Raw genomic sequence first — 72,089 nt, 5'->3', positions numbered from 1 at the left:
CCTCCTGGAGAGCAATTTGGAAATAAGCCCCAAAAGTAGTCAAACTGTGCAGATCCTCTGATCTAGTAATATCATTACTAGATTTGTATCCTAAATAGATCATAAAAAAGGGAAAGGACCTATAAAAAATATTTATAGAAGTTCTTTTTGTGCTAGCAAAGAATTGGAAATTGAGGGATTCCTATCAGCTGGAGAATGGCTACACAAGTTGTGTTGTATGAATGTAATTGAATACTATTGTACTATAAGAACTGATGAGTAGGCAGATTTCAGAAAAATCTGGAACAATTTACATGTAGTTATGCTGAATGAAGTGAGATAGAACCAGATGAACATTGTACACATTGAGTATAAATTGTACCCTGAACATAGTAACATCAACATTGTTCAGTGATCAGCTTTGATTAACTTAGCTCTTCTCAGTAATACAATGACCCAAGACAATTTCAAAAGACTTATGATAGAAAACACTATATCCACATCCAGAGAAAGAACTATGGAGTCTGAATACAGATCAAAGCATATTATTTTCACTTTTTCTTTTTGCTTTTTGTGGCTTTTCCTTTTTGTTCTGTTTCTTCTTTTACAACATGACTAAAGTGGAAATATGTTTATATGATTGCATATGTATGGCTTATTTTAGATTGCTTGCTATCTTGAAAAATATGGATGGCTGGGAGGGAGAAAATTTTGAAACTTAAAATTTTGTAGGAAATGGATATTTAAAACTATCTTTTTGTGTGGTTGGAAAAAGGAAAACACTATTTAATAGAAAGTTTTTAAAAAGGAATATTCCAAAATCATTGTCAGAAGAAGTCTGTCTGTAGGTTAGTCTGTAAAAACTGTGTGTCTCTTCAGAGTAAAAATCCACCTCCCCAAAATGTCTGGAGGATTTAAAAAAAATTTTAGTAAGTGAGGGACTTTTGTTCTTTGAGGGAATAATGAACTCTCATAAATTCATTGGTATACTGGGAAGGAAATTTATTTTGGAAGTATAAGAAACAGGACCTATTGCACAATAAGAGTTTTTTGAAGATGTTTTAGAAATTGTGATGATTATCACATAAGTCAACAAATTTAATTATTTTACTTTGTCCCAAGTAATTTGCTCGCCATTGTAAACTTTGGCAGGTCCTCTTACCAAGCCGGAAAATCTAGTACAGGTTTAGTAGTGACTGTGACTGTATATTTGTTGTCCCAGGACAAACTTAGCTAATTTGAAGAAGCTCATTACCAGAAATTTGGTGTCTTGTTGAGAAATTATTTTAGATACAACTCACCAAGAACATTCTACAAAGCTGTGACTAGCCTCGCTGATGATGTCATGGATTTTTGAACCTTTGAAGTAAATTTAACATATGTTCATGCTGGACCAAAGATTTGGCATAGGGGATCTCAGCACTTCATAAGCTACAGCTAAATCTCTTTTCTATCATGTTATCTGAATAATAGTGAATAAGATAAAAGGTTAAGCCTTGAAATGGGGAGGTATTTTCATAAAAAAAAAGAGAAATGCATATTTCTGAAGATAATGTAAGATAGGTCAGTAGACTTCATGTAAGTATGTGATATTGTATTTTTATTGAGTGTGTATTTGTTAGAATAATGTTCTTTTTATTTTTCGATGTCCCAGGGTTTTACACCAAAAGAGCTCTGTTAAACTCTGCATGTCAGGATTTTGAAAGAAAAATTATAGTAAAATATGTTTAAAACAGTGAGGCCTTATGTGAACAAACACAAAATTTCCCAAGATTCTCAAAAATCCCTTTGTTAAAAATATGTTGGATTTTTTCTTATTTTGGTTTTCTCTGTGTATTTCTCTTTTTTTCCCTCCCCCTCTGATTCCTTTTCTGTTTCCAAATATTCATATATCTTTCCAGAAAACTGCACAACAAAATTGCATAGGCTCTCCAACATGAAATTTGTGCTAAGATTTCTTAGGGACCCTGTTATAGATGGGTACCATATATTACTTTGATTTTGACAAATGTGGTGACAGAAATAGTTTTAGGATGGTAACCTCCTTGGGAGATGGTCATTAGAGCCCTTTTGCTCCAATGAAAGCACATTAGAGTCAAAATTCCTGGGTTAAATAGATTGCAAACTGTATGAGGGCAAGTATTTTGTTCTATTTTTTTTTAATCTCCCCTCAGGATTTGGTACAGAGTTTTACATAACAACATCTAGCATTTATATAACACTTTAAGGTTTGTAAAGTACTTTAAAAATATTATTCTACTCTAGAAGGTATCCCCCTTTAACAAATGGGGAAAGCAGGCAGATAGCAATGAAATGATTTGCCCAGGGTTATACAGCTAGTTAAGTGTCTATAGTTAGAGTTGAAATCTGATCTTTCTGACTCCAGATCAAGTGGTCTATGTAGAACAACCTAGCTGTCTAATTGCATGCAACAGACACTGAGATAAATATTCATTGAGAGAATTAGTGAATGACTGACAAAATCATTTTACTTCTCTGAGTTTTTGCTTCCTCGGGTGCAAAATGAGGGGGAATTGCATAATCTATCACATGGGGTTCTACACTAGTAATGTTCTCTTAAAATATAAGCTGTTTCTAAGAGTTAAAGGTTGTACTCATTTAGTGGATTCTTGTGAGAGGTAGGAGCTTTTTCTTTAGCACGCAATCTCAAAGTGGTCCAAGCGTTTGAAAACATTGACCTAAAGCAGGGATTTCCATATCATGGGTCCCTGGACAGTCCAGTAAATCCTAGAGATCCCCATTCAGAATAATGTATTCAAACTCACATACAAATTCATAAGATTACAAGGGGAAACAATTTTATTAAAGAACAGTTATCAAAATATTTTTTTTAAAGTTAATGGATCAAAGGTTAAGAACTCTTGACCCAAAGGATACACTTATATTCAAAACTCACCTATACATGCACACACATGCAAGAAATATTGTAAATATGAAACCTTTAACACTTGGCAGCTCATTGATTATAGAGATTAAGGAAGAATGGAGAGGTTATGTGGGATATTCAGCTCTAGATGTTCAATATACAGTTTTTGAATGGGACTAGTGTTCAGGAGAGAGATTTGGAATGGATATATTGACCTGGGAATCATCTGCATAGAGATGATAAGTGAACTCATCATAGTTGAATGAATTATACAGAGCAAGAAGGAGACTTAGGACAGAATTGTAGGGTACTTCCACAGTTTGGAGTGATGGCAGTCAAGATAGGAGTGAGCAGATATGTAAGTGTATAATGAAGATATGTTGTTATTATTGTTTCTTATATTCTTGAAGATGACTAAGACAGGAAGGTGATGCCATAACTTGCAAACAAATTGGATTTAAGGGAGGGAAGTCTGTGCAAAGTCATCAGCCTCATTTTCTCCTCTGGTGTCCACCTGGGTGCTTATCCCCTCCTAGTTAAAAGGTAGTATAACTAATTGAAGATCATAACATTTTAGTATTGTGATGATTCTTAATGGTCATTTCATCCATCAAACTCTGTCATTTTACAAATTTAAAAAAACAACAGATGAAGATAAATGAAATTATTTTTCTGGGATCAAACAGGAATTTGATCTCTCTAGAAGATATTTTGGAGCAGAGAAATTGACATTTGTTAATCATTTACTGTGTGGAGGATATTGTATGAGGCCCTCGGAATAATGAGAAAAAAATAGAACTGTCCCTGTCCTGAAGGAGCTTACATTCCATTGTTAGGTATACAAATAAGAAAATAAAAGACTTTGAGAAAGTCACAACACTAAACATTTGAGCGACCAAGAGAAAACTCATGGAGGGGGTGGCAACTGAGTTCATCTTTGTAGAAAGGCAGACTGAACCTGAGAGGCTAACTTGAGGAAGTAGGGATGAGGGATAGTCCTTGTAAATGCAAGGTGATGGGAATTCAGGTAAGAGCTAGTAGACTACATTGTCTAAAAGATCTGTGAAAAGGAGAAATATGAAGGCTGAAATAGTCGTTTGTAATCTGATTGTGGAAGGTTTTAAATGTCAGACTAAGGAGTCTATGTCTTATTTTAGAAGCAGGATGGAGCCATTAAATATTTATGAATTGAGAAGTATATATCTGAATAATTGTAGTCTTCAATTCCTATTCTATATTTCTCCTATGCCAGGTTAGTATAGCAACCTATTTCTCAAAGGCTTCATCTATTTCTTTTAGTTATATTACCTTTAACCTAGCAGGAGACAAGTAAATATTTGTTGATTGAAATTAGTATGTGTTCAAATTGAATTTTTCATTTTGTTTTATCCTAAGCCCTGAAATTCCACAAAATGGAGATTCACTTGGGTTAGTAAGTACCTTCTTTTTAAAAAGCAAAGGCCTCTGGGGGAGTTGAGGCTATCAGCCATTCACACATTTCTGGGAACAACTTTAATCAGCTGGCTTTTCTCCCAACACCTGGCTTAGATGAGTGAATGAGTTGAAGGAATGGGAGTTTTGATTGGATGGGAGAAATATGTAATTTTGGAATATGAAATACTTTCATGGGAAGGGCAGTCTGAGTTAAACTGTTGCAATCAGTTTTTAGAGTAGTATTAAGGTACTGAGTTCCTGGGTCTAAAAAGTGGATCATTAGGAGGCAGAAATAAACCAGAGGCAAAATTCAGCTTCCAAGTAAAATGAATTCTCATTTCCTAAGCATCTATTTACAAATGAACTTTGAGGACACTGCCCACTATTAATCAGACAATTCTTGCTCCTTATAGAAGCAAAATAAATGACTGTCTAATCAAGAAAAAAGGAAAAGAAGATGACAGCTTTTCAAAATTATATTGAGAAGTCAGAGTTGTGCAATCTGTTAATGATGAAATTTGTTTCCTTGTCTATGAAATGGGAATAATGTGCTTACAGTATCTAGTTCACAGAGTTACTATGGTAATCAAATGATATGCTATAAGTAAATCACTTTGTAAATCTTCTGTATCTGTTAAGTTATTGTTGTTGTTATTCTTGTTTATTTAGTTGAACTTTTTAATAGTTGAACTTTAAAAGCTGAACTTTTAAATAAGCTTATACTGTGTGCAATTCAGTGGGCTAAGATTCTTGGTCTCAGTGAACGTAAATCTAATGGGGGGGCTATGACATAGACAAAATTAAGCAAATTATGATGTAGAATATAACAGGTGCAAAGGAGTGATACAGTAAATGTGCTCTAGGACAATATTTAAATTTTTTTGAAAATTTAAGTTAGGGGGGTAATTGTGGGTTGGGGGCAGAAGAGTATTCATGAATCTAGATAGCACTGGAGTTGGACCTTAAAGATAGAGAATTTCAAGAAGTAGAGATAAGAAAGAAATGAATGCAGGGAATAGAGGAAAGTCTATCAGAATGAGACAAGGAAACTGGAAATAGTGAAGTTTAGTTGGACAACACAAGCATTTGTAAAGGGGAGTAGAGCATAGAACTGTAGGGCGAGATGAGATTGTGAAGTACATTAAATTCCAGAGTAAACAGGATATGTTGCTTACAAACATATATGTACTTGTGTACATGTATACATATGTACATATACACTATAGAAAATAGGTAGCCATGGAATGTTTTTGAGCAAGCATGGTCAGATCAGGGCATAAAAAGAATATTTTATTGTCTGTATGAAGCATAGACTGGAAAAAAGAGAAACTAGGTTAGTAAGACCATTTAGGAGATTATCATATTAGTTCAGAAGAAAGGGACTAATTATGTCAGTGTATACTCAATAAACTTTCCCATCTAATTCAGGATGAATAAGATTTCCAAGTGTCCTTGTGTTTGCCTTAATTGTTCCAAAGGCATTTCTAATGGGAACTCTTTGATAGGCATCATGGAACAAGCTAGAGGTACGTTAGAAACTTTGCCCTCTTACCGGAGGACCTGGAAGAACAAGAGCTCTTACTAGGAGGGAAGAGGAGTTGATGGAGAGGGCAAAGTAGGGGAAGGAAAAAAGGAAGAGTGGTGGGAGGAGGAGGACAGAAGTGAACAAAAGCGATTGAAAGAGCAAGAACAGATATTCTCCCCCCCTTTCTTCCTTTATATTCATTTTCTTAAAATTGAATTAAGTTTTGGTGAAAAGCTGCTTTGCAAAATAACAACCTCTTTGTGTTTTCCCCAGCTGAGCTATAAGAGGCAATTTGTGATGTGCTGTGTGTTCTGACTGCAGGTGAAAATTCACTGCCTACTGGTTATTTTAATGATAATAAGAATAACATTTTGTCCTGAACTGGCACCTTTCAACCAAGATCTCTAAGCCTTCAGGTTGACTGTGTTGTATTATCACATTGGCATTGGTGTGAGGGCTACTGTTGAGCTCTGTTTCCTTTCCCATGGCCAATTTCCCCTCTGCTCGCCTTCCCAGGTAGTTAAATGTTCTCTTCATAAAAAGCACTATTTGGCCGTTTGGGGGCAAGATATAGGAATATTTCTGGCAGCTATTATTATGTCTTACAGTTATAATGTCTAATCTTTAAAATTTGCTTTATAATAATGAACAAAATCCAATAATAGGCCCATCCCTGTGCCATAGAACACTGGAAAATAAATACCCCACATTCAGAATTATAAAAGCTACCTTTCATGCTGATCTGGGATGTTTCTTGTTCTTTAACAGGGATCCAAGTAAAGTCCTTTCGACAATGACAATTAAAACAATTGAAGGGTTACAGGAGAAGAATTCAAAACCCTGGGAGAAACCAGTATGTGGTTTCACAATCCAAGGACCAGCTGTAGCTGAAAGCTGCCTGTCACCCATGTCTGGCATGATGAACTGGCCATACTATTAGAGATGAAGAAGGTGGAAATGGCTTTATTCAGTTTGAGCCAGTTCTGAGCCAATCAATCCTGAAAATGAGGAACTATGGGTCTCTAATGAAAGCCACTGAGATGAAAATGAATTGTATTTGACCAATGTTGTTCACCAAGTACAATGTTCTGTACACAGTGGGTGTTCAACAGATTCAAGACAACAATTCAACAAACACTTATTAAGCACTTTCTCTGTAGAGGTCAAGTAGTTTTTGGAAGGGTGGCTCTGAAGTCAGGAAGATCTAAGATCAAGTGCTGACTTTGTTACACCCTAGTTGTATGATCAAGGGCAAATCAATTAATTTCTCAATGACCCAAGGTATCTCTCTAAGGCTTAAATATTAAAGATGTGTTTGCTGATCTGCATCCATAGAGGAAGAAGGTTGACACATGAGGAGGTCCTTATACTGATGAAATAATAGGTCTTCACTCAAAAATGAAAATATTGAGGTGAAGACTTCCTGAAGTCTTGTGGGGAGAAAAGACACTATATAATTATGGCCCCCGTGAAGAACTTCTTGAGGTTACATCCAAAGCTAGGTTCCAAATCCCAAATAAATGAGTGAGATACATACCCGAGAAGCCTGGATTAACATAACTTGAACCATACTCTGATCAACTGATAAAAGAATTTATTAAATACCTACATGCCAGGCACTAACCTGATAGTAAAACAAAAATAGTAAAACAATTGTTCGTTCCATCAAGAAATTTATATTCAACCAAAGAAGACAACATAAATAAATATATATGCACATATGTAAATATATGCAAAAACATTTTTTAAAAATTAAATTGTAAGAGCACCAATAGATAAAAGATAAGGAAAGGCTTTGTATAGAAGGTGATACTTGAACAGAATTTTGAAGAAAAGAATTCAGAGCAGAGTTGCTAGTCTGGGAAAGTACTAAGAAGTACCTAGCAATGAGGATGATGACTAAGTTTAAGAGGAATAAAGAATATGGAAAGGTAGAATGATAGGAAATTATGATCAGATAAGTAATTTCAAAGTTCTTGATCATGAAAGCAGAAAACAGGAGGATAAGAATGATCTCAGGGGTGCAAATATCCCTATGTGATCCTGAGTTACTATGTCAGAATAGGTCATAGAAAATGAACAGACTAAAGAACTAGTATATTAGAATATTTAAAAGACTATCAACATATATGTTGAAATTCACTAGTATCAGAGCAGGTATTGGGGTGAAGAAGATTTTGAAGCAGGCACTGACCTCATTGAGAAATGAGGGGGAATGACACGAGGGCATGACTCTGGATCCACTCTTTCTACTCCCATTTCACGGGATCCCATTAGTATTGTTCCCAAACATTGTCTACACAAGAGCCAGCAAAATTCCTCTACCTTGGACTACTGAAGTGGCCTCAGAATAGTTTTCTCAGCAATGGCTTTAGCTTGTACAATAAATCCAAATTGTTTTCCAAGAGTGTTCTTCTGAAGCTAGTTCTAAAGAAGTTTGTAAGTTGTTTTTTTTTTTTTTTTTCACAATATTCATCCATCAGACTAAATCCAATGCCACTTCTCTCTTCCCTCTTTCTGTTTCTTTTCTCATGTTCCTGGCCTCTGCTCTTCCTGTGAGCCTTCATTCTCTTCAGAAAATCTCTACTTTCTATTCTTTTACTCTGAATGTATTGCAATACCACCTCCTATCACCTCTGATCTGAATGTAAAGGGAAGGCAGGTAGCTACGATATTTACAGAAAAGCCAATATAGTACAGTGGGAATAGTAGAGATTATTCGGGGGGAGGAGAGTATCTAAAACCAGTGAGGAATGTATTTGATTTAGGTTCTAAATCAATGTTCAATAACAACTACAGCATTTGTCAATAGATATTTTTAAGCACATGCTGTATATAGAATACAGTTCTAGATATTGAAGGAGATAAAGAGTTAAAAGATAAAACAAGGTTTACTTTGTGGAACTTACACCATAGAAGAAGAATGATATGAATCCATATGGTAATGATATCTCATAATGCTTAATAAGTAGTGTGTGTGTGTGTGTGTGTGTGTGTGAATAATGAAATTCTATATCTGATTCAAGGAGGGAAGGTGACGAAGATAAGGAGATGAGAGATTTCTCCCTGAAAAAAAGATAGGCTTAAAAGTGTAGATAAGACTTCAGTAGTTGAAAACAGGAAGGCAGAGGCTCATGGAGGGAGTTAGAGGATTCTGAGTAACTGATACCTAAAAATTCTGTTGTTAATCTGCAGAATTTTGAGGGGGGTGGGGTCTAGAAGAAGTAATGTGGGAATAATGATTTGGAAGATGACAGAACAACCTAGGAAATAAGAAAAAAGAAAACAATTCTGGAATGAAGTTGGAAGGTATAAGAAGACTATAGACATTACTAACGAAATTGGCAATTTACTTTGTCCTTGACCATAGTGATCTTTGGAGTCCCTAGATAAATAGAAAGGATAACTTATATTATAAGAAATACCCCCCCCCAAAAAAAAGTGTACAAAGATATCATTTGGATAACAATAGGTGAGTGAAATGCTTAATGGAATGGAAGCAGATCCTAGTAGAGTGAGAGATATCTTAGGAGATCCTTGGAAGGCAAAAAAGATAGTCCTGAATGTCATAAAAATATTAAGTTTCTGCTAAAAGTGCCAATATGCTTTGATAGTTTAATTTGAAAGAATATATTTCAATGGTTGATCCATTTTATTTCACTCCCAAGCATCATTACATAAAATCAGTGCTATGTTCAAATTCTGGAGGGATGTGATGGAATTTTTAAAAAATCAGTCCCACATGGGACTTGCATATGGACAATTTCTGTGTGACTTTACTTTTCAAATGCTCTCCATGTAGGAAGAGGATCTACCCTGAAGATCTGACATTGTAATCAAATCTGGCTTCCTCAGGAATACCACTTATATTGTCCATGTCTAATGGGGGGAAAGCCATTAAAAGTTACAAATTAAAAGTCATTGAGAAAAAACATAATCTTGGCAACTAACTCTTGGGAAATATTATTACAAGGGCTTCATGAAAGACTGCTTTAAACACTGCTACTGTTCATACCAATACAAAAGAAGGAAGAGAAGAAGTAGGGAGGTAGGAAGAAGAAAGAAAGGAAAGAAGGAAGCAAGGGAGGGAATGAGGGAGAGAGGGAGGAATAAAGGAGAAAGAGGGAAGGAAAGAAGAAAAGGAAGGAGGGAGTTAGGAAGGAAAGAAGGAGGGAAGAATAAAGAAAAAGAGAAAGGAAAGAAGGAGGGAAGGGAGAGAGGGAGGGAAGGATGGATAGAAGGAAGAGAAGGAGAAAGAAAAAGAAAAAGACATAAAGGAAGGAAGGAAGCAGGAAGGAAGGGATGAAGGGAGAGAAGGAAAGGAAAGGAGGGAAGAAGAGAGAAGGACAGGAGAGAAGAGGAAAAGAGAAGAGAGGAGAGGAAAGGAAAAAAGGAGGGAGAAAGAGTAGAAAAAAAAGAAAAAGAGAAAGAGAAGAAAAAAGAAGGAAGGGAAGAATGAAGGAAGGGAGAGAGGAGGGAGGAAGAAAAAGACAGAAAGACAGAAAGAAAAACAAGGAAGGAAAGAAGGAAAGAAAAGTAAGATGATCATGAAAAGTGTATTGAACTTGGAATCAGAAAGACCCGGGTTCAAATTTTTCCTCAGAGATTTATTAGCTTGTGAATCCTGGTGAGTCAAGATTCTCTTGGTCTTAGAGTCTTTCTTTTTAAAATGAAGCTAATAATAGCACCTACAGGTAACAAGGTACAGTGAGTCGAGAGCTAACTAGCTTTAGAGCCAAGGAGAAATGAGGTCAAGTCCTACCTAGGATACATAGGATACATGTGATCTTAAGCAAGTCATTTTCTCTTTCAGTGTTTCAGGTCTTTTTTCAAGGACTTTCAATTGGAAAGTCCCCCAACAGATAAGATGATAGGTTCTAAACCAAACAAAACCCACCTATCTCACAAAGTAGTCATATGTGTTAAATGAGAAAATGTATATATATGTACATATATACATATATAGTAGACAGCAGTCTTAAAGTACTAGATAAATATCATATATCAACATCATCATTGTTGTCATAATTATGATTATTACCCACTATCTTTGTAATCTTAGTCAAGTTATTGATCTTTCCAGACCTCTTCTGTAAAATGAGCAAATTGGACTAATCAACTTCTGAAGTCTCATCTAGCTCTAAATTTATAATCATAAAGAGGCTGAAAAACCATAGGATACTAGATTTGATCATTAGCTACATCACTATGATATTTTAAGAAAGTCATTGAGCCTTCTCCATACAGGGAGAGGAGAACACTGAATGTTTCTCTATACATTCTTTAAATCCTCTGTTGTATGGCATTTTGCAAAAATATCAATTGAAAACAGAAATCTCACAGTCCTGATGGCAAATCCTAAAATTGCCTACTTTTCCAACAACCTAAACTCTCAGCTACCTGCTGCTGTGACCAGAGAACATTTTGCACAGAAGTTAGGCTTCAAATAGAAATTATTTCAGAGGTGCATTGCTGGCTACATCTCCAGGACCCCTTGATAAATATTCAGGTAGTAAACATCCTGAGAGAAATGGGGCCGATAAACTTAGTTCAAATGTTTATAGAAAATAAACTTGACACTACTGAGACACTCGATAGTATGTGTCAGCACATCACAGGAATGCCAGTCCTTCAAAGACGGAAAATCTGACCCCAAAATGTATTGTATGTCTTTTTTTTTTCAAAGTTACCATAACCAAATCAAATGTTTAGACAACATAGAACGCTAAAAAGCACCATGGAGATCACCGTCCTGAAGGGTGATAGTGAAAGTCAGAAGTTATTAATATCTATTTGAAATTTGCTTTTTTGGTTCATGATCTCACCCCAGTCACTTCATTGATTTATAACATGATAATTCATCACCGTCATTCATTACACTCCACTTCTATTCAGGGCTCTGACCCAGTCTGTTCCTTTCTCCATATTTGCTCTCCAGAATCATGGGCAAATTCCCTCAGGGGCCCATCTTGGTTTTCCTAAATCTGTAACTCAATTGTTTCTGCCTTTGTTTATTCTGGGGAATGCTTTCTTAGGGATTGTCCCCATATCTAAATCAGTCTTGGGTTATTTTTACCCTGGGACTCAACACCTTTTCATCTGTTTGAAGCCTGTGGGAAGTAGGAGGAGCCCAAAAGTAATAGGCCAAACCATTCTTTGGTTTAGCCCCCCCATGGTATTTTTCTTCACAAAGCCAGACCTCCCTTTTGTTATAAAGAAATACAAGCCCACTCTCACCCTCTACCACCAACTCTGAGCTGCTGTAGTACACTAACTTCTAAAATGGTTCTGTATCATGCTAGAATCATTCTATCCAACTTAGTGGATAATCCTTGGGGCAGAGGCCAAGCTTCATGTAGAATGCAGCTGGTAATAGCTTGTTCGGTAGCAACCAAAGACAGGTGGCTTGTCTTGCCACATATCTACAGATATTATTCGGCAATATAATAGCTATTATATATAGTCAGGAATGGTTTCTTTTTTTTTTTTTTTTTTTCTTTAGTAGACCAAAATTTTTTTTCAGGGCTTCTGCATTACAATATTTCTTTGTTTCTAGAAAATGAAAGTTAAGGTATAATTATTCATTCATTATTGGTATGTTTATTTGTTGTTTTTATGGACTGGGTTCCTATTACAATTAAGGAATTTAAATTTTACATAGATTCAGGGGGTTGGAAGTTCTTCAAAAAAATACTCAATTAAGCATAGAATAATTTTATATTTTGCCTTTTATTTTATTTTTAGAATTAGAAGAGAGAATCTAGTTCCTCATTTTAAATAACAATCACCACAACAATAATAGTAGCTAGGAGTCATATAATTCTGTAAAGTTCATTAAGTGTTTTATATATAAAATTTTGTTTGATTCTTACAATAATGCTGTATCTTTAATTTACAGATGAAAAACCAAGTCACTTGGCTAAGGTCACATAACTAGCAAGTATCTGAGCAGGATTTGGACAGGGGAATTTGTGGCTCAGTCTAGTGTTCTATTCATGGCACCTCTTTGCTACCACTAGAAAAAAATGAAGAGGTTTGACTAAATGATTTCTAAGATCTCTTCCAGAAATAAAATTCTATCATTGACATTATTCTATGAATAAGAATTGAAATGACCAGAGTTTTCTAATATGACATTATTTTATGGAACATAAGAATGAGCCAGGTAAGAAGCATCATTACTTTATATTCAATTGTCTTATACATTTTGCTGCTCTTAAATGCATGTCTTGTCCTTGATCTATACCTGAATTGGTATCCCCAATGCCATTCCTTCCACTTTCTGACCCTACCCAAGAGCCTATCCAATTGCATTATTATTATAAAATAGAAGTTCTTAATTTAGGGTCCATGACCTTTTAAAAATTTTGTATAATTATATTTTGATATAATTTATTTCTTTTGAAATCCTATTTATTTTATTTTATACGTTTATACATTTATAAACTTTCTGTTAAGGTTTTCATAGACTTTACTAGACTACTAGAGGGATCCATGATACTCAAAGGTTATAGCTTATATTAATCTTAGAATTCTACAAAGAATCCACAGCATGGTACACTGAGAAGAATGACTAGCATGTAGTCAGGGAGACTAGATGGCACAGTGGATAGTACAGAACCTGTACTTAGACAATTAGTAGCCATGTAATCCTGAACAAGTCACTTAAGTCTGTTTGCCTCAATTGCTCATCTGTAAAATGAGTTAGAGAAAAAAATGGCAAACTACTACAATATCTTCACCAGGAAAACCCCAAATGGGATCATAAAGGCCAGATACAACTGAACAACCACAAAATGAAGGTAATTCATTCTATTGTATGCAGTGACTGTACATTGTCAACCGGACTGGAATTAGTTTCTAACCTGATGATAACCTGAGCTGCTCTAAACAGGAGGAGAGTAAGAACACAATCAAAAGCTTAATTAATTTCAGATTGAGGAAAAGACACCAGCAGGAGAAAGCCCACAATCTAAGAGGCTCTTAAAAGAGATCCATATATTTATCTATACAAGGAGACATATTTACCACTAATGATAAATTAAACATTACATTTCAAAAAGTTTCTTAGTACCCCCCAAAATCAAGTTGGAATTAATCATTAAACTAGAATTCTGATCCTCTTTAAAAAAAAACTTCTAAATTTGTAGCAAATCAGTTAAACTGATACCATAAAAAGGATCAGAGAAAAAGGAAAGAATCTTTATGTTCTAAAATATTTATAGTAGTTCCCTTTCTAATAACAAAGAATGAGAGGATGCCATCAATTAGGGAATGGCCAAACAAGTTGTAGTTTATGATTGTAATGGAATACCATTGTGCTATATGAAATGGCAAGCAGGATGATTTTAGAAAAACATGGAAAGATTTTTATAAAATAATGAAAAGCAAAGTGAGCAGAAGCAAGAGAATGTCGTATACAGTAACAATAATATTATTAGAAGAATAATTGTGAACAACCAAGTTATTCTGAGTAATACATAAATATTCAAATCAACTGTAAAGGAGCTATGAAGGAAGATGTCTGAGAAAGAACTAATAAAAAGAAACACACACATATTTATAAATATACATATCTATTTATAAATCTGCATCAAATGGTAATCTTTTCTAGTGTAGAGTGAGGAGAGAGGGAGGAAAATAGTTCAGGACTTAAAATGTAATAAAACATAAGTAAACTAAACTTTTTTATTAAAGCTTTTTATTTTCATAATATATGCATGGACAGTTTTTCAACATTGACCTTTGCAAAACCTTGTGTTCCAAATTTTCCCCCTTTCCCCTTTCCCCTCCCTTGAATGGCAAGCAATCCAATATATTAAACTAAAATTTTTAATAAAAAAGATATTACATATGTATCAAAGTGTTATATAGATACATTAATCAATAGGTAGATAGATATTATTTTTCTGCCTCAGAAAAAAAGTTCTACATACATGCCCTTTTACACTGGTATCAAAGATGAAATGAAAACAAGAAGTGAAGTCATAGGTAAAACCCAAATAAGTTTGGAATCACAGGTTGAGGGAAGGATTTCAGAGATTATGTCATTAGTCTAGTCTTTTCTGAAATAATGGGTCATCCAAAGTTTAAAGGCTTCCAGGAAATAGAATTGCACAGAGTCCTAGTGTTCACTTTATCTTTGGACATCTTTATGGTCACAGAGCTATCAAACAATAAAATGTTAGGTGTAAGATTAATCTTATTTTTAAAATTGAATGCACTTGAACAATTTTTTTTAAAGAAAATTAGTACTTTGGGGCAGCTAGATGGTACAGAGAATGGAGAACTAGCCCTGGATTCAGGAGGACCCAAGTTCAAATGTGACCTTAAATACTTAATATTTACTAGATGTATGATCCTGAATAAATCACTTAATCCCAGCTGCCTTGCCAAAAAATTTTTAAAATAGTGCTTTAAGGAATTATTATATTCTTATCTTCATGTGAGCTCTACTTGTGCTTCATCTATCTTTAAAATATTCTTTTGAAGCCTAGAACAGAGACAAGGGTGATTAGAGTTAAATCTACTTCTTGGGTGAATAAATTTCAGCCATAGAAAATTCTTCTTCCTATCAGCTTCTTCCCATTTTGATCCAATATAGCAGATTAAAATTTTTATGAAAAAATGGTTTCTATAAATATAAAATATATAGGAAGACCATGATAATATAATGAAATTTGGCAAAAAGATGATGCATCTTTTGGACTGCATCCAAAGGGTTACTGAAGCATCCAAAGAGTCTTTTAATAGATGGGTTTAAGAGAGGATTGGCGAGACTTACATGAACTGATGCTAAGTGAAATGAGCAGAACCAGGACATCATTATATACCTCAACAATGATACTGTTTGAGCATGTATTCTGATGGAAGTGGATCTCTTCGATAAAGAGAGCTAATTCAGTTTCAATTGATCAGATGGGCAGAAGCAGCTACACCCAAAGAAAGAACACTGGGAAATGAATATAAACTGCTTGCATTTTTGTTTTTCTTCCCGGATTATTTATACCTTCTGAATTCAATTCTCCCTGTGCAACAAGAGAACTGTTCGGTTCTGCACACATATATTATATCTAGAATATACTGTAACCTATTCAACATGTAAAGGACTGCTTACCATCTGGGTGAGGGGGTGGAGGGAGGGAGGGGAAAAATTGGAACAGAAGTGAATGCAAGGGATAATGCTGTAAAGAATTACCCTGGCATGAGTTCTATCAATAAAAAGTTATTTTAAAAAAATAGATGGGTTTAACAAAAACTTCAGCTTTGGGGATAAAAACTCACTATTTGACAAAAATTGCTGGGAAAATTTGAAACTAGTATGGCAAAAACTAGGCCCTGACCTACACCTAATACGCTATACCAAGATAAGGCCGAAAAGGGTTCGTGATTTAGCCCTAAAAGTTGATAATATAAGCAAATTAGAAAATAAAGTATAGTTTACTTCTCAGATCTGTGGAGAAGGAAGGAATTTGTGGCCAAAGAACTGAAAATCATTATTGAATGAAAAATAGATAATTTTGATTATATTGCTAAAATGTTTTTGTACAAACAAAACTAATGCAGACAAGATTAGAAGGGAAGCAATAAATTGGGAAAACATTTTTACATTCAAAAGGCCTCATTTCTAAAATATGTAGAGAATGGACACAAATTTATAAGAATTCAATCCATTTTCCAATTGATAAATGGTCAAAGGATATGAACAGATAATTTTCAGATGAAGAAATTAAAACCATTTTTATTATATGAAAAAATGCTCTAAATCACTATTGATCAGAGAAATGAAAATTAAGACAACTCTGAGGTACCACTACACACCTCTCAGATCAGCTAAGATGACAGGAAAAGACAATGATGAATGTTGGAGGGGATGTGGGAAAACTGGGACACTAATACATTATTAGTGGAATTGTGAATGGATCCAACCATGCTGGAGAACAATTTAGAACTATGCTCAAAAAGTTATCAAACTGTGCACATGCTTTGATCCAGCAGTGTTTTTACTGGTTTGTATCCCAGAGAGAGTTTAAAGGAAGGAAAGGGACCCACATGTGCAAAAATGTTTCTGGCAGCCCTCTTTGTAGTGGCAAGAAACCGAATGGCTGAAACAGAATGGATGCCCATTAGAAAATGGCTGAATAAATTATCATATATGAATGTTATGGAATATTATTGTTCTATAAGAAACAAACAGCAGAATGATTTTGGAGAGACCTGAAGAAACTTACATGAATGAACAGAATCAGGAGATCGTTGTGCATGGCAACAAGAAGATTATATCATGATCAGTTCTGATGAATGTGGTTCTTTCCAACAATGAGATGATTAAGGCAGGTTCCAATGATCTTGTGATAATAAGAGCCATCTATACTCAGAGAGAGGATCTTGTGATAATAAGAGCCATCTATATTTAGAAAGAGGATTGTGGGAACTGAGTGTGGATCACAACATAGCATTTCTACTTTTTTTGTTGTTGTTTGTTTGCATTTTATTTTCTTTCTCATTTTTTCTTTCATTTGTGATTTGATTTTTCTTGTGCAGCAAGATAATTGTATAAATATGTAGGCATATATTGGATTTAACATATATTTTTACTATGTTTAATATATATTTGATTACTTGCTATCTAGTGGAGAGAATGGGAGGCAGGGGGAGGAAATTGGAATGCAAGGTTTTGCAAGGGTTAATGTTGAAAAATTATTCATGCATATCTTTTGAAAATTAAAAAAATTTAATTAAAAATAAATAAAACCAATTTGCTTTAAAAAAAAATAGGTGGGTTTACCTATAAGTCTTTCCCTTAAGAGTAAATACCCAGATCAGGTATTTAATAGCAGCATTTTTTTTTTGCAAAGAAAGTTTCCAGAAAAAGAAATAAGACCCCAGGCAACAAACCAATCTTGTCCTAACCCAATGTGAGAGTCATAGAATAAATTCTTTTTTTTTTTCATATGATCTGGCCATTTGTAATACTTGATATTCCTGGAAACCATAGGATATATTGTGATTATCATCTCTACTCCTTACCAGAAGCAGACATCAAGGCCAACATTGAACCAATGTTTTTAAGGCTTTAAAAATTACTACTATAAAAGTGTTCTGATACTCAGAACACTCAAGGAGTGGCTTTTTAAAAAAGAAAACAAAGGAAAGGAAGGAAGGAAAAGAAACTATCCCCCAAGCCCCTCCCTTGTATTACCACAGAGTAAAAAAAGAGAAGGCCATTGTCCTCAGTGAAGTATTGTCAAATAAATCTATTTAGTTTACAACTGGAATTTTCAATTTTGCATGGTTTCTACTTTTTCTCTCATAAGTAATCTATCTACCTATAATCAAGTGCTTTTCTATTATATTTTTGTGTTCTGGATGTGATCCTTTGGTCTCAAAGACTGTGCCATTAGAATATAATTTCTGAGATATCCAACAAATCTGGAAAAGCTTTCTAGACAAAATGACATACTGCCATCTCAGAATCAGCCTAGTTAAGTTTAGAAAGACTCATCATCAAAGACTAACCACTAAGGAATGAGAGTCTAACCACAGAAACTAATGAAATCATCTACTCAGAAATAGATTTTTTTAAATTCAATTTTATTTTGTTTCCAGTTCTGAATTTTCTTATTACCTCCCTTTCCCCCCCCCCCCATTAAAAAGGCAAGGAAAACAAATATAAATTTGCATAGTAAATATGTACAAATAAATATATATTATATATAAGTATGTATAGTAAAGCAAAACAAATGAGAGGGCATGGGGATATACTTCAGTCAGTATTCTTAATCCATTATTTTACCCTCTGTCAGGAGTTGAGTAACATGTTTTCATTATGAGTTCTTTAGAATTTTGGTGGACTGTTGTATTGATCGGATTTCCTAAATCTTTTAGAGTTGTTTCTCTTTACAACATTATTGTTGTTAAATTGTTCTCCTGGTTCACTTCATTTTGAATGTTTCTTACAAGTCTTCCCAGGTTTTTGTCATCATTTCTTTCATTTCTTTTGTTGTTGTTCAGTAACTTTTCAGTCATGTCTGATTCGTCTTTGTGATCCCACTTGAGATTTCTCTTTGTTAATGTTTTATTTAAAATTATTTTTAAAAATTTTTAAATTTTTTAAAAATTTAAATTAAAAATAAAAAATTATTTTAAAAATTAAAAAAAAATATCAATATTCATTTAGGACATTTATCCTTAGTTTTCTTTTTTCTGTTTTGATTCTTCCTTTATGTTTTAGGTATCAAGATCATAATTGTATCATGGAAGGAAATTGGTAGGATACCTTATTTTCATATTTTTTCAGTTTATTCAGTTTGAAATTGTTTTTTAAATGTTTGATAAGGTTTACCTGGAAGGTAGGTGGCATAGTGGACAAAGAGCTGGCTATGGAAAAAGATCTGCATTCAAATGTCAACTTGGACACTTATTATCTTATGTGACCCTGGGAAAGTCACTTAACTTGTTTCCCTAAGTTTCCTCAATTACAAAATGGGGTAAACAGCACCTACTGCACAGGGTTGTTATGAGGATCAAATGAGATTTATTTGTAAAGTTCTTAGCATACTATCTGGCACATAGTAAATGTTTATTCCCTTCCTTCCTCTCTTTTTTTTTAGTGGGGGGAATTGAATTTTTGAAAATGAATTTTTGGCTTGTTCAATTTCCTTTTCTAAAATAAGGCTTTTAAAGTACTCTAGTTCCTATCCTGTTAATCCAGGCAATTTAATTTTGTAAATGCCCATTCATTTAACTTATATTTCAATTGTATTAGAGTATAGTCAAGCCAAATAGCTAATAATTGATTTTTTTTTTTACCCCTTCATTGACAGTAAGTTCATCTTTTTCATTTTTGACATTAGTCATTAATACTTTAAAAACCAAATCATATCAACTTTCAGAAATTTCAAATGGGATCACATTTATTTAATTGTGTTATTTTTCCAAAAAAAAAAAATCTCCATTTAGTTTTTGGAGGTTTTTTTTTTTTTAAATTAATTCAATGTGGTCTTTCTTTTTAATATTGCTAGCAGTTCTTTTGATTTTCAGGATTTCTATTTTGGTATTTAGTTGGAGATTTTTAGTTTGTTGGTCTTCTAGAGTTGTTTTTTTTTTTATTTCTGTACCTAATTCATTGGCTGATTTTTTCTCTTTTGTGATAAAAGTCTTTAAAAATGTGAATTTTAAGTACTTTGTGGTGTAACAGAAATTTGATATTTATCATTGTCATTATCCTTAAAAGAAATGACCATTTCTATTACTTGTTCTTTGACCCATCCAGTCTTTATGGTTTTTTGTTTCTACTTAATTTTAAATTTTTGCCTAAAAGGCCCTTTATTGAAAATACTTTTGTTGCATTATGGTCAATAGAATGTCAATTCAATATTTCCACTCTTCTGCATTTATTTGTGAGGTTTTTCTATCCTAATACATGATCATTTTTTGTGACGGTATATTGAATAGTTGGAAAATAGGTATATTCCTATCCTTTTTTAGTTTTAAATTTTATTTTAAACTTAAATACAAAATAAGAAAACAAAAAGAAAACAATGCTAGGTAGACAGAAGAACATGAGAGGATTCAACATAAAATAATGAATTTTCATTTCAAGAAAACTAAATAATAAATACTATATGTTATTTTCAAAGCTGTTCATCTTTTCTTTGTAGCACAGGAGCTACTGTGCACTTTTTATTCAATCTTTTCCCTCTCTTGTACTCTTCAAAGAAGGCTTTAATTAAGTGTGTGTGTATATATGTGTGTGTGTGTGTGTGTGTGTATGTATATATATATATATACATATATAGGTGTGTGTATACATATTTATTTTATATATCCACACTCATATATATATATATATATATATATATATATGACTGTACTATACTTATTTCCACTTGTTATCTATTTCTTTCAAGGTGGATGGCATCTTCATAAGTACGTCTTTCAATGTTTTTCTAAGTCAACCAACTCATCATTTCCTATATTATAGTAATATTCCACTCCAATCACATTTTATCTGAGAGATTATCTATGAAAGTTTTCTCCCAGTTTTCTGCATTCCTTCTATTCTTGGCTAAATAGGTTTTATTTATAAAGGAAATTTTAATTTGAAATAATCAAAATTATCCATTGTGCACTTCAACAATGTTCTCACTTTATAATATAATTTAAAGGCCTGATACTATGCTTCTTTTCTATCATCTGGCTCCTGGTTTCTTAGAAGTTCTTGATCTATTATTCCTTCAAATGAACTTTGTTATTATTTTTATCTCAGTAAGATAAGTTTTTAGTAATTTAATTAGAATGGTATTATATAAATAGATCAGTTTAGTAAATTGTCATTTTTATTATATTGGCTTTACCTACTCATGAATAATAAATATTACTTCAATTATTTAGATGTAACTTTGTCTGAAATCATGATTACTATGCCTGCTTTTTTTATAATAAATTCTCCCTTGACCTTTATTTTATGTTTGTGTGTATCTCTCATTTTTATAGCATTTTCTGAAAATAGTATATTATTGAATTCAAAATTTTGATCTACTATCAGTTTCCATTTTATGGGTAAATTCATCTCATTCACATTTTAAGCTATAATTACTTAAATATCTTCCTCCTTCCTATTTTTCCTCACTCTCCTTTTTACCCTATTCTTATTCCTCCTTACTCCTTCACTTTATTTCTATGTACTACCCACTCCTCCAAGAATCTCTTCCTTATCCTCTTCTCCAATCCTATCCCTTTCCCCTGTTGTTCCTTTCTGAATTTAGAAAACTGTTATACCCTTGTAGATATATGTTGTTCCCTCTTTCCCATTCCTGATGAGAGTAAAGTTTCAGCACTATCTGTCCTTTCCCCTACTAGCTTCTTCTGTATCAAAATTTCCTTTTTTTAACCTCATTTGTATAATTGTTCCTTTTTATCTCTCTCTCTAGCTTCATTTTAGAATTACTTCATAATACTGAGCTCAGCCCAAGCCTTTTTTTCAAACTACCCAAATAAAAATAACACTCATAAAAGAACTGATAATATCTTCATATATAAAAAGTAAACAATTAGACCTGATTGAGTTCCTTATAATAGGTCTTTGTTCTTTACCATATATTTCTCCTGGATGTTATATGTTAAATTCTGTCCCCCTTAAGTTCTGCTATTTTTTTTCACAAATATCTTAAAGTCTTTCAGTTCATTAAATGTCCATTTTTTCCATTAAATATTATACTTAACTTCACTGGGAAAATTATCCTTGGTCATAACCCCAGCTCTTTTGCTCTATGAAATATAATATTCCCCAACTTACAATCCTTTAAAGTAATAGTGGCTAGGTCTTGTGTAATCTCTTATTGTAGCTCCATGATATTTTAATTGCTTTTTTTTTTCCTCTTGTTGCTTCCAATATTTTCTTCTTTATCTGAAACCTTTGAAACTTGACTATGATTTCCTGTAAGTTTTCCTCCTGGAATTTCTTTCAGGTGGTGCTTGGTGGATTTTTCCTTTTGCTTTGGCTTCTTGTTCTTAAACTAAAGGGCAATTTTTCTTGATAAGTCCTTGTAATATTGGATAATGATTCTTTTTTTTTTAATTGTACTTTTCAGTTTGTTGAACTATTCTTCTATTAGTTCTTTCCAATCTATTCTCCAAATCTATTGTTTTTCTGATATGTTTCTCATTCTCCTGTTAGTTTTTCATTCTTTTGATTTGCTTTATTATTTCTTTGTATCTTAGAACATCATTAACTTTCCTTTGCCCAATTCTAGTTTTCAGGAATTATCTTTTTTAGTTTTTGAATCTCTATTTCAAGTTGGTTCACTTTCTTTTCATACTTTCTTTGATTTTCTTAGGGTTGCTCTTTTTTTTCTAATTTTTTAAATCTCTCTTATTTAATTTTTAAATTCTTTTTAAGTTCTTCCAAGAAAGTTTTTTGTGCTTCAGACCATTTGATGTTTCTCATTGAAAAAAGGAAATTTTTTTATTTCCATTATTTTCCTCTGAATCTGAACCCAGATCTTCTCTATCCCCATAATAGCTATCTGTGGTTGTGCTCTTCTTTGTTAATTCATTGTTGTTTATTTTTTGTTTTGTTTTGTTTTTATCAGCTATTAAAATGATCAAGTTTAAGCCCTGAGGTATGAGAAATAATGTCCCAAGCTCAGGTCTTTCTTACTATTATTTTCTGAGTCTGTTACAGGACTCAGCCTTGGGCTCTCCTCTCCATGGATCATACTATCCTGTAAATGACCTTACTCTCTGCAGTTCCTCTGCAATTGTCTGCACTTCCCTGGAATTGAATCCCTGGACTCTGTTCTCCTGAAAATGCCCACAGCCAGCAGGGTCCCTGACTCTCTTCTACTGCACTCACTAAATGAGTACTAGCTCTTCTTCCCACAATTACAGCCCAGTTTGTCTGGTCTGCACCACAGTGGTTGGCATTCCCCAACAGTGGGAGCTTCTTCAATCTTCTCCCACTCAGCTGTCAAACTCCCACATGGTAGAGAGATGAAAATTTCTAAGTCTGAGACTGCCTCCCAACTCTAGCTGCCCTGAGGGTTTATTGTTTGTTGATTCTGCAGAGTTGGCCTGGAGGTGTTTGCACTTCACCCAGGCTGAACCTCAGCCCCAGGAGGTCAGATCTTTCCTGAGGTTTTTATAGGTTGTTTTAAGAGAACAACTATTTTACTCAGACTGTTGTTTATTTCCAGTGCTTTACATTCCCTATGAATCAATGTTTTATATTTTTTCTGTGGAAATTTGAAGAGTCTACTTTGCCATCTCCCCAGAATCCTCTTGTTATATTCCTTTCAATTCCAATTCAATATTTTCCAGATGTCTATCAAATGAAACTTTTCTAAAATTCTATTCAAGTTTCTTATTTATTTTTTTGGTTAGATTTATCCAGCTCTGAGAGAGATAAAATAAAGTTCTTAATTATTATAGCTCTATTGTCTATTTTTCTCTATAATTCATTTAACTTTTAAGAATTTGGATACTATACCAATTGGTACATATAAGTTTAATATTGTTATTAACTGATTGTCTATGATATCATTTAGTAAAATATGATTTCCTTAACATCTCTCTTAATTAGGTTTAGTTTTATATTTGTTATTATATTATGATTGCTATCTTTGCATATATATATATGTGTATATATATATATATGTACAAACACATTTATTAAATTGTAATAGTCTACTCTGACCATATATTTTTATTTCAAGTGTGTTTGTTATAAACAACAACTTGCTGGATTCTGGTTTCTAATCTATTTTGCTATTCTCTGTCATTTTATGATATGTATATTCCATCCACATTCACAATTATGATTACTAATTGTATATTCCCTCCATCTTATTTTTTTATATTTTCTGCTTTTTTTCCTGCTCTTTCTTTAAGTGTTTGTTATGTTTCTGATCTCTCTTTTAATCTATTTTTCTCTTATTCCTCCCCTTTTTCCCTTAAAACTATTCCTACCCTGTTTCCTCACTGGAAAAGATATATTTCTATACTTAACTGTATTTGTGTTCTTCCTTCCTTTGACCAGATCAGATGAGATTGAAAATGAGTGTCATCCATTTCCTTTCCCCTCCCCACTTCTTTCTTATTGTTACTCCATTTATGTAAGATAATTTTGTCTATTCTTCCTCTGCTTTTCCTAACACCCCCTCACCCAATCACTAGTGTATTCTTCTTTCTCAGCCTTTTTATTCTTCTTTTAAGATTTGCAAAATAACACAATCACTCCTAACTATTACATTTGATTATGATAGAATTCTGAGGAACTACATTTGTCATCTTTCATATAAGAATGTAAACAGTGCAACCTCCCTTATGATTTTTTGTTCATTTTAACCTTTTACATTTCTGTTAACTCCCTTGTCAAATTTTCTCTTCAGCTCTGGTCTTTTTATAAGAAATGGTTGGAAGTTGCCTATTTCATTAGAGATCCATTTTCCCCCTACAGCATTATATGCAAGTTAGCTTTAATTTTAAGCTTAGTTTTTTGTTTTCTAGAATTTCATATTCTAATTTCTATACTCCTTTATAATAGAAGCTGCTGTCTCTTGTGTGATCCTGACTGTAGCTCTTCAATATTTGAATTTTTTATTTATGGATGTTTTCAATACTTTTTCTTTTACTCGGGAGCTATAATATGCCAGAGAGGGGAGATAATTTTGGCATTTCTTTCAGGAGAATACCAATGAATTCTTTAAATTTCTCTTGTTCTAAGACACTTGCTCAGTTTTCTTTTATATTTTCTTGAAAAATGATGCCCAGGCATTTTTTTGTAGTTGTTTTGGATTTTAGGTAATTCAGTGATTCTTAAGTTATCTTTTCTCGATCTTTTTCAATTATTTTTGCAGTAAGATACCTCATATTTTTTCTAGTTTTATCTTTTAACTTTGTTTTAATATTTCTTGATGTCTTGAAATCATTGGCTTCTATTTAATCCATTCTAATTTTCAGGGAGGTTTTTTTTTTTTTAAGTAACATTTTGTAACTCTTTTTTTCAAGCTATTAATTTTTTATTCATATCTTTCTTTCCAAGCTCTCATTTCTCTTTTCTATTTTTCCTCTACCAGTTCCATTTGATTTTGACAATCAATCATTTTAAGTTTTTTTTTAAACTCTTGTTATCACTCTTCCAGGAATTCTAGTTGGACTTACATCCAGACTACATTTTTTTCTTGGATGCTTTGTTTATGTTTTTGAGTCATTTCCTTCTTCTGAGTTTGTATTTTGAACTTCCTTATTGCAATAATACCTCTTTAGAGTGGGACTCTTTGTTTGTCTTTTTGCTTATTCTTCCAGCCCAGTTTTTGAGTTTGAATAATATTTTTAATGCTAGGATCTGTACACTCCTTGGGGGAATGCCTGACCTGAGCTTCTGTATGCTTACATCATTCTGTTATTTTCAAAGCTCAGGCTTGGGGCTTGTAAGCTTTTAGTACTTCCAAAATGATAAGTTTGGAATGAAGTATGCTTGTCCTGATCTGAGTTCTCCAAGTTCCTGACTCATATTTGGTTCTCTCAGTTTGTCCCTGTTTAGGAATTTCAAACGACTGATGCAAGATTAGCCCCTATTAGCCCATTGGAAGGTTTTGCAGATTCAGCATGATGACACTCCAGGTTCTTCTTTGTTCTATGATACCTGCTCTGATTGTATCATTGTAGGTTTCTATCCTAAGCTTGAAGCTAGAACCAAATCCTGCTCTCTTCCTGGGGATCAAAAACCACAGAATTACTTTTTGATTCTGAACTTTTTTTTTTTTTGCTCAACATTGTCGAGGGTTCACTCATGATCACTTCTCTCTGCCACCCCTTTTTGTCAATCTCCCTTAGTATGATTGGCTAGAGGATAACTTAGCTATCAGATGGCCCTAATTCCTACATCCTGAATTAATTTAGAAATCCCCTGAGATCTTTTCCTGCCCAGATATTTCCTATCCTGGAGCCCTGTCTCAGCTTTCCTTTAGTCTCTAATTCACTGCTACCCAGACCCATCTCCTAGTGTCCACAGACCTTTCTGTTTGTTGCCTTAAGCTGTCTGAACGCTCTCAAAATGACTCATTATGATTTTTTTGTGTGTGTGACTTTCCCAATTATAATCAGGTATGGTACATTTCCTGGATCTTTGTGAAGGAGGTTTAGTGGGAAATCTAGGCCATATTTCTTTCTACTATTCTATCATCTTGACTCAGTCTCTCCTAAGATGTGGATTTTGATCTGAATCAGGAGAAGGCATTATCTAATCAATGAAATCAAAGTTTGTTTGACATAATTAAATATCCTCCCATATCCTCCATTATTGCCTTTTAAAGTTTTGGTGTCTGGTAAGCATATCTCTGTCCTGTGATGCCAGGTGGCATAGTGCAGAAAATCTGAAGACCATTAGAATGTAAGTTATCTGAGGACAAATATTGTTATATGCCTTTCTTAATATACTCTATATTTTTATAATGATCATATTCTCATAATATTCTTTATATTCTTCTTCATATTTATGCTAGAAAATTTCAACATACATGTTGATGCTCTCTCAAATTTCCTTACCTCCCAGTTTCTCAGGCCCCTAAAATCCCATGATTTACTATTTTACTCCATCAACTTCAGCTTCACAGAGGGATGATCACAAACTAAACATAACTGTTACCCATAAGTAGTGGGTAAGAAATAAATAACAAAATTAAAAACTGCCCTTCCTCTATCTGACTTCCTATTTCATCCCTCTCTATGCCTCATATTTCCTAAATCTATTTTAGATTAGGCTATTACCTCTGCTCTGACTTCATTTCCAACCTTCTGCAGTCTTGCCCTTATAATTAGCCAACTCTATACTACTGTACACTATCAAATACTTTGCCCTTTTTCTTATTGCTGTTCAACCCTGGCCAAATCTCATTTTTAGATTAACTCCTGTTTAGATTACATCTACCTTTTTTTAGATTACATCTATCTCTTCAGTTCCTACTCACATACTTATAGCCAGAAATAGAGAAAGTTAAATAACTAGACTGACTTGCTTTGTTATATATTCATGTTATTTAACTTCAACTGAGCCCTATCTACACCAAGGTAATCCTTTTATTCTTTTCTAATTTATTCTCTGTTTTAATCCCTACAAAAGTTTGTCTAAAGCTTATCTCTTCTCATGGTTTAAAGCCCTCCTTTCCCCCTCCCTCTAATTAAAAAAAAATGCCTCTTACTTAATTGAGAAAATTGAGATCCCATGTAAGCTTTCTTTTTACTTCTCTTTATAGCATCCCCCCTCACATCATCCCTCTTACCTTCTTCCACAAGATGGCTAATCTCTTTGTCAAGGTCAACCTTTCTACATGACCCCTAAGCTCCCATTTCCTCTCATCTTCATTAGGTTGCAATTTCAATCATCAAACACACCTCCACTCTAATCTTTTATGTCTCCCTATCTACTTGTTCCTTCCCTGCTATTTTCAAACATGTACATGTCTTTCTCATCCTTAAAAATTTTTCCCATACTCTAATATCCTCAAAATTTCTTTCTTTATTTCTCCTTCCTTTCTCAAACTCCTTGAAATAATTATCTATATTCATCATCTCTTTGTTGTCTCCTCTTGCTCATTCCTCGACTCTCAGCACTCTAGCTCCTCACCTCATCACTCAAATGAAACTGCTCTTTTCAAAGTTATCAGAGATCTTTTAATTGCCTAACCTAATGGTCTTTGTAGAAATCTAATTCTTCTTGACTTATGTATAATATTTGGCACTCTTGACTATTTTCTGCTCTATGTTTTTATGACACCATTTTCTCCTGATTTTCCTTCAAGAGGTGGCCTGTCTTATCTTCTTATCTCTTATCTTCTTCCTCTATACCCTCTTTTTTGGTGATCTCATTAGCGCTCATGGATTTAACTATGACCTCCATCCACAAGATTTTCTGATCTATCTCTATTAGTTTCTTAAGTTTACAATCTTGGCATTGTCTCCAAGATTTTACTCTTCCACACCCCACAAATTTAATCAATTGCCAAATCTTTCCATTCCCACTTTTACAACATCTGCCTCCTCCTCATTCATAAAGCTATTGCCTAAGCTCAGGACTTCATTAAATCTTGCTTAGATGATTTTCCCAATAGGTCTCTGAATCAAATCTGTTTCTAGTCTGGTCCATTCTATTCATTGCTGCTAACATGATTTTCTTAAATGCAGATCTAAATGTCATCTGCTATTCAATCAACTCCAGTGACTTCCTGTTGTCACTAGAGTGAAATATTAATTTTTCTGTTTAGCCATTAGCCCTTTATAACATGATCCCAAATTATATTCCCAGCCACATTGGACATTTCTACCCTTCCTTTATTCTGTCATCTAATTAAATTGGCCTTCTTTCAGTTCCTCACATACAACACTCCATCTCTCATCTTTATGCCTGAGTGCTGGCCAAACCCACTCTTAAAATGCACTCCCTACTTACCTTTGCCCTGTAGAATTCCTTTCTTCTTTTAAAATAAAACTCAGTTATTCTCTTCTGTAGAAGAGAATTACCTTCTCAAACTACCCTTCATTTATTTACTTTGTATTTATTCTCTTTATACCTATTCTATATGTTCTTGGGTACAAGGATATTTTATCTCTTTTGTTAGAATATAAATTTATTGCAAGTAGTGATGGTTCATTTATTGTGCTTTTCTACCCTTAGTCTCCTTAATAGTTCCTAGTATATAGTAGGCACTTATTAAATGATTGATTAAATCCTTTGAGAATATATAACAAGGGAAGATTTTTATTCAATGCTATATTCAGGGAAAACCAGATTTTTAAAAACAGGATGATTCCTAAGGAAGGACTCTTCTCACAATATGAAGTTCTAAGAGATATCTGTTGTGACATTCTCACTCCACTCAAATTCAGGAACAAGATGGATTGATATCTCTGGTGCTAATAGGTGAAAGCTATGAGAGGAAGTGGACATCAAAAACAAGGTAAATCTAATAGCAAGGTTGTGAAGAGAAAGGTTTTCATGTTGTTTGAAAGAGAAAGGAATAAATTGTGAGTAAGGAATGGCTTGGCCCATCCCTGAATAGTTTGGCACCAGCTTCTACATCCTGGCTGAATCCAAAGAGAAAAGGACCATAGGATACCAAGTCACATGTTATTGTTGTTGTTTTCTCTTTCTCATTCTGTTTGCACGTACATTTGAGGTAAATCTTATCTAATATATGCAAAAATATCAGTCTTAATTGAGTCCAGAAACAGTTCAGAATAACTTCTTTCATCTATTGCCCCTTACCCTAACTTTTTTGGTTTCTATCCCACTCTCATTTAGCCCTCTCAAAATTCTCCTCCACTCCTTTGTCATCTTCTGACATTTTCTGCCACACTAAAGACATCCCAGAATGCCTCATTTGGTGACATCACAGATAACCATGGGTTGTTTCTGGTATCCCATCTGTTCACTCAGGCATTTGCCTGAGTGAGGGTGAGATAGGAGGGGAGTTTTCATTTTAGGCTGAATTGGGAGGGGGGGAGGAGGGCCTTTGATGCGGTTTTCTATCGTGGCACTGCAGCTGTCAGTGTTGGCCGCAAGAGTGGATGATTGTCCTTGCAGCTCTCACTTGCCGGCAGTACACTGTTCTTTCTGATATTAATTGGGCTTTCATTATTCGCCGGTGCCTGGGGGCTTATGCGATGGGTACATATATGCATACATGTGTGTATATATATATATATATACACACACATATATATAATATACATAATTTATGGAAGTACCAATAAATAAAAGTTCTTTCAAGGCTGTTTCATATTTCAAATATTCAGCATTTCCCTTTCCTTAATTAAAAAATGTCTCACAGCCCTGGATATTGCATAAAACTAGCTACAAGAAAAAGCACACTGGTTAAATCACCTTATTTCTATATTGTACAATTGAAAAGAAGTCTGATGCTGAATTATGGGATCTTGACTATTGTGGATAACAAGAAAAAATAATGCTCCCAAATAGTGCCTGCCTGTTGGTCCTGTGGTGTCGCCGTGGGTTTATTGTTCCGCATATTATTTGCTTGTCCCTCTCTGTGAACACTTCATTGAGTCAGCAATCCTCTGAAATGAATGAGTCTGAAATTGTCTATAATTCTCCTTTCCTTTTGGTAGATGTGAGGTTTTATCGTTTTCAAGATTTGGGGGGATGGTGGTTTCTCATGAAGTCTTCGCCTGTGTAACTGTGGACAAAATTATATCCTGCTCTTAGGACATGTTCCCATTAGGTACATTATGTCAGTTCTTTCTGAACATAGTATCATTGCATATTGTTTCACATGAAGTAAGATCAAAAGTCAATAAAGCCCACATCATTTGTTTGCGGTGCAACTTTCCCAAGAAAGAATGTTCACTAAAAGTAACAGTTACACTCCCTGGCAAACAATTCATAAGACTTCACCTCCATTCTCAAAAAAAAAAAAAAAATAGAATGCTCTTTCATCTCCCAAGTTTTTTTCCCCCCCATTGGCTATCTATGGCTCGCAGCAACGTATACAACAAGCTCCAACTTTGGGGCTGATGATACTTTTGAAAAAGGACTTTGTCAACAGTAGTCTGAGAATTCATGAGAATTTTTCCAGGGGGAAAGGTTTTTTTTTTTTTAAACAAGAAAGGAAAAAAAATAAAGAAAAGAAAAAACAAAAAACAATAAAATCCTAACAGTAATTTAAGCATCACAGCATAAACAGAAAGCAAAAATAATTTTCTTTCTGGACCAGTAAGAATCTGATTCATTTACCAGACTGCTTGGGTTATTTTTGTTGAAATGAGTATGAAATATTTTACTCTAAGAGTGTTCAACTCATCTTTCCTCTAACTTTGAAAAGGTTCAGTGAAATTAAACAACCTATAATAAGAAGTTGAATAAGAAGAAAATAAAAACTATTATCTACAAGAAATAAATATAAGCAATGATGCTGCCACAATATAGCAAACACATAACAACAAACCCCAGCAATATTAGGGTGAATAACAATTCTATATGTTATTCATAATGATAACAGTAATAATAGTTAATTGTATGTAGTGTTTTAACATTTGCGAAGTGCTTTGCTTAAATTCTTTCATGATTATTTCCAACTTCAGTTAAGAGAGGCAGTGTATTATGGTAGAGACAGGGGGCTTGCCCTTAGAATCAGAAAGATGTAAGTTTCTGGTTCCTCTTAACACATTCATCTTTCAGCGTTCAAGTTAACTTTCTAAGACTAGACATTATAGACAAATTGATCTGTTTCAGTGAGAGAAGATCTCCACACTAATAAAATCACCAAATGCTAATATAATATTTTGAGGATAGAGGGTAGTGTTTTTCGTACAATGTTAATATGCAAAGAATTGACCCAATGGAATGTTTTGTGATGTCAATATAATTTTGGGTTGAAGATAATAGCCAAATCTGAATTTAGGAGAGAAAATATATCTTTTTTATATTTAATAGGACTTAGCTGTAAAGTAGTGACTGTCTGGAACTAAATGGAAATCTATTTCTAGGTGCTAAAAGTGTCTCTTCTAAGCTAGTTAGGAGTAAAAAGACTTTTTTTCTTTGTTTTGGATAATCCATTAGACTGTAACCTTTATATAGTGTTCCCCATTTAAGTGAATAAACAACCAAAATAACTAAAAAAGTAAATAAAATGGTAAAAAAACAATTTAACAAACAAGCTGACATCATTAATCATTACATGCATGTGTACATATGTACATATCTATATGTGCATATGTGTGTGTATATGTTGTTTCAGAGGCATGTAGCATAAGGAATAGAAGCCTAGAAGTCAAGAACATTTGGATTCAGGATTATCTCTGACACATGCTAGCTATGTAACCATAACCTCTCAGAGCTCCAGAAAACTTTCTAAAAGAATCTAAAAATCCAAAGAGCTAACAATTTTCATTCTGGAGTGAGTTCCCTATATCAATGAAATTACAGATTTAAATATTCCCCCAATATGTTTGTGTGCATTTATATATCATGTACATAAATACTTTATATGCATAGCTATGTACAATATGTCTATATAAATATGTTTGGATATTATAAGTTTAGAGAAATCTATTTTATCCTTTGATGCATTTACTTTATTAATTCATTACCATTTTATTTTTTCACATTATTTTATTCATTTAGATGGCAAATATGATATATATGAATTTATACTCTCTCCATAATTTAACAATGCTGTTATATGCAATATATGTTAAATTATATTTCATTTAAAAAATTCCTAAGGTCCAAGTGAGACCTTTTGCCTGAACTGTTTCCAGATTTATTGTATATTTTGCTCCTTCATTCACACTATGTTCCAACAAATTTGGCCTATTTCTTTGCTCTGTACATTCCATCTCACACCTCAATCCCCTTGTACAGGCAGGCCCACATGGCTGGAACATATTCTTTCTCACCTCTCTTTCATTCCCTAGCTGACTTCAAAACCCTGTGCAAGTGCCATATCCTACAAATTCCCTTACCCCATTTGTTTGTGCTCTTACCTAGAAACTATTTTGTTTAAATTTCATATCTATTTATTTTTAATTTTCTGTGCTATGTTGCCCAAGGACCAGCTTTGGATTCAGGGTTCCAATATGCCTCTTATATGTATTATATATGTATTAATCATAACTTCTCAGTACCTAGGCAGCTATTTAGAGAATTTTATATGAATAAATGTTTCTATCAATAGCATGTAATCTTCGGGCTGGGATTTTTTTGTCCTCCTGTCTTTTTGCCTGGCATATATTAAATGCTCAATAAATGTATGTTGAATGAATAGACTAATTAGCAAATGAACGAAAGGGGTTAAATACAGCCAACAGGTGTTCTGGGTAGGTTTCTTCCTGGGAATTATTTCCTAAGGACACAGGTAACAGATTGGGTTCTCAGCCTAAGTTTGTGCTCCTGTCACAAACTCCAGGTCACAATCTTGGTTCATTACAATATATGCCTATGGCTCAATCCAGGGCAGATTGAGCTGATTCCCAGCCACAGAACAAGGAAAGCAATGTTCTGTCTTCAGAATAGTCGGCTAACATTAAAAAAAAAAAAATGAGTCCTAGAATCATCAAACCAGGGAAGCTACTGGAACAACTCAGAGATCTTCTGATCTGAATCCTTCATTTCACAGCAAAGGAAAGGTTAATAACTCTCTAGAGGTCACACAGTTGGGCAGGGAAATGGCTCAAAAATTTTTATATATTAGTTTCTCTCTAATAAGCTGAAAAACTAAGGCCAGAGGAAAGAAGTTTGATTCTTTTTTTAAAATTTGGAATGGCATCTTCAAAAGATTTTGATTTAATATAATCTTAAAGTAAATGTTAAATCTGGTATTTTCATAGAATTCCAGCATTGGAACTTTTTAAAGAGTAATTTTTAAAAATTATTAAATCTGTGCTTGTGGATTAATTCTTGATTCTGGCTATTCCTCCTTTTTTAACCTAGAGCAGGCTTCCTCTTCCCCGCCCCCTCCCGATATATGATTAACTAACTGACCCCAATATTTGATATGACTGTAATCCAGCCTATACAACAAATAGCCAAAACTTTCATGCAGAACCCTGGTTGGTGGTGTTCTTGTTTAGCCCATGAATGTGCCCTCACATCTATTGACTCTGGTGAGTTTATAAGGTGGAAAAACAGGAATTCAAGAAGGGCACAAAGAAGAGATAATGGGACTGCATTTGTCCTTCCAGGACATGCAAGATAAAACAGGAAAATTATAAAACTTAAGCAGATAATGTATATACTGACATTTTTCTAAGCTGTTGGGAGATTTGGATGCCAGGACTTCACCAATATTTCCAGCTATGTTAAAATGACCAAAAGAAAAACAGCTTTGATCAGAGCTTGCTTACCCTTTAGAACAGAGTTCTTTTTGTTTGTTTTGTGGCTACATTTTATAGCTTCCTTTCCATTTTCATTTCTTGGTTTCTCTTCTAAATAACTACTCCGCAAAAGTTGTTGTTGTTGTTTTTTTAATCTTCCCTATGCTACTCTGTTTCTGTTTCCCTTTCTCTCGGAGACACTCTCTATCAGTCATATTTACCAATTCTATTTCCATTTTCAGAATTCTATTTCCAAATCCAGATTCAGATTCCTAAATATTTAATTCTTAACCATCTTTGGTTCTGTCCACTATTCCAGTGGCAAAGGGAACCTGTCGGCCAGGGGTTCTCAACATTTTATTTTATATTACTCACTTCCTTTTAGTCTAATGTAAGCCTATGGACCCCATCTCAGAATAATGTTCTTTTTTTATGCATACAATCTATTCTTATATTCTTTTATTCAAGTATTTTACAAAATGTTAAATAGCACAGGATGGAACATAGTTTCCTGGGACAAATCCATGAAACACTTTCTCCCAAGCTGACATAGATCCATTAATGACAATTTCTGGGGGAAAGCTCTCAAAATAATGTTCTTAAATAAATAAAATATATAAATTACAAAGAAAACCAATTATGTTGAAATGTATATGTGTGTTGTTATATATGTGTGTGTATGTATATATATATATATATATGTATATATATATATATATATTTAAGTTCATAGATCTTAGAATGAGAAGCCCTATTGTAAAGAGCCCTCAAGTATATGTCAGGAAACCAATCCAAATAAATTTGCAAATGATATTCAATTTTTTTTTTTTTTTTTTTTTTTCTGTTCTAAGGCTATTCTCTTGTTGGGATTAAAGACTGACTTATACTAATGTTGGAATTTTGTTGTTATTATTATTGTTATTATTTTTATTAAAAAAAAAAGACTTATTCCTGCTTCACTTTTAGATGACTATTCCAATAGCTCCCATTCTCAGTTCAGATCCTCTGAAAATCTCCTGTAGATTCTAAGTCATTGTGTAGGGGAGGCTTCCTGAGGAGTTAAGCAGGATGAGACTCTGCCTGGCTAATAATACTGTTTTGATACTCAAAGGGCTTTGTATGGGCAATGTCCATTTAGCATCAATAGTCTCTTTGGCCATGAAGTCACGTTCTTGCTTCAGTGTAGTAAGCTGTCAGATAAGTGGAATCACAAGGAAAAAAATTCTTAATGACCAAGAGAAAAAACAAACAAAAATTGGCTTTTCTTTACACTTAATTTTGAAGTTGATTTTTATGTGGGAACCATAAATACTGTATGGGGAAAATAGTCTCTGTATGTATTTTTTTTAATCAAACGGTTATTGGGTCTTTTACCTTTGTCATAAAAATTACTTGTGTAATATCATTGCATGTTTAAAATTATTTAAACTTGTGGAGAGGTAAAAATTTACCTGACATTATTTTCATTATATAAAAATTTTCTTGTTTAAAATACATTTCAAAAAGACATTTTTCAAATTCATGAGTCATGCTATGAATGAAAAGCATGGTTTTTTTCATTAGGTATCCTGTTATAATGACACAAATCTCTCCAACATGCAGTTTAAATTTGAGGGAAAGGTCCCTCTCAACATTCGTATTATTGTTATTCTTGCTCTTAAGAAACTCTGATTCGATACATATTTTTCCTTGTTTTTCTGTAAATAAAGGACCCAATTAAGAAATAGAAGAAAATTCATTGCTCTCTTATGTTCACTTCTCTCCCCACATAGAACCTTGTCATTTTTTTCACCTTCTTTCTTTTGACATGTTGAAATCATCTTATATGACAATTTTACCTTGGAGCATACAACAGCTAATCAGCTTTAAGCAGCTCTAAATGCAAGAACAAGATCAAAGGCAGAAGCACACATATTTCTTCACTAGCACGCCCTGGAGTTTAAAACTTCAAGGACAACTTTAAAGCTGACTTTCAGAATAAGTAGCATAAGACAAACAGCTTAATGCAGTGTAAACAGTAGCTTTGCAATTCACTTTCCTGACAATAACTCTGTCTAGCTAAGAATAAACCGTCCAGGTTTAAGTCCTAAAATATACCCACAGGAAAACAAAATTCTGGGCCCAGACCATAGGCAGCTATTGTCACTTAGCTAAAAGCTTAAAAAAAAGACTTTCAAGAAGTCATTTTTGCCACAGATCTCAAGTCCGATCACCTCTTGCTTTGGAAAGGCAGTCCATTATAGTAGAGGACTGACTGCTCAGATATAAATCAAATGCCCACTTTGCCCTATTTAAGATTCTGTGCTGGGATCTTCAAACTAGACAGATAAGAGTCTAGAAAAAGAGACAAAATGCCCACTCTAAGCAATATATATATAGACCATAGCACTGAGCCAAGTTCAAAGCTACCAGCTCAGAAAAATAGAAATTAAAAAATAAACAAACCATTCTTTACCTAAAGCAAACAAAAGGCTGAGCTCAGGCATACTGTGTAATAATGTCACCGTTAACAAAACAAACCATGCAGGGGGCCTCCAACCCAGGAAGAAAGCAATCCAGTAGATCCAGGACTGGGGATTGGGAAACCAGAGTTCTAAATCACATAGCTTGTCTTGAGCCAGTAAAGACAGAGAAAAAATGTAGATCAGGACTGACATCTGCTGGCCTTGTTAATGAGATGTACCCATTCAAAATAAGGTCTTTTAGGGAAAAGAAAAAAACAAAACAAAACAAAACAAAACAAAACAAACAAAAAAAAAAAAACAACAACAACACATCAACAGGAAAAATGCACAATGTCAAAGTAAAGGCCATTTGGGTATTCCACCAGAATCAGTTATCAGTCATAGGACAGTGGTTATTTCTTCCTTTCTTTGCAGAATTTAGAGCTGAAAAGGATATTTGAGATAATTTAGTAGAAAGAAGCAGTTTGGTACATATTGGAAAGCATGGTGGGTCTAGAATCAGAGGATGCTCAGTGAGCCTTACCTATTTCACCTATAAGGTGATGGGACTTAATTAGATGGTCTTTGAAGTTACTCATGGTTCTAGATCTGTATTTCTAGCCTAAACTTTGCATTCAACACAAAGACTCAAAAGAGTTGAAATTATTTCATCAAAGCCTCACAGGAAGTAAATAGGAGATTGAAGATTCTTCTTCAGATCGTCTGGCTCCAAATACAGTCACCTTATAAATGCTGTCTTCATGGCTGTTGGTATATTTCAGTTTTTATTTTGTAGGTGATTGAGTTTTTTGCTGATCCCTTGATAGAATTCTGTTGTGTTTAAACATAATAGATATCTTGTGGGTACAAGAGGAAAATCCAAGTCTTCACAAAAACACATATTAAATTATAAACTACTCATTGAAACTAAGGTACATTTCCATATGCTAATAACTGAGCTCACATATTATAACCATCACCTGAAAACTATAGATCCCCTGGATTTTTATTGGACTTAAATCCAGAACAGTTATGGCTTAGGAGATGGTTTTAGTCTAGGTTTAGCTACTAATTTACTCTCTGACTTTCAGCAAGTCATTTAACATATCTCCAGACTCTAATTCCCTTCATTTGCAAAATGAGGAAGTTAAACAACATGACTTCTAAAGTCTTTCCTACTTCTAGCTAGTCATATCCCATATTTTGTTAGAAAATCATCTTCACTCTGCTCTCCAAATCTGTTTTTTATTATTATTGTTCAATCATTTTAGTCATGTCTGATTCTTTGTGATTCCTTTTGGGTTTTCTTGGCAAAGATACTGGAGTGTTTTGCCATTTATTTTTTCCAGATCATTATATATATAAATTAAGGAAAATAGATTAAGTGACTTGCCCAGGCCACACAGCCAGTAAGTATCTGAGGCTGAATCCAGGCAAACCTTTTCATTCTCCCAACTTCCCTATTTGTGTTTATGATGCATATTAAGATATTCCCTGTCACCCAAGTTTGAAACTTGAGAGTCATTTGTGATCCTTTCCTCTTAATCCTTCATATACAATCCAATGCCAAATCTTGTTAATTCTACTTTTGTCCCAGATCTCCTTCAAAGGTGGGCCCCTAAAAGTTATCCCAGGTTTGAGGAATGCTTTGGATCAGCATCTGTTCAAAAGTACAGACCACAATCTCTTCCTTTAGTGCTTTTCTTTTACAAGGCCAAACAGGGACTATATTAGTTCAAACTAAGACTTTTAATTAAATAGAGCAAAAAAAAAAAAATCTGCTTTAAGACATTCATAGGGGTGTACTTCACCTACAGCTTCCCATATAACTTGAGAGAAAAAGCTTGAATATAAAGAGCATGAAAACTCATACTCCTCTGGCTAGGTTCCCTGAGAATCCTTCTGTACTTCTAACAATGCTATTTACTTCTTCTACCACTACATTGCACTATTTGTTCTTCAATGAGTTACTTCCTTCTAATTCTCTGTTGGACTGATCTCTGCTGAATTACAGTTGGTATATACTTTTTTTTCTCCACAGGAGAGATGTCTCAGAAAATGTATGTTTTAATGGCACCCACAACCACCCCACCAGTTATTAGAGTAAGTATGGAAGCAGTCATTATAAGTAAATAGGAAATAGGAATAAGAGAAAACATAGAAGCTACTTGCTAAAAGTGCCTTCTAAATTAATTAAGGCTACATACAGAGACTGTGCTAAGTTAAGAAAAGCCAGCTAGGCCCCAATAAACAGCCTTCAGCCTGCAAACTGCAGATAAGCACCAGACATACTCAGTAAAACCAGAAAAACTCTATGTTAATGAGGTAACCCTAAGGTAGTCTTAATAACTTTCAGATGACATTGATATACTAATGAGTCAACCCTAAGGTAGAACTGAATAATATTTAGTCTGTTCTCCCCTTTTTAGAATCCTGTAAGAATTGGTCTTCAAAAGTCTGTCCCTCAAGCCCTCTTTCAAATGCTATGGGTCCATGCTACCCAAGTAATTTTAACTCCCAATCCACGATTACTTAAGTGATTCTATATGCCTTCCCCATACCTCTATCTCCCACCCCATTTCCTATGTAGCCCCTGTATTGTCTGCTTCTATACTTTCTGTGCCTTATTAAAATGTAATTGATGCATTATTATCCATTTGCTGACAGAATGATTTTTCACAACAAATATCCAAAGATCTGGGTTTGTTCATCCTGACTCAACTGGGATTCTTTTGTCATCCTTCTACTTAAAGCATAAATAAGACACTTGGGCTAGGATTTAATTTGCCAGCAACTACACCTACTATCTTGAAGGAGCTTTCACCAGAAATCCACTAGTAGACTGAGAACCCACTCCCCCTCTAAATAAGAGCCTTCTCTCAAGGCTGAGCTTAATAAAACAAGAAGCTTCAATGGTATTTCAGCTTTTTGTGAATCAAGCCCCCAGGCACACCCAGCCAGTTTGCCGAAATCCTTCACTTAGGATTAACCTGTCTTTTGAACTTCTTTCCTTCCCCCAAAATATCCTGGGGACTTCACTTAACAAAATTAGAACAGCTGATAGAGAAGAAGATCTCTTGTCCTACCTTCATGCATGCAGCAAAAGTATTGCTCTCCCTTTCATCTTGTTTAGCCCCCCTTATTCCACAATACTGTCATCACTCTAGTTACTAATTACTGTCACTCCCTCTCACTCACACCATTTCGGTTCCCTCTTCACTAGGTTCTCTACTTCCTGTCTCTCCCTTCTTCAATTCATCCTTTATACTCTGTTAAAAGAATTGTCCAAAGGTACAAGTTTGACTAAGTCATTTTTCTGCTCAAAAATATTCACTGATTCGCTATAGCTTTTAGGTCAAAATGTATACTCCTTAGTTCAACATTTAAGGCTTTTCCACAATCTGCTTCCAAACTACAGTTATTTGGTTTTTTTCCTGAGGCAATTGGGATCAAGTGACTTTCCCAGGGTCATACAGGTAGTAAGTATTAAATGTCTCAGCGCAGATTTGAACTCAGATCCTTCTGACTTCAGGTGTGGTGCTCTATCCACTGCATAGCTAGCTGTCACCAAAAAATTTTTAAATGCTAACTATTGTATAGTTTTTAAAGTTTTAAGTTCTAATCTATATTTTACTCCTTATTCAATATTATTCCCCTCCATATCCTTTATATTTTAAACAAAGTATTTTCCAAAGACAAGAGATCTTTTGCCTCAGTGCATTTGCACATACCATTTCTAATATTTGGAACATATTCACTTTTTATTTCTCAGGGACCCCTCCTAGTTCCAAATCTGTGATCTCAGGATCCTAAGAAGCAGCCTTCAACTCCATTTAAAAGCTAGAATTTGTTGTTCTTCTATTGTGAAGAAAAATGACTACTCCCCAAGTCTGCTCAGCTGCTTTATCCTGGCATGGAAGTTACCAAGGGTTCTCAAAGTCTATGCCAGTAGAGAACAAACTCTGGCATGCTTTGCCAAGCTGGAAAGACTTCATCTTGGTTCTGGTGACAGACTGTGTCTGCTAGATGAAAATCAGCCTAGCCAAGTAGGCTCATCACCAGCAGGTTAGCTAATGGGTAATAAATTCTTTGGCTATGGTGAACCATGAGACAATTCAAATATGAAATGTCTCTGTGTGGCCCCAGTCTGATCCCATAGTGATGTTAGTTTTAAAAAAAATAGAAAAGCAAGTAAAAGAGTGCTAAGAAAAAGGGCTTTGACCATCTATAGACATTAATTTAATTGCTGGAACCCTAAAGGCAAGACTTTGGTCCAACAACCAACAAATTGATACACTACTAGAAGAAATTAACCATAGGCATATTGACATGATCACTTGTAAATGAAACCAGAAGACAAAGAAATTGTAGTTAAATGGAAGGATGGCTCACAGGTTCTCCTTGGAAGGCAGAGTAAAAGGAGTTTGTAGAGTCAGCTTCAAATTATGTGCCCCCAGGCAATGAGAAACACCATTTCATGGGACAGATGCCTGTTAATGCACAAAATGAGCCACAAACAAACAAACTGACATAAAGATAATTACAGCTTATGCACTAGCAGCTGTGCAGAGGATGAGGAAGCAGAAAAATTCAGTGAAGAACTTGATGTGATTCTCTAAGTTACTGAAGATATTCTTAATACTTGATGACATTAACTTAAAACTGGGGAGAATAATCTTCCCCAAAAGTATATAACTGAATATTCCACCTGTAACTCAATATCAATATATTCCAAATGACTTCTTTTTCTCCTTAAGCTTGCCACTCCTCTAAACTTCCATATTCTTTATATGGAAAGCACTGCCATCCTCCCAGCAATCTGTTTTGTAAACTTGGAGCCACCTTGATTTCCCTCTTTTATATATCCAATTTCATTGTTGCTGCTGTCACTGCCACTGTTATCACATTTCTATGAGTTGCCAAATTAGACATCCTCAATTGTTCTATACTCTCCTTTCCCCCACACTGCTACTACCACCTTTACCACTTAACTGGATTATTGTAATGCTATTCCATTCCCATTCACAATCCCATCCTTCACACAGCTGCCAAAATATTCTTCCTAATGCACAGATCTGAATATGTTATTCCCTTTCTCAGGAACCTCCAGTGGTTCTAATCATCTCTAAAGAAAAGTCAAAATCCTTAGCTAAATATCTAAGGGTATTCTTCCATAGTCTGGTTTTAACCTCTCTTCCTAGTATTATTTCATATTAATTTCCTTCATAAATTCAATCTCCTGAACTCCCAAACTTGACATGCCATATTCCATTTTGATGATTTGTACAAGTTCCTCCCAATAGTATTTGGAATGCACTCTTTGCTAATCTCTGTCCTTCAGACTCTTTCTTCAAGACTCAGGTCAGATGACAACTCTTTCAAGAAGCCATCTCTGATTCCTTCTGTTTTTAGGGCTCTCTACCTCTTCAAATATTCTTAAAGCATTTTTGCTGGTCTCTCATTGCTTTATTTTCTTCTGTGTAATTGTCTTTTCTGTGTAAATGTATCCAGTAGAATGTATCATGAAGGCAAGAACTATTATTGTTTCTTGAACATAGGTATAGAAATTATATTTATGATTTCATGGGTAGGGAATTCCCACATAAGGAAACTACCTCTACAGATGCAGCTCAGCTCCTTCTCTACAACTTATTGTCTTAGAGAAGTACTTGGAGTATTGATAGGTTGAATAATTTGTTTATGATGTGATAGCCAATGTGTGTCAAGTACTATTTGGAAACCAGATTTTATCCATTACAGTATACGGTTTCTCTAATCATAGATGTTTAACAAATGGTTGCTCAACCAAATCTCTGCCTTTTAAAATCTTTTGTTTCTATCAAGTGCTATCTCTTTCATGAAGCCTCCCTTGATGCCTTGATGAAAGCATCCTCCTATGAGTCTCAAATGTTGTCAGAGCATTTTACCTCTATTTTTCCTTTGCCCCCTTTCTTCCCTATCTTGTATTTTATTTATATCTATACAAGCCCTATTACTCAATTGCAAGCAAATTAATTAAAATCAGGCATTTTTGAAAATGGTGTCTTTGTTTTTCCCTATTGTTTAGCATATAGCTTTATTCATGGTAGAGTTCAATAAATAATTGTTGGATTTTCATTCCACATTACATTATCAGGTCAGCTCCCAAGTTACACTGTCTCAGAGACACTTGGGCAGCTAGGTAGTACAGTGGATAGAGCACTGGGCTTGGAATTAGGAAACATCCTTATGAGGTCAAATCCTACCTTAGATACTCACTAGCTATGTAATCCTAGGCAAGTCACTTAACCCTGTTTGCCTTAGGTTTCTCATCTGCAAAATGAGTTGGAGAATAAAATAGCAAACTACTTCATCTTTCCCAAGAAAACTCCAAATGGGATCACAAAGAGTTGGAAATGGCTGAAATGATTCAACAAATTATAGAAATTTTTTTCCCAATTAAAAAAAAAAACATTTTTATTTAAAGTTTTGAGTTCCAAAGACTTTAACTTCTAGGATAAGAATATACTATTTGACAAAAATTGCTGGGAAAACTGGAAAATAATATAGCAGGAACTGGTCATAGACCAACATCTCATACCCTTTACCAATAAAAATCAAAATGCTTTCATGATCTAAGTGATACCATATACAAATTAGGAGAGCAAGGGATAATTTATCTATTAGATCTTTAGAGAAGGGAGGAATTTATGACTAAATAAGAAATAGAGAATATTATAAAATGCTAAATAGGCAATTTTGGTTACATTAAATTAAAAAGGGTTTGCACAAACAAAACCAATGCAGTCAAGCAGAAAGCTAGGAAGTAATTTTTAATAGCCCATGTTTCTGACAAAGGCCTCGTTTCTAAAATATATAGAAAACTGATTCAAATTTATGAGAATACATGTCATTCTCCAGATGATAAATGCTCAAAAGATATGAACAGACAATTTTCAGAGGAAGAAATTAAAGCCATCTATAGTCATATAAAAAAAATGTTCTAAATCACTACTGATTAGAAAAATGCAAATTAAAACAACTCTGAGGTAGCATGTCATACCCATCAGATTTACTAAGATGACAGGAAAAGATAATGATAAGTGTTGGAAGAGATGTGGAAAAACTGGGACACTAATACATTATTGGTAGAGTTGTGAATTGATCCAGCCATTCTGCAGAGTAATTTGGAACTATGCATGCCCAAAGGTCTCTCAAACTGTGCTTAATGTTTTAATCCAGCAGTGTCACTATTAGGTGTGTATTCTAAAGAGATCATGAAAGAGAAAAAAAGGACCCACCTATGCAAAAATGCTTGTAACAACTCTTTTTGTAGTGGCAAGAAACTGGAAACTTAGTGGATGTCCATCAATTGGGAAATGGTTGAATAAGTTATGGGTATATGAATGTAATGTAATATTATTGTTCTATAAGAAACGAGGAACAGGCTGGTTTCAGAAAAACCTGGAAGGAATTACATGAACTGATGTTGTGAAATGAGCAGAACTAGGAGAATATTGTACATAGAAACAGTATTATGTGATGATCAACTATGATAGACAGTTCTTCTCAGCAATATGCTGAGACAATTCTAATAAGACTTGGGATTGAAAATGCCACCCACCTCCAGAGGGAGAACTTGAAGACAAATGCAGATGAAAGCATATTATTTTCACCTTTTTTTTTTTTGGTTTGCTTTTTCTTTTTTTCATGGTTTTTCTCCTTTTATTCTGATTTTTCTTCCACAATATGACAAATATGAAAATGTGTTTAAAATGATGGTGCATGTTTAACCTATATAAGATTGCTTGCTATTTTGGGAAAGGGTGAGGTAAGGAAAGAAAGGAAGAAAAAATGGGAACTCAAAATCTTATATAAATGAATGTTGAAAACTATCTTTACATATAATTGGAAAAACAAAATACTATTGTGAAAAGAAATTTAAGTTTTGGGTTCCAAATTCTATTTCTTCCTTCTCCTTCCCTCCTTCTCCCTGAGATAGTATACAATAAGATATTGGATGTAGATGTACAATTATATAAAATATTTCCACATTAATCAATTTTATATAAGAAGACTCAAAAAAATGAAAGAAAGGAAAAATATCATGCTTCAGTTTGTATTCAAACAATATCAGTTCTTTCTCTAGAGGCAAAAAGCATACTTCATCATTAGTCCTTTGGAATTGTCTTGGATCATTGTATTACTGAAAATAGCTAAGTCATTCACAATTCTTTCATCAAACAATAGCTGTTACTGTTACTATTCTTCTGGTTCTGTTCACTTCACTATGCAATTCCAGGTTTTCCTGACATATTCTGCTTGTTATTTCTGAAAATACAATAATATTCCATTACTATCATGTGCCACAGCTTGTTTGATCATTCCCCAATTGATGGGTATCCCTTTGATTTCCAATTCTTAACCATCACAACTAGAGTTTCTATAAATATCTTTTGTACAATTTGGTTCATTTCACCCCCAAGTTTGTTCTTGAGAATGAAATTTCTTCATATTGGACTTGAAAATAATTCAATTTTGCATGAGTATCAGACTTATTAGTTTGATTGAGTTAGAAGAGAACTTAGAAAACAATCACCTTCTTCTATAGATCAAGAAACTGAGACCTAGAGATGATGTTAACATCACACAGATACTCAGCAACAGAGACAGGCCAAAGCAAACATGGGCTAACTCAGAAAATTCTAGAACAGTTTTTAGGCCCCCGCCTACATGTTCAACCCTGATTCATTTTAGAACCATCTCTATTGCCTTTGCAGATTCAGTATTGACTATTAGTAACTGAATAAGACTTACTTGGGTAATGTTGTGTCATTGGTAAAATAGACCTTAAAAAGCTTTTCTCTTCTTTTTCTTCCCCTCCATCCACCCAGTCCATAAATTAATAGGATTTAAAGACCTAATGGCCCTTAGAGATCAAAAGTAATTTTATAGATGAGAAAACTGAGGACCAAAAAGGTAAAATGACTTGTGCACAAATTTTTTAAAGATACTACTAAACAGAATTAGAACTTAGTTTTTCTAATTTCAAGGTGAATATTCTATCCATTGTGCCATTATTGATTCCACTTAACATATCTAGTCTTCATAAGTGAGAATGGTTTATCATTTTACTTTTTTTTTGCTTGTATAGAATTTGAAGACTGTAAAAAAAAAGACTAAAAGGATAAATTAAATGTCTATATGTCTCTCTTTATATATATATATATCCATACTCACCTACATATATTCATATAGGTACATATGTATATATGCATGTATGTGTGTATCTATAGACACGATTATATATTTGAATATATACAGACCTACATACATACCAATACATATTCCTTGACCAAAAATAGCATATTTTTACAAGGCATATGGAAGAAATGAGCCATGGGAAACTTCCCCCAAAGGAAGTTTGGAGATAGAATGAAAGTCTAAATGCCACAGCCTTATTGTACCCGAGAGCAGCTGAGATACGGTATCCATGCAAACTCATGCAAAAAAAGAACACAAAAAAACAAACAAACAAAAAAAAAAAAAAACCTTTTCCCAAATGTCTAGAATAAAATAGAACAAAATCATTCTCTTAAACTTCATTTTCTTTTGTCAATAAAGTACATATAAATCATTAACTTTCAGATTAAAAACTTGAGATTATTTCAAAACATGTGTACAAAACCTTTCCCTTATTTCTTAGATACTTTTACCTTCTGTACTTTACTCAACTTAAATTCAAATAGAATAGAACAGTTTCACTTTGGTTTATAGCACTTAGACTGGGGACTGGGAAATGTTAGAAACTATTTTTCATTCTCAGGAACTAATTTTGTCCCCCTGTCTCACAGACCAATACTGCCAGAGAACACATAGCAAACTAAGATTTTATTTTTTTTATTAAAAATTCTTCAAATATCTAAATTAATACCAAGTTGTTGGAAAATTCTTTTTTAAAATGAAAAAAAATTAAACAAATCCAGAGCTATTATATAGATCACTTTAATATAAGTTAATGATTTACAATTGTGTTGCACAGTATAAACATTTTAAAGTAAGGGAGTTCCTTTCCCCCTAACCTTGGGTAGAAAAATTGGGGAGAAAGGGGACTTTCTGCTCAAAACTTTACTGTTTCTTTGTTTTTCAAGAGAAGTAGTTTGGTGCAATGAAAAAAAAAAAAAGCCCTGAATTTTGAGTTAGAGAACCTGGCCTTGAATTCAACTTTTCTATTTGCCATCTATATGACATTGGACACATCACTTCACCTGTTTGGGCCTTAGTTTCCTCCTCTGAAAAATGGACAGATTGAACTAGTTAACCTCTGAATTTATTTCTAATTCTACTGATGATACCATGCATGACCTTGTAAAGTTATTGTCTAATGACTTGGAATCCTAACCTTTAAGAAAAATACTATGGGTAGAAACCAATATCTAGAAATCAAAATGGACATTGTTCTTTCTTATTTTTTATTATCTTTCTTAACTTTCTTTTACTCCCCCACCCCAAAGGGCTCAGAAAATTCAAAATTTTAAAGGCAAAATTTTAGAAACAAAATTTAAAAACACTTTTAGTACCTGCCTAAAGTCCATTTAGATATACCAGGAAGTGGTCTTTTGATATCGAGCCCAGAAAAACCACATTGGTTATTGCCCTGGGGACAAGGAAAACAATTTCAGCCTACACTTCCAAATGATATTGCTTTTGAACTGTTTGATCATAGCATTTCTTTCTGGGTACATGGCAGTCTACAAAATGAAGACTTCCCTTACTGCCCCCATTCTTCTTTAATACATGAGCATTCTGCAAAGATGGGTAAAAAGATGATTGGCAGTATCAAAGACTTTTTTTTGTTTTTGCTGCTGCTGTTCAGTTTTTTCAATCATTTCTAACTCTTTGTGACCTCTTTTGGGGATTTTTTGGCAAAGATACTGGAATGGCTTGCTATTTCCTTCTCCATCTCATTTTACAGTTGAGGAAACTAAGGCAAACAGAATTAACTTGCCAGGTTTACCAGCTAGTAGGCCAATTTGGCTGGAATACAAGTTGTGTGAAGGGAGATAATAGGGAATAAGTTTGGCATTTAAGCAGGGAATATAGTGTAAAATATTTTAAATACCAGGGTAAAGAATTTGTTTTTTGATCTAGTGCAATGTTGTCAGGGAATGCTATTCCTTGAGAACCAAGGACTCTTTCATTTGTCTGAATCCTCAGCATAGAGCACAATCTGGCAGACAGTAGGTACTAAGTAACTAATGATGAATGAATAAATGAATAAATAAGTCCTAGAGGCAATAGAAAAACAATTGGAGATTTTTAGGAAGGTAAAAGATGATCATATAGTATATAGGAATAGGCAGTTTTAAGGGATACAGATTAGAGAGGGAAGAGATTTGAAAGCAAGGAGACTAATTGGGAGGTTATTTTTATTAGTCTAGACAAGAGATATGAGGACCTTCTAGCTAATATCCTATAATCCTATGAAGCTATTTAATTTCATCTGACTTTAATTTCTTCATCTGTGAAAAGAGAGCTTGGACTAAATTATTCTCCTCTATATTCCATTCTCCTAGAATCCTTAACACAAGTCTAAATCCAGAAAATACAACTCTTTACTCACAGTGCTTAGCTACACATAGGATCATACAAAATCTTATTCTTAAATTCCACTTTCTCTCTCTTAGCTCCGACTTACATATAGTACTAGCTAATTTAAAAACATATATGACTCATGTGTTGCCTTTGACATTTTGTTGCTTGGAGAAATATCAGTTTCAAATATAAGAGAGCTTGGGGAGCAACCTTTGGACAAAGAGCTGTTATCTCAATAATGTTGTAAGCATCTCTTCTCTCCTCACCTTGGAAAGAAGGCATATAGATTTCATACTAGATCCATAACTGGTGTTTAAAAAATGTCAGCTATTGACAAATAAAAATCAATGAACTGTGACTATCTGAAGCATCTGTTACTATACTATGCTGACAGTGCTATACCAGAACACAAAATACTAAGACCGTATTTCATTCAGAAGCTTCCTAACCTTTTACAAACCTCAATGCTTCTCAAGAGGGCACTATTTAGTAACTGAGCCTTGGAGAGCCCCCACTGTTGGAAATCAGCCAGTTGTAGTTATAGCTACTGATTCTTTGGATGACATGCTGTTTCCTCATCACTATAATAAGACCACATGGACCTAAGGGCTAGTATATTGTCCTTAGACCAAAATTGAGTTAATTATTGTAACAGGGTGTGTCTAATTACATCTACTGAAGGAAGAAGGAAGAAGAAAGGACCCAGTCCCTACTGACCAATTCCATCCCCTGCAGAGACACCCAACAATATTACAAAGATATTAAAATTGACATGAACAAAAGCATTAGGATGGGAAAAAGAAAAATGAAAATGAAAAGAAAATTTTTCTCCTGCCTCATAACGAGTAGAAGGCCCTAGACAGGATAATAGGCCAAGAAACAGTGTGACACAATGGAAAGACTAATAACCTGGGCATTCAGAGATCTGAGTTCTAGGCCTGATTATGAAACAAATAATGCAACATTAGGCAAGTCAATTTGCCTCCCTTAACTTCCTCATATGTAAACTGAAGTGGAGATTAAATAAAATAATTTACTTATCTATGTATATTTATTAATTTACTTATTTATTATTTTATTAATATTAAAATTTTAATATTTAAAATAACTAATGATTTACTAAAGGCTCTTCTAGCTCTAATATTCTATTATTAACAATACCTGCCAATTCTTGACTATTCAGGTAGGGTAAGGGAGTAAGGCAGAAGAGAATCAATGACATGTATGAAGAAACCTAGCTCTTCTAAGAGAGTCTCCATAAATCATAAGTACTGGAAGAAGACAAAAATGAGAATGTTGCATAATCTTAATAGCCATGAAAGAAGTGACTCAGTCATAGCAATTACCTTGTCAGATAAGAACATTTCTTCATTGAATCAGTCATTTATAATTTAATGTATATGAGCAGGGCCTGTACACCTCCTTGAATCAATCAAAGTCATTGGTGAAACACATGGTCATGCCCTGACGAATTTGCACAAAAGTGAGAAGCTACCTTGAAGCCAGATGGAGATTCTGTGAGGAAAAAATTAGAAAACAGAAATTATAAAAATAGAAAGAAAAAAGAAGAAGAAGTGGGGTTTGCCGAGATGACATATAAGCTGAAAAACCTGAGACAATTAGGGAAAGGAGGAAGGAAAAAAAACTAAATTGCAGCAGAAAAGGCAGATATCAAGAAGAGCCATTTGCTTAACAGGGATCTCAGAGCAGAGGACATGAGCTGGTACCACTGATGTATCACTTATTTAATGACTGAAGGCAATCCCAAGAATAGTTTTGTTCTTTCCACAAAATTCACTGTCTATCCATAAATACTATAATAGGATTTGCCGGGTTTTTTTCTCAAGATTCTAATAAGCTGAAGTTTGCCTCACTCAAATAGAGAGGCCAGGTATTAACTAAGGATAGAAACAAATGTAAACTCAGCCTAAGTGTTTAACCTCTGCATAAATGTTAGAATTTTTTTAAAATGGGGACTCAGGGTAATTGTAACTGAACTCATAACTTTCCATCTAAAATAAATTCTCATCAAGCCATTCTCCAGTTGATAAATCATCAAAGGATATGAATAGACAATTTTCAGATGAAGAAATTGAAACTATTAATAATCACATGAAAAAATGTTCCAAGCCATTATTAATCAGAGAAATGCAAATTAGGCAACTCTGAGATACCACTACACACCTCTCAGATTGGCTAGGATGACAGGGAAAGATAATGCAGAATGTTGGAGGGGATGTGGGAAAACTGGGAAAACATTGTTGGTGGAACTGTGAAAACATCCAGCCATTCTGGAGAGCGATTTGAAACTATGCTCAAAAAGTTAACAAACTCTGCATACCCTTTGATCCAGTAGTGCTACTATTGGGCTTATATCCCAAAGAGATCTTAAAGAAGGGAAAGGGACCTGTATGTGCAAACATGTTTGTGGCAGTCCTCTTTGTAGTGGCTAGAAACTGGAAACTGAGTGGATGCCCATCAATTAGAGAATGACTGAACAAATTGTGGTATATGAATATTATGGAATATTATTGTTCTGTAAGAAATGATCAGCAGGATGATTTCAGAAAGGCCTAGAGAGACTTACATGGACTGATGCTGAGTGAAATGAGCAGGACCAGAAGATCATCATATATTTCAACATAATGATCAATTCTGATTGACATGACTCTCTTCAACAATGAGATGAACCAACTCAGTTCCATTTGTTCAATAATGAATAGAACTAGCTATACCCAGCGAAAGAACTCTGGGAAATGAGTTTGAACTACTACATAGCATTTCCAATCCCTCTGTTTTGGTCCACTTGCATTTTTGATTTCCTTCATAGGTTAATTGTACATTATTTAAAAGTCTGATTCTTCTTGTGCAGCAAAATAACTATATGGATATGTATACATCTATTGTATTTAATATATACTTAACATATTAACATGTATTGGTCTACCTGCCATCTGGTGGAGGAAATGGGGGAAGGAAGGGAAAAATTGGAACAAAAAGTTTTGCAAAATTACCCAAGCATATATCTTGTAAATAAAAAGCTATGATAAAATAAAATAAATTCTCTAAAATTGAAGAGGATCAGTCAAATGCGCATGGGGTCCATTAAACTACCCTAAGAAAGAATATAGAACTGAAGGGAACAAAATCTAAAATAAATAGTTTTTAAAATTATCAGATCTAAAAACAGTTCTATTCTACCACAGAGTCTGTATTGTGATTCCTTTATTCTCCCTCTTCTTATTTGTTGTTCTTTGAAAAGTATTTTGAAAACTTTAAGGAGATATTATCATCACTTTATACCTGACATATAGTAGATTATTAATAAGAACTTGTTGATTTATTGATTCATCATTGCTACTGCTTTAATCTCTACAGAAACACTTCCCTATCTTTAGCAGCTGCTAGAGTTCTGTTAAAACAAAAACTTCCAAACAAACCACCAAGAAGAAATAGATAGGGGAGAGAAATTGTAGAGTAGATCTCTTATTCTTTTCACAAGTCCATAAAATGTCACAAATGGGAAGTAGAACAATTAGTTCAAGCTGTACACTTTATGGATGTAGAATTTGAGGCTGAATGTCTGCCTATCTAAGAGAGAATATCAGACATATTTGGTTTCACAGAGAAACTTGTAGGAAGGTAAGGGGAAAAGAAAGGGAAAGACTAATAGAAGGGAAAACAGAAGAATTAGGGGAAAGGTATAAAAGGGGAGAGAGGCTCTAACAGGGGAGGATTGTTTGAGGGAGTAGTCATCAAAAGCAAAATACTGGGGAGGAGAGAAGAGTGAAAGGAAAGAGAAAAACATAACAGGGTAAATAAGATGGCAAGAAATACAGAATTACTTATTTTAACTGTGAATGTGAATGGGATGAACTCTTCCATGAAATGGAAGTGGATAGCAGACTGGATTAAAAGTCAGAATCTTACAATGTGTTGTTTACAAGAAATACTTTTAAAGCATAGTGACACATGCAGAGTGAAGGTAAAGGGCTGGAGCAGAATATATTATGCTTCAGGTGAAGGAAAAAAAGCAGGGATAGCAATCCTGATCACAGATCAAGTAAAAGCAAAGATAGATCTAATTAAAAGAGATAAGGAAGGAAACTATATCTTTCTAAAAGGCACCATAGATAATCAACCATATCAATACTAAACATATATGCACCAAGTGGTATAGCATTGAAATTCCTAAAGGAGAAGTTAAGAGAGATGCAAGAAGAAATAGATATCAAAACTATACTGGTGGGGGAATCTCAACCTTGCTCTCTCAGAGCTAGATAAATCGAATCACAAAATAAATAAGAAAGAAGGTAAACAAAATGTTAGAAAAGTTGGTTATAATAGATCGTTGGAGAAAATTGAATGGACACAGAAAGGAGTTTACTTTTTTTTTCAGTGGTTCATGGAGCTTATACAAAAATTGACTATGTGTTAAGCCATAAAAACCTGAATGACTGCCTGGTTCCATTAAGCAATAAAGTTGGGAATAGAACTTAGTTTTCTTGACTCCCTATGTAATGAGTGTATTTTCCATTCTCATTCAATTCCCTCAACTATCCAATAGATTGTAACAAGATTTATTATAAATTAAATGACTAAGTCCTATTGTAAGTCATTCTGTTACTGCTTGCTGTATTTTTAGGTTTAGCATCTATCTATCTATCTATATCTATATCTATATATATATATGTGTATATGAATCAAATACTGTTCCCATAATTGATCATATTTTACATTGGGTACTTTTCTATTTTTCTCCTTGTTGGAGAAATCATAGACATAATCCATAATAATAATCCATTCTATATACATTTTCCCTTAGGGCAATAGGATGGGCATTAAAAGTGCAAGAAAAAAAGGAAACTAAATTTTCTTATTAAAAGCTAGCTTCACTCATTGTAGAACCTGGTCCTAATTACACATCAGGAAATGGAAAGAGTATCCCATTTTCTATGGCTCAAGCAATGGTTTTTTTTTGAGATTGGATCAGTAATAATAAAATCAAGCCATGAAGCAAGATACTAAAAGAAGTTGCAATATTTATTCCTGAAAATCTTTAGAAATAGGCTATACAATGCTCTCTCTGAAATCTATGAACCATCAGATAGAGGAGTAGATGGTCCAAATGCCCCTCTGAAAATTTTTTTTTATGATTCAGAAAATATAATGAATGAGTTTCAAAATTAGTCTTCTAAGAAAATTGGACTACTTAGAGAGGAAACCTGGTAAAGTAGAAAGAATATTGGCCTTTGAGTGTGAAAATTTGGATTTGAATCCCAACCTTTATGTTGTATTCCTCTTTTAAAATGTAAGTTCCTTAAGGGACAGGCATCTTGACTTTTGTTTTGCCATAGGGCTTAGATGACTGGAGGAATGAGACTGATGACTTCACAAAACTCTGCTTCACATAAATCCAGTGCATCACAAGTCAAGACATTACCCTTATTATGTCATTGGTCCTCTTCTAGAAAGAAGGGTGAACAACCACAATAAGGACAACTTTAAGGGCAGGACCCATTTTGTATTTGTATCTGCAGTTCTAACATAGTGTCAATGATGAATCCATGAAATGGTCATATGATTCAAATTCACATTTTTCATAGTTATAATTTATATCTAAAATATAGCAACTAGTTCCAGCCCAATAGAAATATGTAATGAAAATTCAAATAACATGACTATTTCACAGAATTCATTCTTGCTAATTGAGGTCTGACTGCATGTCTCACTGACTATAATCACCTCCATCAAAAGTTGTGAATTCAGTGTCATAAGCAGGAGTTTCACAGAGTTGGAAGGAACCTTATAGGTCATCTAACAACTCAGACCTGCACAGAAATCTCATCTACAACATAACTGACAAATGGTTATCCAGCCTGGTTAAAGGTCTCCAGAAATGAGGGAATGCATGACCTCCTGAGGTAATTCAAACTGAAAGTATCTCTTGCAGCTACTCACATAGATTCAGAAGGTACTTCTCAAGAAAGAGTGCTTGTGCTATACTAAAGTCTAATGTGGCCCTCCTGGTTAGGTAGCATGGTTAAGTATAAAACCCAGCTGTGTTTGTGCTTGAACTCTTGCAGGACTGAGTTGTGAGCACCCAGGAGAGCTTTCATTTTAAGTTCAACAAATCTCAGGAAAATGTAAAGCTTACAAGATGGACTAATTTCATTTCAATAAAATTCCCATCTTACATTCAGTACACTTGGCTTTATTAAGCTTTGTCATAAACTCTGGGATGACTTCCAAACTTAGACTTGCACAATTATTTTTATTGGTGTGTTAACTAAAAATGGTATATGCATAAATTAAGGTACCCTTTACTTCATCTTATGAGTAAAAATCAACTTTCAGATGATTTATAGTCATCTTAACCCTGTAAATGAGCTACAGGAAATAAAGGTTATAAGTCCTGATTGTTGCTTTTTAAATCCAAGTGAGGTTCTGTCTGCCGCAAGGGTTCTTAAACTTTTTTTTTTTTTGGACATAGACTTCTTTGGCTATATATAAAACCTATGGGCTCATTCTCATAATATTACCTTATTGCCTAGCTTCATAATAGAAGGATATGCTGTATTTCAATTCAAAGATATGAATATATACATATATATGCATACACATGTATATATGTAGTTTTCTAACCACATTCACAGACTCCTTGAAATCTATTGATCCTCACTTAAGAACCCCTACTCTATTGTACTGTCATCTCTTACGAACTCAAATTCCAAATATACAAAAGCAAATCACAAAGAAAAGTGACATAGTTCATGTTCAGACTTGAAACCATCTAAATCATGTAAAAATAAGTCCTGCTGCACTCAGTGGGAATTCAGAATACTTAGAGATGGAAGGTTTTAATTGCTATGGGGAAAAAATCCTTTCAAAGATTTTTCCTCTACATGGGCCCCTTGGAAACCTTTCATAGGGGAATTGTAAAATATTTATGCAACTCACAGCATAGAGAGAGAAAAAGATGTGAAGGAAAGATGAATGGAGGGAAGAAGAGAGGAACAGAAGCGAGGAGAGGAGGATAGAGGAAAAGGAAAACAAAAGGGAGGAGAGGAAAAGGGAGGGGAGAAGAGGAAAAGGAGGGGAGAAGAGAAGGGAGAGAAGGGAGAGAAGGGAGGAAAGGGAAAGGAAGAAGAAAGAAGGCAAGAGGAGAGGAGGGGAGAGAGAAGTGAAGAACCAAGGAGGGAAAAGGAGAGGGGAGGGAAGAGAAAGAAAGGGGAGAGAAGAGGAGGGAAGAAAGGAAGAGCTCAGATTTGGAGGGATTTGGGAAGTTACTTTTCTTAACCCTAAAAAATAATTAATCCTTTCTTCTTCCTCTCCAACTTTGTCTCAGAACAATGGTTTTTTTACTCTCTATATCATTGTTGTTCTTTTTAGCATTTCGATACTTCCATCTAACTTTTTTTTTTTTTACTCTTTCAGTTTGGGTGAAATGACAATCATCCAATTCTTGCCTTCTACATTCCATTCTATTCTTAGGAGCTGGAAGGTTTAGGGAGAACATTTGCTGGAACACACGTTATACTGGTCTTCACTGCTACATGGATTGCTGCATAGGGAAAGCAATCTAGCTTCAAGCCCCAAGAAAGCATGGAGCTGATTTGTACTAGTCCAGTCTCTATTATTTATAGTAGGGCATTGGGTTAGCAGGGATAATTAAAATTCCTAAGTCATTGTCCAAACTGCATTTTAGCCCATCACTTCATCCTTCTCCTACACTAAGCTTTTAATGGAATTGTGAACAAGTAACAAATTGTGGAGATTTCAGTTTTACCTCCCCAACAAAGTCCTTGTCTACCTTCTGTTAGAGGCGCTAATAAGCAGTAAAATATACAGCATGTCCCCTAGCAATGAAGAGGAGAAAAAAGCTTGAATTATTCATTTATTTGGCTATTGTAATACTTTCATGGATCCAAGATCTCATTAGTTTAAGTTCCCTTTCCACTAGGGTAGATAAAAACCAATGCACTTTTTTTTTTCATCATGCACAAGCCTTGTCTATTTCTTTCCATAAATCCTCCATAGATAATCTGTCCAATGAGCTGGAGACCTTCTGTGGTCTCTTTAAATATTCAGGTTATCCATCTGTTACTTCTTACTCTTGCTATTTTGACATGTCTTTGGTGCCATTTCTACAGTGCAAATCTTCATTAGTAATATACTGAAGTCTATTTATGCATTCATAGATGGTTCCATTTTTCTTTGTGTCAACATCAATCTTGTTTTTTTCTGAGATTATGACATCTCTGATCTATAGCTATAAAGCACTGCTACATGATATCTCATCTTGGTTTGAAGATGACTTTGGGTTCCTGGAAGATATTTGAGCAGAACACAAGATTTGGAAACTTCTAATGCATTGTTAATGGAGTTGTGAACTGATCCAAACATTCTGGAGAGCAGCTATGCCCAAAAGACTATAAAATCATGCAAACCTTTTGATCTAGCAAAACCATTTCTAGGTCTATATCCCCAAAACATCCAAAAATGGGGGAAATAACTTATCTGTACAAAAATATGTATAACAGCTCTTTCTGTATTGGCTAAGAATTGGAAATTAAAGGGATGCCTATGAATTGGGGAATGGAAAAACAAGCTACGGCACATGATAGTAAGGTAATATTATTGTGCTATGAGAAATAATAAGCAGAATGATTTCAGAAAAACTTGGAAAGACTTACATGAACATGATGAAGTGAACAGAACCAAAAAACATTGTAAATAATAACAACAATGTTGTTCAATGAAAAATTGTGAATGACTTATTCTTAGCAATACAATGATTCAAGACAATCCCAAAGGGCTAATAATGAAGCATACTATCTAATTCCAGAGAAAGAACTGATATTGTTTGACTACAGACTGAATCATACTATTTTTTACTTTCTTTCATTTTTTCTTTTATTCAAGTCTTCTTGTACAAAATGCCTAATATGGAAGTGTCCTACATAATTGTACACGTATAATCTATATTTAATTGTCTACTGTCTCTGGGAGGGGGGAAGAAAAGGAGGGTGAAAGGGACAGAATTCAAAACTTTAAATAAAAATGTTATTAAAATGAAACAAAAAGATTAGGGAGTTTCTACCAAGTTAATGGTTTTAAGTAGAGTCCCAGTATCAGACTGTGTCTGCTGTGTGAGGACCAGCCTAATTAAATATAAAGACAAATTATATCACCAGAAAGCTGGACATTAGGTGATGGATTCTTTGGCCAATTACCCAATCCACAAACTTGGTAATTAAGTCTGGAGTAACTGAATTAAGGGTATATTATGTATGACCCCTAAAGCTCACAAGGGACAAAGCAATCCAGTGCCACCAAAAAAAATTATAACCAGGTGAAAAAAAATTATTCTAAGGCAGTATTCCCACAAATATGTTGGAAACTTTTAGTCTCAGAACAGTTTAAATAGCTATAATTCCATGAACAAAATCCCACTAATTATATAGGCTTCACAACTATGTGGTTCAACTACAGCATCATTGAAAATAGGCCAAATTGTCTTTTTTACATTGACCTCAAATTAAATGAATGCTGTTTAAAAATCTTGATTTTTTCCCCCATTTCCTACATTCAATTGTACAATACTTTCCCAAAACTGTCAGATTCCTTGCCCTATACAAAAACTCCATTACAATGTAATTATAATAATAATGTAACAATGTAATTTTTGCAGGTTCAAGGCTTGTAGATCAATGGTGTCAAAGTTAAATGGAAATGGATTCCTGTGGGCAGCATACTTAGACTTAGAAAGCTACAAGTTAACATTATCTATGACATATTATATTGTTATTTATATTGTTAAACATTTCTTAATAATATTTTAATCTAGTTCCAGTTGGTTTTTTTGCTGCTAGGTCTCAAGTTTGACACCTCTGCTATAAAGAACTTTAGTGAATATAAGTTCTTATCAGAATAACAATTATTTCAATATGGTGAACAACAATATCTACTTAATTTGATTCAAATAGTACTATTTAAATCCTTTGTGTAGTACTTTAAGATTACTTTCCTCACTAAAAACCTTATGAAATATGTGCTTAGCATAGGGTGAGGCACTGTGGGGTAATGCAAAAAAAGTGAAAGACATAGTTCCCTGCTGTCAAAGATTTTACAATTTTAAATTAAGATTAAACTCAACTATATATAAGACATTTATTCAATGCCTACCTACATGATCTTAGGCAAGTCACCTAACCTGGGTTGTCAATACTTCGCTGATAATATAAGGAAATTGAAATGGTTGGCTTCGGGGGTTCCTTCTAACTTTAAATCTATGTTTCTATAATCTCAGTATGTGTAAAATATCATCATGTAATGGAGAACCTCTGAACTGGTTTCAAGTCTCCAATATAGATTAGCATTATGACTATTCAAGTCACAAACTTTTAAGTACCTTTAACTCCTCTTTAAGACTATAATTTGTAGAGCAAGTTACTAAACTAATGAGTAGAAAGAGTTTCCTTATCAAGTGTTCCCCATACCAAAAAAATCTTAAGTTCCATCCAAAAACCAAAATCTTCAAGACAGATGCTAGGAATATAAAAATGTGAACAACATGTCCCCTGACTTGAAGGAACTTATAATTTCCTGGGGGGAAGAAGAGAGGAAAGGAATTCAATCTACACAAAGATAAATAAGTGCAAGCCATTTTGAAGTGGGAGAGAAGGTCATTTTGGGGGAAAGAGTTCTGGATCTGGGACTAGAGCATCTTAGTTTGAAACCTTCCTCTGTCACTTAGCTATTTATGTGATCTTATGTAAATCACTCAATCTTTTGGAACCACGGTGTCCTCATGTATAAAATGAGGAAGATGAATAAAATGATTTCTAAGGTAGCTTTTAACTCCAATCCTATGATCTTTGAATTATGAAAATTAGGAAAGGAGGGCTTCAAGGAGGATGTGGCACCTATCAAATTTTAAAAGGAGACAGAAGGAATTTTTTAGTCAGAAAGCTTGGTGGAGCCACATATTTAATAAAGGCATGCGTGTGGAATCAAGAACTAAGGTAGAAGGCAATCTCAAAAAGGCTCTACTTAAGGAGTTTTATTTCTCACCTTCACTCTCCTTTTTATTTGTTTGGGAAATCTATGCATATGGATTGAGGAAAAACCAAGACTGCATGAGGTTCACAAAACTATCATGGGGGTTCTTGAGCAGAATTCCCAGAATTGGGGTGTAGGGGCACAGATCATGCATGAACTTAAACAGGAATTACCAGGACTTTCTCATCCTAGTGGGCAGTCCTAAAGACAGATTAAATGCCTGTAGACATTGCCTAGCTGTTCTATGTACCAAAAGACACTGTAGTCCTTGAAAGTAAAGACTTCGTCTCAGTAGAAAAAACAATTGGCCACAGTTAGGATTCTAGAAACCAATACTCTCATTATTGGGGGGAAATGTCATTGAAATATTTCCTTTAGTTTGACACTGGATATGAGAAGGTCCTGCTTAAAGGAGCTAAAGCTTAAGCTTTTTTGATCCAAATAAAAAGAAAGATGGTAGAATCTAATTCTCTCTTTGAGAGGAAGAGGTAGAATCTCAGCTGGAGACACCAATTAAAGTCATAAACTGGAATCAAAGAGAAACTCAACATCCATGTGTTCAATAAAATAATGCCTAGCAGCTAACAAAAGATCAAAGGACCAAAGCCTGGTAGGGGTCATATTCATGCCAGAAAATACTAAATGTCCCTTAAAACCTATTGAAACACTTGAAATTAAATTTAAATGAAAAACCTATAGTAAGCAAACCCAAAGGGAGCAATATGATGACATCATTAGATGATAATAGAAACCCCATATGGCAGAGGTATGAGTTATATCTCCACTTGTGTGCTGTGATTCCCTCTATATATGTCTTCTTTACATATACTGTCTAGTAGGGTCTAATTTTCCCATTGAGAGTATATGTTTTTATGAGAGATTGTGCTCTCTACAGGTTCATAGGGCAAATGTTCTATTGCTACTTTTAGTATCATGTTGTTTCAGGAAATACCTTTGATTTGAATTAATTTTATTCCTCAGTTGTCTATTAGCAATTAATATTTGTGAGCTATGCTTGTGAGTGGATGTAGACCCACAGAGTATGAATTTGGGGTAGCTTATTTTGAAACAGAGTGGGATAATAAACAAATGTGTATGTGTATGTGGAGGCATGGAAGTAGGAGATAGAAGTTTGAAGACTAGTGGTCCAGTTTGTCCAGATGGTGGATTGTGTGACAGGGAGTAATAAAAAATATAGGCTTAGATTAGATTGTGGACATTTTTAAATACAAACTGAAGCAGTTGCATTTTATCTGAGCGGTATTAGGGAGTCATTGACAATTGTTTTTCCCATGTGAGAGCATTATGGTCATACCTATGCACATAAAACAGATAAATCCATCAATGTTAAATTATTTATAATTTAAAATGTTTAATAAGAATAAAGAGTATACATGAACCAAATTGTGAATTAGTTTTTAGACTGAGTAAAGTAAGAATATGTATTTTAAATGCACAGAAGCTTTACAGGTAGCAACAGACAAATACAAGCCTGTTGTGAAAACAGTAAATTAGGACATATAAACTAAAGACAAAATAGGGAAAGAGGACTAAAGTATATATAGGGTTATGCATTGCTTGGTTTTACAGGGGGGTTAATTTTACTTTGCACTAAAAATACACAGAGATCCTTAATAATAAATTACATTTCTGGGTTTGTAGGATTTTGGGTTTTTTTTAAGCTTTGAGCTCCTTGAACTAGATATTCTACAACTTCTCTTGCTTTGAAAAAGGTGGAGTTTTGCTGCCCAAGGTCACTAAAGAATGATGGTCCACTATGGAAAAACTTAAATCACTGTTTTTCTACATGGCCATTAATCTCATATTTCTATACTCAAATAATATTTCATTTTTACTTAGCCCAAGCATCCTTTTTCACTCACAAACACTCACTGTTCAACAGTGTGAGGAGATGGATGAAAATGACAGAAAATTCATCTATCTGAATTAGATTTGGGAAAGTGCTGGCAAGTTTAATTGCTGACATCAGCTCTGGAATGGAACAAAAAAAGAAAACTCATATAAACCAGAATGAATGGGTAAAGAGACATTTGACTCATGGTTTCTCTTAAAAAGGTGGTACTGGGTGCTCAGCCCTATATACTTATTCTATTCAACAATGTTCATTCTATACATCCTTATTAAGTAGGGACAACATGCAGAGAGAATGCATTGGAGTGATATAAAGTTTCCTGTCCTCAAAGAGTTTATAGTTTAATAGGGAATTAGGATGCAATGACCAAACCATAATACATAGGCATAGTGTATGGAGTGCTGGACTTCCAAAATAGGAAGAACTGGTTTCAGATCCTGCCTTCTTAGACATTTAAAAGCTGTAGAACCTTAGTTAATCTCTCTCTGCCTGAGTTTTTTCATCTGTAAAACTGGAATACTAAAATCTGCTTCCCTAAGTGGTTTAGGAGGATAAGATGAAATGATATATGTAAAGTATCTTGATTACCTTAAATATTTATCATTATTATTAAATGATTATCAGAGTTATAAGAAAGAAAAGTGTTTGGTGAAATTGGAAGGGGGTTTCTCACAGGGGAAGTGTCCTATTAGGGAAGGCCTCATGGAAGTGGCATTTGAGTTGAGCTTTAAAGGAATAGTAGATATTCAAAGCATAGGAAAGGGAGAGAATTCTATGAACAGGAAACTGTGAGAGAATGTCAGGGGAAGAGGGCAGGGCACAAAGGATCTCAGTTTGGCTAAAGTTTGAAGAGAGTAATATGAGATGGTTGTGAAGGTAGCCTGACCCTTGAATAAAACAGTAGTTTCAACTAGGCAGAAGAAGATTTCTTGGATGGGGGGGAGGGGGCGCGGGGACAGTTAGGGTGAGAAAGGAGGGAAGGAAGGCAATTTGGAGAGGGGAAATTGAAGAAGGTTACAGTTCCTATACTCAGTAGCTCTTTTTGGCTTTTGGGGGGAAATAATAGTCATTGCTTATAGGCTCCACCTCAGCAGTAATGGAAAAAAGCAGTGGGGTGGGGGAGTGGGGGCCAGTGTTGAAACTGTTCTCTCTTCCATGGATGCTTTATTGCTCCTGTAGCTGAAAGCACAAAGTAGCTAGTAATATCTTATTCCTCTAGGACCCCCCCAGCTCCCTGCTGTGTCCTCCTGTGTCTTCAGAATGTTTCCTCATGCTCAAGTTGCTCATGTAAATCAATCCCCTTTTGTGCTGGGACGCCTACAATGGGGATGGTTTTTCTTTATGAGTTACACATTCAGCCCACATGGGGCGGTGCATGAAATATCTGCTGAAATTTTCTTCTTCTTTTTTTTTTTACTTTGTGTGTAGGGACAGGACCTCCTGTCTGTTTACACAAGGACAGAAGAGTAGTCTGAGGAAGGTAAAAGGGTCACTGGACCCATTATGCTGTCCCTTTATGTTTTTCTCCTGCTATTTCCCCTCATACATCATTGTCCTCCTGGAAACTCATCGAAATCTCTTGAGACTTTGCTATTTTTCCTCTAGTAAGGCCCCTTTTAGGGAACTATTTTAAACTCATTATGTTCTACATTAGAGCTTTTTTGCTAAAATTTTGCCTTTACTCTCGATTTTCTGCCCATTTGGGGTGCTCCTTTGTTGTAGGACATACCGGGATTGTTTGCATTCTTGCTGGTTGTGGAAAAACTAGCAGTAATCTTAGACTGCACATATTTTTATTCTGAAAGTTGTGAGATAATTTATTTTGCATTCCTTCAGCATGAGCCATCATCCCTTTTCCATCTCTCACAAAGGGCAGTGTGGACTAGCACTGCTTCCGAATGCATCTCCACAGGCGAATTCCCAGGGAAGTCTGAGAATCTGGCCCTTTTATCTCCAAACTGTTGTCGCTAATGTCCTGTGGGGGTTGGTTTTTGCTCTGGTTTTGTTTGGGTTTGGGTCTTTGGCTGAACACCTTTAATTGATATCCTCCACTACTTCCCAGCTCCCACATTATTTATTCTAACTGTGTTGATTGAAAAGCAATTTCAGTCACATAGGTCACAGTTAATTCAGGATCTGGTGAGAATTGTTAGCAAGAATAGAGAAAAGGAAGTGGACCAAGGTGGGGACAAGATCAGAGAACAGAAACACTTTTGCCTTGAGCAGTCTGTTCTGCTAATTTAGTGCCTAAGAACAAAGTTCCCCCCAAAAGGAAGTGGAAGGAAGGTTTGGGTCAAGCTTCTCTGTTTCCTTTCTTTTCATCAGGGTGGATTTAGTATCCACAGACAACTTCTAGATTCATTCACCACATGGACAGTTAAGGCTTAACTCGGCTCCATTATCATTTGTATTTGGAAAGGTCTACTACTGAGGATTAGCCCCTGTGCTTCACTAGCATTCTCAAAAAGTTGGCAGAACTTGAGGGAAAGTCCCAGAATACTTGGTAGAACCCCTATGAATAACTTTTGAGGGCACATGCACAGAATGGGCTTGGATGGAGAGGGTTTTAATTGAATCATTGGAGAGTATACCCACACTTATTGTATTCCACTGAGGATAAAAGTAGGGAAACCTAACCATGAGGTATATACTTGACCTGTAATTAATTGAAGGATTTTGTTTAGTTAGCCAGTACTTCAAACTCAGTCAAAAAATCTTTTATTAAGCTCTTACTATTTGCTACACACTCTTATAAGTGCTGGGAATTTAAAGAAAGGCAAAAATTTAATCCCTGACCTCAAGAAGCTCACATTCTAATGAGGGAAATAACGGGAGGGGGTAGGGGGAGGAAAGGGGAGAGGGGAAGTGCACATACAAGATTGAAACTACATAAATATAATCTTAGACAGATAGAATTGGTGATATGGGAAGATGGAGAAAGACTGGGAAAGTCCTCTTGCAGAAAGTAGAATTTGAGTTGAATCTTGAGGGAAGCTGGAAAACTAAGATGAGGGAGGTGGGGGTGGCAAAATACAGAAGGCTCAAGACAAAAAGTAAACTTGGAAGTTATGAGTTGGGGATAAAAGCTGGACTAGTGATTTTATTGGTATAGGGCACTCCCAGATGATAAAATTCCCTCAACCAATCATCCTTTATAGTCTTATAGTTGTCTAGAGCAGAGCTTTTTAAGCTTCTTCCCCCTTTTCACCCAAGAAATTTTTATATTACCTGAGAACATAAGTATAAATCAAACATTTACTGATAATGAACATAATTTTGCAACTCCCCACACACACATTCAATTACAAAACTCCAGATGGGGTCAAGAACCACAGTTTAGAAGCTAGATCTAACTCCTGTGACTCACAACTATAACTCATTAGCCCCATTGGCATATTACCCATTTAGAGCACTGAGTTTATTTGGTCTACATAAAATCAGTATATGCCAGAACCCAGGTCTTGGTTTCTAGGTTGACTATCCATTATATTATACAACTATTAACATGGAAGTTATTTTTAATTTTTAAAAATGATATATGCTAGGGTAGCTAGGTAACAGAGCACTAGCCCTGAAGTCAGAAGGATCTAAGTTCAAATCTGGTCTCAGACACTTATCACTTCTAAGCTGTGTAACCCAGGGCAAGTCACTTAACCCCAATTGCCTCAGCATAAAAAACAAACAAACAAACAAATAAAATGATATATGCATCTTTGGAGAATTTGATGATCATTTTCAGTTAATTGGCTGATAATATATGACATGTCATTTTACCACTTTATGCCATATGTATATTCTTTTTTCTCTCATTCATTCATTTTCATTTGCAAGATGGTGCCTCTTTCTATTTAGGACAATTTCATTTATTGAAAGGGGAAGGAAAAAAAACGCAGAAATTTTGTGAGAAGCAATGAAAAAGTCACCTTACAAAGAAAAGCCAGCCATCCAGAGTAAAGATGACTGGTGTCCTGTTTCACAGAACTTACATATGGATAACATGAGGATTTATGGAATGAAAGTTGGAAGCTCTGAAATCTACAACTATGTGTTATCTCTGAGACAATTGTGTATCATTTGTCTATTGTCTGGCTAACAGAAAGGGAGATGTTTTATCATCATAAGATAGACGTGAATCATTTAAAAACAGGCAACAGAGAAGTATTGGTCAATACCAGCCCTCTAAAGAATAAACCTTTAAGTGGATTGAGAAGAGCCCTAAGAACTGGATCATAGGAAAACCTCAAAATCTACCTACATTGCTACCCATTGCTAGAAGATATATTGGAGAAAAAAATAAAAGCTGATTCGAGAAAAAAGCTTTGCTTCTTAGAAAAGCAGACAAAAGAATAAAACATTCTCTCCTGCTCTATCATATATTTCCTGAGAAATGGAAATATCTCAAAAACCAATCAAGGTAGGACTATAAAAGCTCTGCTTTTACTGAAAGAGTATAACACTTCCTCAAAGTGTAGTTCAAAGAGTAGACCTGAAAAAGTTTTGCTGTTCCCAGGCTTAGGGTTCTGTTTTGTCTTAAGAAATTTAACAGCTTTGTTGAATGCCATAAAAGGTATGACCCAAACATAGTATGAAATCAGAAAAGATGGGGAAAGAAGGAAGTTCACTTGTCAATTAACTATTATGCAGACCAAGGACATCAAGATCTTCAGTTCATAGTTGTAAAGTACTCCAGGAACATGTGTCACCTACTCATGTGCTTTTATATTATGGTTTTATAAGTTTGTGCCCACTTTCCCCCATGGACACTATGTGCATGGGTGGGAGAATGTTTCTCAGATTTATGGGTGGAATGTTACATTTGATTGAATTAATGGTATCATCTTGGCTAACTCATTAAATGGGTAATATGCCAATGGGGCTAATGAGTTATAGTTGTGAGTCATAGGAGTGTATTTTTTTCCTTCTTTCACCAGGCTTAACCTAGGGTTCTAAGAATGGATTACTATAGGATGTTCACTCTAACTGGGAAATCTACATCTACTAGCATGAGTATAATTTGGGAGAGGAAACCAAATACAAACCAAAGGGAAAGGAAGGGAGAATGGGGGGGGGAGGGAGGGTCAGGTGTTATATCTACTATCCTACATGTTTAATAAACACTTATTATGTAGCTGTTTTAAGAGCAAGTTCTAAAGTTTACAGAAGACATGGTTTCTGCCTTCATAGAGGTCTTCTCCTTTTCAGTGACTTTTTAATCTCCTCCCTTCTCTTCAGCTTAATTGTGCCTTAGGTATACTAGTATTTTTCATAGGGATAAAGCATTCTTAGAGTAACATGAATAAGGTTGTTGACTCTGGGTCCTTTAGGATGATAACTCAAACTATTGGTGGTTAGACAATAACTCAGAGAGGCAATTGATTGGGGGGAAATGCCCAAAGCTTTTATAAACAACCCATAAATTCCCCTATAATTAATAAGGATAAGCAGTGTGATAGCCTCTTTCCTGTTCCTTACACAAGCTTGTCTTTTCTTTCAAGAAAGTATACTGGTGGCAGAAATTAGGCATGGACCCACACTTAACACCATATACCAAGATAAGATCAAAATGGGTTCATGACCTAGGCATAAAGAACGAGATTATAAATAAATTAGAGGAACATAGAATAGTTTATCTCTCAGACTTGTGGAGGAGAAAGAAATTTGTGACCAAAGATGAACTAGAGACCATTACTGATCACAAAATAGAAAATTTTGATTACATCAAATTAAAAAGCCTTTGTACAAACAAAACTAATGCAAACAAGATTAGAAGGGAAGCAACAAACTGGGAAAACATCTTCACAGTTAAAGGTTCTGATGAAGGCCTCATTTCTAAAATATATAGAGAACTGACTCAAATTTATAAGAAATCAAGCCATTCAGAAATTAGGCATGGACCCACACTTAACACCATATACCAAGATAAGATCAAAATGGGTCTATGACCTAGGCATAAAGAACGAGACTATAAATAAATTAGAGGAACATAGAATAGTTTATCTCTCAGACTTGTGGAGGAGAAAGAAATTTGTGACCAAAGATGAACTAGAGACCATTACTGATCACAGAATAGAAAATTTCGACTACATCAAATTAAAAAGCCTTTGTACAAATAAAACTAATGCAAACAAGATTAGAAGGGAAGCGACAAACTGGGAAAACATTTTCACAGTTAAAGGTTCTGATAAAGGCCTCATTTCTAAAATATATAGAGAACTGACTCAAATTTATAAGAAATCAAGCCATTCTCCAATTGATAAATGGTCAAAGGATATGAACAGACAATTTTCAGAGGATGAAATTGAAACTATTACCACTCATATGAAAGAGTGTTCCAAATCATTATTGATCAGAGAAATGCAAATTAAGACAACTCTGAGATACCACTACACACCTGTCAGATTGGCTAAGATGACAGGAAAAAATAATGATGAATGTTGGAGGGGATGCGGGAAAACTGGGACACTAATGCATTGTTGGTGGAGTTGTGAACGAATCCAACCATTCTGGAGAGCAATCTGGAATTATGCCCAAAAAATTATCAAATTGTGCATACCCTTTGATCCAGCAGTGTTTCTATTGGGCTTATATCCCAAAGAAATACTAAAGAAGGGAAAGGGACCTGTATGTGCCAAAATGTTTGTAGCAGCCCTGTTTGTAGTGGCTAGAAACTGGAAAATGAATGGATGCCCATCAATTGGAGAATGGCTGGGTAAATTGTGGTATATGAATGTTATGGAATATTATTGTTCTGTAAGAAATGACCAGCAGGATGAATACAGAGAGGCTTGGAGAGACCTACATGAACTGATGCTAAGTGAAATGAGCAGAACCAGGAGATTATTATACACTTCGACAACGATATTGTATGAGGACATATTTTGATGGAAGTGGATTTCTTTGACAAAGAGACCTGAGTTTCAATTGATAAATGACGGACAAAAGCAGCTACACCCAAAGAAAGAACACTGGGAAACGAATGTGAACTATCTGCATTTTTGTTTCTCTTCCCGGATTATTTATACCTTCTGAATCCAATTCTCCCTATGCAACAAGAGAACTGTTCGGTTCTGCAAACATATATTGTATCTAGGATATACTGCAACATATCCAACATATAAAGGACTGCTTGCCATCTAGGGGAGGGGGTGGAGGGAGGGAGGGGAAAAAAATCGGAACAGAAATGAGTGTAAATATAATGTAATTATTAAATAAAAAAATTAAAAAAAAAAAAAACAAAAAAAAAAAAAACAAAAAAAAAAAAACAAAAAAAAAAAAAAAAAAAAAAAAAGAAATCAAGCCATTCTCCAATTGATAAATGGTCAAAGGATATGAACAGACAATTTTCAGAGGATGAAATTGAAACTATTACCACTCATATGAAAGAGTGTTCCAAATCATTATTGATCAGAGAAATGCAAATTAAGACAACTCTGAGATACCACTACACACCTGTCAGATTGGCTAAGATGACAGGAAAAAATAATGATGAATGTTGGAGGGGATGCGGGAAAACTGGGACACTAATGCATTGTTGGTGGAGTTGTGAACGAATCCAACCATTCTGGAGAGCAATCTGGAATTATGCCAAAAAATTATCAAAATGTGCATATCCTTTGATCCAGCAGTGTTTCTATTGGGCTTATATCCCAAAGAAATACTAAAGAAGGGAAAGGGACCTGTATGTGCCAAAATGTTTGTAGCAGCCCTGTTTGTAGTGGCTAGAAACTGGAAAATGAATGGATGCCCATCAATTGGAGAATGGCTGGGTAAATTGTGGTATATGAATGTTATGGAATATTATTGTTCTGTAAGAAATGACCAGCAGGATGAATACAGAGAGGCTTGGAGAGACCTTCATGAACTGATGCTAAGTGAAATGAGCAGAACCAGGAGATCATTATACACTTCGACAACGATATTGTATGAGGACATATTTTGATGGAAGTGGATTTCTTTGACAAAGAGACCTGAGTTTCAATTGATAAATGACGGACAAAAGCAGCTACACCCAAAGAAAGAACACTGGGAAACGAATGTGAACTATCTGCATTTTTGTTTTTCTTCCCGATTATTTATACCTTCTGAATCCAATTCTCCCTACGCAACAAGAGAACTGTTCGGTTCTGCAAACATATATTGTATCTAGGATATACTGCAACATATCCAACATATAAAGGACTGCTTGCCATCTAGGGGAGGGGGTGGAGGGAGGGAGGGGAAAAAAATCGGAACAGAAATGAGTGTCAATATAATGTAATTATTAAATAAAAAAACTTAAATAAAAAAAAAAAAAAAAGAAAGTATACTGGTGGCAGAAATTAGGCATGGACCCACACTTAACACCATATACCAAGATAAGATCAAAATGGGTTCATGACCTAGGCATAAAGAACGAGATTATAAATAAATTAGAGGAACATAGAATAGTTTATCTCTCAGACTTGTGGAGGAGAAAGAAATTTGTGACCAAAGATGAACTAGAGACCATTACTGATCACAAAATAGAAAATTTTGATTACATCAAATTAAAAAGCCTTTGTACAAACAAAACTAATGCAAACAAGATTAGAAGGGAAGCAACAAACTGGGAAAACATCTTCACAGTTAAAGGTTCTGATGAAGGCCTCATTTCTAAAATATATAGAGAACTGACTCAAATTTATAAGAAATCAAGCCATTCTCCAATTGATAAATGGTCAAAGGATATGAACAGACAATTTTCAGAGGATGAAATTGAAACTATTACCACTCATATGAAAGAGTGTTCCAAATCATTATTGATCAGAGAAATGCAAATTAAGACAACTCTGAGATACCACTACACACCTGTCAGATTGGCTAAGATGACATGAAAAAATAATGGTGAATGTTGGAGGGGATGTGGGAAAACTGGGACACTAATGCATTGTTGGTGGAGTTGTGAACGAATCCAACCATTCTGGAGCGCAATCTGGAATTATGCCAAAAAAATTATCAAATTGTGCATACCCTTTGATCCAGCAGTGTTTCTATTGGGCTTATATCCCAAAGAAATACTAAAGAAGGGAAAGGGACCTGTATGTGCCAAAATGTTTGTAGCAGCCCTATTTGTAGTGGCTAGAAACTGGAAAATGAATGGATGCCCATCAACTGGAGAATGGCTGGGTAAATTGTGGTATATGAATGTTATGGAATATTATTGTTCTGTAAGAAATGACCAGCAGGATGAATACAGAGAGGACTGGCGAGACTTACATGAACTGATGCTAAGTGAAATGAGCAGAACCAGGAGATCATTATACACTTCGACAACGATATTGTATGAGGACATATTTTGATGGAAGTGGATTTCTTTGACAAAGAGACCTAAGTTTCAATTGATAAATGACGGACAAAAGCAGCTACACCCAAAGAATGAACACTGGGAAACGAATGTGAACTATCTGCATTTTTGTTTTTCTTCCCGGGTTATTTATACCTTCTGAATCCAATTCTCCCTATGCAACAAGAGAACTGTTCGGTTCTGCAAACATATATTGTATCTAGGATATACTGCAACATATCCAACATATAAAGGACTGCTTGCCATCTAGGGGAGGGGGTGGAGGGAGGGAGGGGAAAAAAAATCGGAAAAGAAACGAGTGCAAGGGATAATGTTGTCAATATAAAGTAATCATTAAATAAAAATTTAAAAAAAAAAAAAAAAAAAGAAAGTATACTGGATTTCACAATCAAATGATCTGGGTTTGAGTCCCAGTTCTGATACCTGCCTGTCTTTTGGCAAATAATTTGTCTTGCTTCTGTTTGGCCATCTGTAAATCAAAAGGGTAAGACTCTAAATCTTCAAGGTTCTTTTCAGTTCTAAATTTGTGATTTTCAGTTTCTGTTCTTCTGTTAGGTCTATTTTGATTCAACCTCTAAAAAATGTTGGGAGTAGGGGAAAGGAAATGCTTTAGGGCCTGGCATTAGCTATTCTGTCCATGGTGTGCTATTAACATTTGGGATTATAAAAGATTCCTGATCTTCATTTTATGGAATAGATGGAATTACAGAAGAATTTCAGGAATGTCTTTAATTAAAGTTTCTTTCAACATTATTTTTATTCTGGGTAGGAAGTTAGGTTTCAATAGTTCCTCTGATAAAAACTAATCCTTATTCATAGTAAATATTTTTAATTCAGCCCCTCTCCTTAGCTAATTGCTGCTCCTTATCTTAAAAAATTCAATAACTGTTCTGAATGCCAGAAAAATTATGATCCAAGTATAGTCAAATTAGCCATTGGGCTCTAAGAAGGAAAGGATTGAGATGCCAGAATTTGGGATAATTTCTTTTTGATTTAGGTTTTTTTCCTATTCCTGAATTTTCATACATCTATATGGGAAGGAGAGAGGAAAACCCTTACATTATATGTGTGTATATATATATATATATATATGTTTGTCAATTTACTGTTATAGATCACAGCTCACCAGTATATTATCATTTTGTACAAGAATGTCCATTTTTTTTTTTTGGTGTCTCTTCCTCAGAAGGCCCTTTATTCCTGAAGGCCATCTACTGATGCACTGGGAACCTGGTTCTTTTCATAATTTGTGGATCCCATGTAGTATTTGTCTACTTATTATCTATAGCTCTAATTATGTGATTAATCAACCTCCATGTCACTGACGATTTCTTAGGAGAAAGGATCATAAGTACTTTAGAGAGTAAAACTGAGGTGCCAAACACCTGTACTGTACTGTATAGGAAACACTCCCAGGTAAAGCTTGAGGCAGATTAAAATGTAATTGGAAAATATTAACAAATAAATAAAAATAAAATAGAATATAAATAACACTAATATGTGGCTTTCTATGTTAATAGTCCTCAGAGATTTTCATGTACTGATTAGTGACTGTTTTTATTTGAGTTTGATACCATTACACTAGTACAACTTCTTTTACAAATGAGGGAACTGAAGCCTAAAGAAGCCAAGCTACATATCCAATATTGCAT

The sequence above is a fragment of the Antechinus flavipes genome, chromosome 1 (genome assembly GCF_016432865.1).
Source record: "Antechinus flavipes isolate AdamAnt ecotype Samford, QLD, Australia chromosome 1, AdamAnt_v2, whole genome shotgun sequence".
Taxonomy (NCBI): Eukaryota; Metazoa; Chordata; class Mammalia; order Dasyuromorphia; family Dasyuridae; genus Antechinus; species Antechinus flavipes.
This window is presented reverse-complemented; position numbering follows the sequence as displayed.